Genomic DNA, 72089 nt, shown 5'->3' on the forward strand with positions numbered 1-72089 from the left:
CCACTTTTGCTTTTGAGGCAATGGATTGAGTTTTCAAAAATAATTCAACAACTAGTCCTTATTTCTCCCTTCTAGTCTCTTCTTCTTCTTCTTTTACTTTTTTTTTTTTAGAGAAGAAGAAGGACCTTATAAAATTTTCGACCGAACTCCAAGGGGTAATTTTCAAGAATCTCCACCTATTCTACCTTACTCATTGGCTAAAAGAAAGAACACCTTTTCTCCGAGGCTCAAATCAAGGTTCTAAGGATAATTTCGATAAAAAGGTCGGCTTGAAAGGCTCAAACGGTTCAAAGAAGGCCCAAATCATATCCCAAATCACTCACTACTCAATACTTCGTATCATAAATTTCCTAAGGTGAGTCTTAAAACCGAACATATCATGATCTAGCACAAATTAATTCCAAATTTAAAATACAAAACATTCAACCAAAGCAATGCACAAAATGTGATTCCTAGCAATAATTCACTTCTAAGTCCCGTTGAATCGAAAGCTAAACAAACATCAAATCCTTATCACACAAAACAAGCAATATCATCATCAAACATTGATCATCTCTCATCATCATAAATCATCGATGCATTCGACTCAAGCAAATATTTTTTTTTTTATATATATTCCGGAAAAACGATAAAAACAATAAAAACGAATAAAACCTAATGCATGCAAACTAAAACAAATAAGCACAAAAAAATAACATGTTTTTCACCCCCAAACTTAAAATTTTCGTTGCCCTCAACGAAATTAGCACAAAGTTTAAGGATAGAAAACACATGATTTAGTCGGAGTCGATGTGATCGAGATGCTCCTCCCTAGCTCTCTCATGCTCCTCATCATCGGAAAGCTCTCTCGCTCCATCTTCATTCGGAATCGTCGATCGGCACGGGAGCTTGAGGCTTCGGGGTCGTCTCGGGCTTGAGGAGCAGCTTTGGAAGAGGAATCGTCGTTTTGGTGGCACTTTTTTTGCCTTTTCCTTTGCCTTTAGAAGATGAAGCTTCACTCGTGCGGCTTCTTTTGTTGGACAAGAAAGTTGGGAGAGAGGTTGGAATAGATTCGGTAAGAATTGGTTGACAATCGAACTCAAAATTTGGTTGGAGCAAATTATCGAACACCTTGTGGGCGTGCCTTGAAAGAGTAGACTTTGGAGAATTTGGTTTGATTCTCTAGCTTCCTTTTGTGTGTGAGAGTTTGAGAGAAGGAAAGAGGAGGGTTTAGGAAATAATGGGGGAAAAAATCTAATTTTTTAAAGTTAAAACGCCCTGAAAATAGTCGGACGGCCGTCTCGGTTTTTGTGCTGATTTTCGGACGGCCGTCCGAAAGTTGCTAAGCCTTACTGGTTTTGGGACGGCCATCCCACATTTTAGGCATATTTTGGGACGGCCGTCCCACCTACTGTAGAACCGCGTTCCTCCATCAATGATAATTTCTTTCGACACTCTGAATCGCGCGAAAGTCTATTTTTTGGGTAAATTACACCCACACCCCTGAGGTATGCTTAAATAACTTTAAGGCCCATGTGGTTCCCCTTGAAACGTAGTTATAAACTCTAATGGGATAATGCATTGGATACGTTATTACGATAGAGTTCTTACGGACTATTGGTTTCATGAACTGGTGGAGACAACAAAGAGTTATGGGTGATTTAAGAAATATTGAGGGAGCCATGTCACCTCATAATTCCCCATAACTCTATGTTATCTCCACTACTAGCTAAAAGTAATAGTCCATTAGAACCGTATCGGAATAATGTATCCAATGCATTATCCCATTAGAGTTTCTAACTACGTTTCAGGGGGTGAGTATAATTATCGATACCATAGGGACCTTAAAACTATTAAAGCATACCTCAGGAGTGTGGGTGTAATTTACCCATTTTTTTTGTTGAGAAACTTATAAACAATAGATGCATCATTAGTAGGCATGGTTGCTTCTACCTATTTCGATATGTAGTCAACAACTAGTAAGATGTATATATATAGGTTATTGAAAGAAGAAACAAAGGGTCCGATCAAATCAATACTCCATACGTAGAAAACCTCGATTTCATTCATGATGTTCAAGGGTAGTTCATGCCTTTTGAAATATTGCCTACTTGTTGGCACATATCACATCTACTAACAATTACTCATCATACATAGTAGGCCAATTTTATTCCCTGCCTCCATACTATATGACATTATTATTACTTACGACGTCCTTTTAGTTATTTGTTCGAGGATGAGAATATTTATGAGGGAACAAAAGAAATGAAAAAGCAAGCCTTTAGCAAAGTATAATAATGTAATACACTACAATAGTATACAATGCAACTTGAAATAAGGCAAATGGACCAGGCTTTGTTAGTATCCCAACTTCTTTTTACATGTTAAATGCAATTTGTAAAGTCAAGATTATTAGCCAATAAATCAATCTTACAACAAACGTAATAATGATTGATTATTATGTTGTTTCAAGCAATTGTCTTTTACCTTTTTTGTTGTTCGCTCTCCTCCAAAATGTTCGGCATTAAAGTTTGCAGAATAACAACTTTTTACGTGTTAAAAAAACTCTATTGTGTACAACTTGATTTTATGGTCTTACCAAACGAAGGACTATACCTCGTTTGCGGCAATTAAATTGTCGACTTGTGTATTAGTTATGCATGGGATATGGAAATCCAGGTGTAGTGCTCGGTTTGACGAAGAAACTATAAATCCTTTATCGATTATTCGGAGAATCATGCATCAACTGGATTGGTGGCGATGCAGCTAAACCCGAAAAAGAAGAACTCTGCGCTCCAAGATAACATTCTTGGAAGTTTGAGACTGCCGAGTGCTCCGGTGCGCGAACCGGTTCGCCGGTGGTTCCAATGGGAGAAGCCTCCGTTAGGTTATTATAAGCTGAATGTGAACGGGTCGTATATGGAGGGGTTGTGTGCGGGTGGAGGAATAATCCGAGATGATCATGGGAGATTAGTGGCCGTTTTCTCTTCTTTTTATCGCCATGGTTCGAATAATAAAGGTGAATTATCGGATCTCTTAGATGGATTACATGTCTGTCAAGCCTTGCAGCTGAGTAACATACTTATCGAGAGTGATTCTATGATTGTAGTCAATGCTATTCATGGGAGATCGTCAATTAGTTGGGACCTTACATATTTACTTCGCCAATGTAGTGAAATGTTTAAGTCAGGTTATTCAATTAGTCATATTTTTCGGCAAAAGAATATTGTGGCGGATCGGCTAGCGGCTTGGGCATACAATCACAAGGATTATCAAGATTTTTTTCAAACTCGGGGATCTTCCAAGCTCTGTTTGGGGTATGTATCGTTGCAATCAGTTGGGTTTATGGGAGTTACGATAATGAATATGGTGGGCTGAATTTTTGATATTGCATAGATGCCCCATTATGAGGACTGATGTTCAAGTTCAAAATCTGCTCCATGGAGTCATGTGGAGAGTATATTCAAGTGGGCGGAATTGCAGATTAACCCCTGCCTGGGGTCTTTTTTAGAAATATCAAAACTGCCATAGGAATAGAAGTTTTTTTTTTTCTCATTTTACTCTATTTTGGTGTTTCATTGTTATAGACTCGATAGGGTCGTCTACGATTTTTTATTGCCATTGTAGGGGTACTTTTCTTTTTCCATGTGATCAGATAGGCCTACAGGGTTTTAACGAGGCCCCAAACACTTTATCATAATGGAATAATAAAACCCTTTTTGGCCAAAAAAAGAAAGACACATTTTAAAGTCGAGATTCATTAGCCAAGAAATCAATCATACAACAAACATAATACCGATTGATTACTGTGGGCTTCAAGCATTTGTCTTTACCTTTTTCTGTTGTTAGCTCTCCTCTATAATGTCCGGCATGATAGTTTGCGGCATGAGAACTTTTCACATGTTAAAGGAAATTTGTAAAGTCGAGATCGTTAGCCGATAAATCAATCTTACAACAAACATAATACTGATTGATTACAGTATGGTTTCAAGCTATTGTCTTTACATTTTTTTGTTGTTTCTCCTCCACAATTTCCGACATCATAGTTTGCGGAATGGCAATGGTGCAGAATATCGAATGTATCTTTCTCCGAGTTGTATCTTCTAATTGTTGCATTTCTTAAACAAGAAAGGATATTTCCAAAAGTAGAATTTATGCTAGCGAGTCAATATGGACCTTTGGGCTTGAGCCACAATAATTTATAGCCTCTCTCTCTCACAATAAGTAAAACTAATTTTAACTAATAATAGTTACTTAGCATAGTATTTTCGCTCTTTATGTAAAATTAATAAATTATTAAAATAAAGTAAAATTTAATTTATTTATTGATAATATTTTGGTACGGTACGATGCAATAATACAATTGTAATAATACAGAGACCTGTTGTGTCCTAAAAAATATTCTATTACGGTACAATATGACACGACAATTATTCAGTAGAAACATTTCTGTAGAATTGGTATGATTCGATAGGTCAATCGGTTAGTAGGGCAATATGGTAACCAATCCACCCATATCCTTATCTATTCTACTTCCAAGGCATTATCATACTTGTCCCACAATACCAGAAATCCTTGTCTTTCATAAATCATAAAAAAAATTGTAGTTCCCTATTTGATCTACTAACCTAACGAATCCTTCAAGAATTGGGCTTCGCTATTGTGTCGCACAAAATAGCTTGTATGATCGTGACCCGATATGGCAAATTGACCCAATCAACACGCTTTTCCATTGACGATGCGCAACAAGGTCATCCACGGAGGCATTTTGTACATCGTTCTATGTGTCCAAAGTGCGTCATCAAGTTTCATCGACCAACCGTTACGAGTCGGATCACGACCTTTTCCTAAATTTCTTTGATTTTAGTATTATATACATCGGCTTGATGCTTCGTTTGTAGAAGATAGTTTAACGACACCTTGTGCTTGATTCTGTACTTTAACATCATTGAATCATATTAGAGCAACTCCAATGGAGAGGTATTAAAATGAAGCATCAAACACTCAATTGGAGCAACTCCAATGGAGGAACTAAATGAAGTATCAATCTAAAAAACTACCACTTCGATACTCCAAAATTAAAAAATCCTCCTCCAATGGAGGCATTAAAGTGAAAATTATTTTGATACTCAACCACCCTGAGGTGCAAAAATACTCCCTGGAAAATGAAGTATCAAAAATATAACCACCCCATTAACCTATCACTATTTGACATGAGGCATTTAAAAATATAATTATTCATATATTTAAAATTTGATAATCTATTTGATATTTGTGGTTGGAGTGAATTTTTTTTAGAAGTATCAAAGTATTATATCAAGTATCAAATGAATGTTTAATGCTTCATTTTGATATCTCCCCATTGGAGTTGCTACATGCTCCAACCCATAGGCATTAAATAAATTATTATCCATTTTTCATTGAAATTTATTGAGATTTTTTTTTCCGTTGAATTTGCTAGAGCTATTTTTAAGGAATATTTAGTTCCTCTTTTTTTTGGGTGCATTTTTGCACCTCTAGAAGATTGAATATCAAATTAACTACCACTTTAATGCCTCCACTGGAGTGAAATATTTTCACTTTAGGGAATCAAAATGGTAGTTTTGTAATTTAATACTCCATTTGGTTCTCCCATTGGAGTTGCTCTTATATTGTATAACCGCGTTTTCCATCAAAGATGATTTCTCTCGGCTCTTCGAATCGCGTGAAAAATCCGTTTTTCTTTTTGTGAGAAATTTATAGACAGTAGATGCATCATTAGTAGGAAAAGTGGTTGCATCTACTTATTTCGATACGTAGCCAACAACTACTAAGATGTATATATAGGTTATTTAAAGAAGAGACCAAGGGTCTGATAAAATTAATACCCCATACGTAGAAAACCTCAACTGCATTCACGATGTTCAAGGGTAGTTCATACTTTTTGAAATATTGCCAACTTGTTGGCACATATCACAACTGATGTTGTCCATTGTACGCCGCTCTGCCGTCGTTTTCTCCCGTCTCACATCATAGATCTGTCGTTAATTACCGTTGTAACACCCCCAAGCTCAGTGACTCCGAAATCACAACGACGACATCTTGCCCCCTCAGATTATTAAGGAGCTTGAGAGAAGGAGAAGAAGAGAAAGTGAAAAAGAGAAATTTCATATTGAAGAGAAGAAAAACACGGCGTAGAAAATATAGATGAAAAATTATGGTCAAAGAAGATATAAATCATTAAGGGTACAATTGAAAGTTTATTTCTATTAATCACCCAACGTAGTAACTAAGGGAGTTCTCTCAAATTGTTTATTTGAGGGAGGTCTACCTCACATCATTTTTCCAAATGAGGAGGGTGTTGGTAATTTTTCCTTACAAGAATTCCTCATCAAAGAAATCTCGGAGGCGCCTAAGGGGACCTTTCTAAAGAGAAATTTGGTAGTGCTATATTTTGCGCAACCACGTGCCTAGGGGTGGAAATTGGAACGAAATTTTGATTTCCGCCGATTCCGATTCGAAATTTTCCGATTTGGAACAATATTTTTCAATCCGAATTCCGAAATTCCGACTTTCAATTTTTTTGAAATTATTTGGATCTGAATTGGAATACATATGCGATTCCTATTTTTGATCCGATTAAAGTTCCGAAAATAATTCCGAAAATTTGAATTTTTTTCCCGATTATTACAATTCAAATACAAATATTATTATGCATTTTATATTTAAGGTGAGCAAGAATTGGATAATTCCGAATTTGTCCGATTCCGATACAAAATTTTTCAATTTTGGAACAAGTTTTTTCATTCAAATTTCCGAAATTTCGATTTCCGTTTTTTTTCCATTTTTTGGAACGGAATTGAAACTAGTTTTTCACTTCGGAAAAAAAAATTGGATTTTTTCGAAATCGCTAATTTCTATCCAATCAGTCCGATTTACACCTCTGCACGTGCCAAAAAAAATCTATAAATTTAAATATATTCTAGGATTGCCATTAAGGTTGCTTTTTTGATCATCACTTACAAATTGGTTTTATCCCGCCAGCCAAGCAACCTTAGAGCTCGTTCGGTTATCATTATTAGGTTCAAGTGATTAAATAATACAAACAATCGATTGACAAGATTCGTACTTACTCATTAGGTTCAAGTGATTAAATAGTACAAACAATCGGTTGAGAAGATTCTTACTCACTCAAATTCTCTACAAAAGTTAAAACCTGCAATTAAATTAGTAGCACCCCTCCGTCTCCCTCTAAGATGAATTTTGTAGGGAGCGACTAAACAAAAAGACTATTTTGTCCTTAAAAGTACACGTTCATTTATTTTTAAGATTTTTAATATTCTTTTAAGGTTAGTCATATTAATTACCAATTACTACATATAGATAGTTTTCATGATTTGATTCCTCCCGAAACTTAAAGAGCTTACTTTTGCAATAAGTTTCGATGTAAAGTCAAAGAAAGTCAAAGTAGTGGAAAAGAAAAGCAAAACATGAAATTATTTCACGTATTATCTGCATATATATATATATTGACATATCTTCAACGAACAAAGCACACATGCATTTATATATCTTATTAGCTAGGCTTTGTTGAATTTGATTTAAAGGGTTGCAAAATCCACCACCACCGTCGCGTCGCCGCCATTACTCCACCGCGCGACCATCAAATTATATATTTAAAAAAAAAAAAAAAACAATATCTTTTACATATATATACATTGTTATTCAATAAGGAAAAATAAACTTCTCTATCAGAAATTAATTAAATAATGGTTGACCAATCAGAAACGAGATCACATATAGTAGTGATCTTCACGTTCACAGTGTTGATCGTCCATGCTTCCTGTTGGCGCCCATTTTCTGCCCCTCTCCCTTTCATTTTGCTTCACGGTATTTTACCCTTTTTTTTTCTCAATTCAAATTTTATTTATTTAATTATTTTATGGTAGTCCTAATTAATTAAATCTTTGAATTTATTTTCAATAAATATAGGGATAAATAGTCAGTGTTCGAGTTCCGAAATCGCAGGGTACGTTAATCGCCTGAGCGAATGGTCCAACACCACAGGATACTGCTTGTATGTATTATCTTCAATTATTTCTTCATTCTTACTTTCTTCAATTATTAGTTATTACTTCTTCTTTATTTTATTTTTGAATTTATACATGTAAAAACCATTTGGGGGCCGTGCCCCGAGTCCCGAAATAATTTACCCTTATCTTTAGATGTTTTATTTCCAAAAAAGTTCGCGCCCCTTACAAAGTGGTCTGGATCGGCCCCCGCCCATTGGAACTGGAAGCGATGATGGCGGGGGGAGCGAGCTATATATTTTAATTGTTTATAATTTATAAGTATACCCAAATATGTTTTACCATTTATAAATATGTTTGTTTTTAAACATTTTTTGTTAGCAGTTCTAATAATGTTTCTATTCGCTGAATATGGCCATTTTTTCCAAATTTCAAGAATTTCTTTTGGAATATAATGTAAGTAGACATATTAGATATACATAAGTAGAGACCCGTAGAGTTATATATATGTATATATGTATTTTTTTAATTTATAATTTACAAATATACACTGATCTATGTTTTGCAATTTATAAATATACCCTTATATTTTTTGTATTTTCAAAATATTGTATGGCCTTGTCCGTGTACGCGTATTGTCTTATTGGCGTTCCCTGTTCGTGCTATATAGCTACTAACGAGCAAAAACAATTAGAAGAATTTCGTGCAAAGAAGAGGAAGTATAGGACAAAATACACAATAAAATAAAAGTTGATGAATTTTGTGCGAGCTTTTCTTAGTCCTCTATACAGTGGCGGAACCAGCATAGGGCTACGGGGACCATTGATCCCTTCTCAGTTCTCATATTATTTTATATAGAAATAAATAAATAAAAAATCATATTGTATACTAACATCAACGCCCCTTCCTCCTTCCGCATAACTTTTTTAATTTATCCCGCCCCGCGAACTTCAAATCCTGGCACCATATGTTTTTTACCCATAAATATAGTAAAAACATATATGTTTCTTATTTGCCTTGAATATGATTTTTCATAATTTTGCAGAGAAATAGGAAATGGGATTTGGAGTTCATGGGTTGTTCCCCTTGAGAAACAGGTGTTTTTGTCCCTTCTAACAATTACAATTTATGACTTAGCATTTATTACTATTAATTAATTAGATGGTGAATTTTAATTTTTTTTTTCTTTTTCTTTTAATTTTCCCTCTTCAACAGGTTGAAGAAGCTTGCAAGAAAGTGGGAAAACTCTTGTCTTGTTTCAACTTAATTATTATTTTTTTCTTTTTAACAATTAAAAGAAAAACATTAAAAAAAGAAACAAATTGAAGAAATATTTATTTATTTCAGTTTATGATGATGTTGATTTGAGTACTGTACAGGTGAAGGCAATGAAGGAACTGAAAAAGGGGTACAACATTGTTGGTCTTTCCCAGGTGTATTCCATAATTTACTCTATTTATTATCTCATTTTCCCTAATTAATCCCCACCTTTTTCCTATAGTGTCACGTTTATTTAATTTATAATATAAACTATTTAATCCATGCAAGTTTATTTATTCTTTTATCCTCATTATATAATAAGGAGATGAAATAATAGAAATGATATTAAAGTACTGTATCACGTTAAAATGAATGTTGAGATAATCTTCTATATAGAGAGAGTAATTTTATAAAAAAAATACTACTGTCAACCATAGTACTATTACCGAGCAAAAAGTGTTTAGGAATAAGAAAATTAAGAAAAAAAAGGTAGGGTTAAAGAAATAAAACTGTAGCATATAAAAATGCGATGAAGTATTTTAATTGTTTACACACATCTGGTTTTTATCTGCATTTTTTTATGAAAGATGTTTGGGATATGAATAAGTAGCCGATAGCCAATAAAAACAAATACATTGATTGATTTGTACACATAATATTAATTATTTTAATATACTTTTAGGGGACTCTGATTGGTCGAGGAATTGTGGAGTTTTGTGAAGGAGCACCACCGGTAATATTATAATAATTTGAGGACAATTAATTGTTACATATATATTTCTTTTTGCAAAATGTGAAACTTGTGATTTTGATTACTAATTAATCTTTTATATATATATATATATATATATATATATATATATTTGTCATTCATTTTTTCAAATGTATCAGGTAAACAATTTTATATCTATAGGTGGGCCACAAGCTGGCATTGCTTCAGTACCTACTCACACTTATGTAAGTGTGCTTCTAGGTATTTGTCTAAGTTTATTTAAAATATCTATATATTAAAGTTTATAAGATATCATATCCTAGTTTAAAAACAATTTCTTAAGTGTATGATAAAAGATTATGACAATTACATAGCTCGCGTTGAAAATCGAATCAAACTACTCGATACTCGATTCAAGATCATTTGTTAAAAGTTCGTTTCGAACTCAGTTTGTTAACATAAAAAACCAAACTTGAACATATATTTTCGTTACATAAGTTATGAAGTTCAGCTCGAGCTTGAACTTGGTTAGAAAAAAATACTAAAACATGCCCTCCAGTTTGATTCGTTTTCTTCTCGATTAAAACTCGTTTTGGAATTCAAATACTAAAATAAATTGCAAGTCGAAGGGGTAAGATAATTAAAACTACTTTAAAATAATAAATTAATTATAAAAAGAATTATATTTTTCAGAGCTCTTATCCTTTATGTAAGCTTTGCAGACAAACATTTCAGCCGTACGTGCTATAGCTAATAACATACTAAGAGCTGGAGTGTATTCTGACTATGCCCAAGTATTTATTTTTACATAACTTTTTTCTTTTTTTCTTTTACTAAATTCAAGAAACAAAAATATTTAACAATTTGATTTATTTACTATACATATTGCAGAATCAGTTTGCTCCAAGTGGCTATACCAAGATACCAGAGGTAAATTCAAATGGCTTTAGCCACAACATTCTTTTCTTATTTAACTCTAGGGTAACTTTCGAGGAGGTAATGTCAAATTACGAAAAATTTCTCCTGTTTGGATGATTACAACCAGCTTCTTCAACTATGAGTCTTCTTACACGTCCACCCTTATAATGTCAAATTCAACATAATTTCTAGATTCTACGGAATGTTTTCTAGTTTGTATGCACCACAATCTGATATATACAAGCCAAGAGACACATCTTATAACATCCTGTTTCAAAATGTAGAGCTCGAATAGGATAAAAGGGGTACAAACTGGAGGATATTCCACCTAATTTAGAAGATTCTACTAAATTTGACACCGCAAAAGTGGACGTGTAAGTAGTTTCATAGTTGAGGGGTGGTTGTAACTATCCAAACAGAAGGTTTTTTTTTTTCTCGTAATTTGACATTTCCTTGGAAGTGGCCGTAATTTACCTTAACTTTATAAAATTGTACATATGATTTTGGCAGAATATGAAAGGGTACTTAAAAAGCTGCAAGTTTCTACCAAAGCTCAACAATGAACGTCCTAATGATAGAAACCCTGTTTACAAGAAAAGGTTTACCAGCCTCAAGAATCTTATACTTATAATGGTAAATAAATAAATAAATAAATATAAAATATATATATATATATATATTTCTTGATTTTTTATCAATCATTAAAAGATTCACATTCGGAAGAATTTTAAATATTTCACTGAATCACTCACCGAACCAACAGAGTGAAAATGAGACAGTAATCAAGCCCAAGGAAAGCTCATGGTTTGGATATTACGAAGAAGGAATCACGAAAAAAATATTGCAGCCACGACAAGTACGTACCATATAATTCTTATCGTAATATAACGAATTTTAGTTTAATTAACATCAAATTAAATTATGTTTTGCAGACAAAACTGTACATTGAGGATTGGATTGGTTTGAAAGCATTGGACAAAGCGGGAAGAGTTAAGTTTATAAAAGTGCCAGGCACTCATATAGAAGTGTCGGATGTTGACACGAAGAAGTATGTTGTTCCGTATCTGCAGAAGAAATGGCGTATAGTAAAAAAGAGTGGCGACACTGAGGCGGAGCATGGTGGTGCTGCGGCGGTCACCACCACCACCACTTGAAACTCGAATGCGGCCGGAGAATATTCAAACAAGCTTGAAATCATCAACGAATGAAACATGTAGTAAACAACTTCTCCAAATGGATTCTATAATTTAAACATAAATTAAATGTCGATGACATTAAAAGACTGAAATGAGTTCAATAAAACATGCCAATCTTTGACACAAGTCATATGAAACTCCCCAACAAAAACATCTCCAACAATAAGTTATCGAAAACAAAACCTAATTGAATACAATTTATTCCATACACACATATGTTGATCACCTGTATAGGCCAGTACTTGAAGAATAGATGTAGCACCCCCTCTTATATAGGCGATAAATCGAACCAGTTTATTGGAATTATATTTTATTTATCGAAAGCAACTTATAGGATCTCTTTTAAAACTTAGAAGAATCAAAACTTTGCGATTTTAAAACCATACTTGAACATTTAGAATCCTAGTAATTTTCGAGAACATGCTTTGAAGAGTTTTAGTCAATTTAATTTCTTTCTTCGCGTTTTAAAATAACCTTTTTGAGAAGGAGTTTATTCGAGTGCTACACTATCGTAAAACATAGGTTCAAAATAAAATTCAGAGTTTAAAAATATTTTTGGCGATAAACGATAAAGTCATAACACAAAGAACTATTCATAAATATAAACGGATCAATATATTACAAAGTTCAAAATATGATCCGTTACCGATTAAAGTCCCATCCTTTAAAGAGGAGTACGATAATATAATAAACGAAAACGGAAATTGTCTTAGATTACATCACCAAAATAGTACTTAGCCACACTTATAGTACTCTTGTTCGAACTTCCAAAAACTCCGGGCAAGACTTTGATCCACTACCCAGTCAATTCCGGGGGAGGGTTACCACTAGCTCTACCTGCAATTATAAAATATCTACATCAGCTAATAAGCTCAATAAGAAATCCGAGGAATTGCCGCGAGTCGAAAACAGGTTATATATATATATATATATATATATATATATATATATATATATATATATATATATATATTATATAACACTTCAATCACCTTCATTGAGTCAGACAAACATCAAACAAGAACCAAATAAAACATACAAGTCACAAAAATGCTTATAAATGCAATCTGTGTAAAAATCCACTTTTCATTTATCGGATCCGTGAAAGATTAATTTCTATATTCGGATAATAAACCATTTTGAGTCCGTCGAATGGACCCAATACCACTTATATCACTTGTATCACTCCTCTCAAACCTAGTTGGATACCGGCCAACCGTATCAAATTTGTTTATTACCCAAAGATTCCATTATTCTTTAAATTTTGTGAAAAAAATGTTTGTCATGGAATTACTTCAAAATTTGCAAGTATTTATATCAAAGTGTAAAATCATTCCTCATTTTAAACATCACAAATATCAATCAAGTTTGCATCAACACAATCACATAACTAGGTAAAAAAATGTAACTACTTAATTGCACAATTAAACCAACACGTATATCAATACCACATACAAAGCCCAATGATGCTTATAAAGTAAAGACACTTTTATTCCATCATTTAATGAATTTTTCACCACTTTTACTCATTTATTTCACCTTAATAAATATCAACAGCCCCATAAACATGCCTCTGCTGTAAATCCAGGTTCATAATCATGTCTTATAATTTAAATGTCACAATTCTAAGACACATCAATTAAAGCACAAAATCTTCATAATTAGCACATAAACCCTTAAAATTCGAAATAATAATAAATGGTCTTTAAAAATTCTCAAGTTTAATCCTAAGACTTCTAATTATATAAATTTCGAGATTCCGATTTACATATTTACAATTCTTTTTAATTTTAAATAATAAAAAGAGCTAGAAAACTCATTTCTTTACCAAAAATTGATTTTTCTTCCAAATATTCAATAAATCGTTGAAAACCCCTAAATCAAATATTTTCTTACTAAAGATCTACTAAAAGATAGTTCCAAAACTTATTCAAAGCTGGAAATTTTGAGAATTTGTAGTTTAGTCCTTAAACCTTTTAGATTTGTACATGCAAGCCACAAGAAATGAAAAACTCCATTTTTCTTGTAAAAATATTTTAAATTTTGAAATTTTTTAATCTTTAGTCAAGAAATAGTAGTACTTACCGATTTTAAACATAGTAAATATGAAAGAAAAGGAAATTAAAAATTAACACACTATTTCCATTTTCCCCAAAAAATCCCTATATTTCGAAATATTTAGAAATCCTTTAGGTAATCTTGAAAATTCTTTTAAATAATATGATATCTTCTGATTGCAGCAAGAAACTGAAAATTTCTTACCTAAATCATCAAAAAGCAAATGAAGAACAAACAAAAGAGAGAACCTTCAGCGGTTGATGCCAAATTCGAGCCAAGCCACATTTATAGTGAAAGATATAGTGCATGCTTCTAAGATGGATGTGTTGTTTTTTCCAGTGAATGGACAAGTATTTCTTATGGTGTTCTTTGCATACTCTAGAGCCATGGTTAAATAGGGAATTTTCATGGTGGTTTATATATATATATATATATATATATATATATATATATATATATATATATATATATATATATATATATATATATATGCATGTACACATAGCACGCATAGGATAATGCAAGTTCACTTTATTAATTTAATTAAGCCATTAAATAAGAAAATTTACGTAAATCATATATTTCATGTAATCACAAATTCACATATCTATTAGACACATAAAAACAATAAATCTACCAATTAAATATAGCACATCAACGTACCTAAAATATTCATGTAACTTATCAATTTAACTCACGTAATATAAAATTTTTGAGGCAATAATTTAAATTTGTATTTTGGGATTAGAAAATGTGGGGTATTACAATATATTTTAGTTTAAGTACCAAAAGTAGATCAGCGCTTGCGCATTTTCTTCACAAAGGATGGGCTACAATCATCCAACTCTAGCATCTCTACGGACTCCAGTTGTTCGAGGATGCTTTCCAATTTGTAGCAATGTCTAACAATCACATGGTACATATTTGAGAATTCCGCACCGTCGGATTCCAAGTGCTCTATATCTATGTCTTCCAGCAGCAAAAACTCAAGTTTGGGGAACACAGGGCTGCACAAAAAGCCCACCATTGCAGTTTGTGCATCGAAGTGTCGATAATGATGCAATCATTTCCATATTTTCCACAGCAGTCCACATCCACTTAGACATATCTTCTTTATGTCCATTGGAAAATTCAAAACGCAAGAAACAACCTGAGAACTGAGATTAGGATTTACAACGACGCATTAGAAATGACTCAAATTCCTCATAGATAGAGGTAAAATGACTGAAAAGACTGAAGGTTTCCATTGAGTCGTGTGTTGATTCAATCTGGTCGGCTATTCTGTTTAGGTTGGGGATCTTTAAAAGAACTTTTATCAGACAACTGTAAACAGTCTCACCTGAAATTTTTAAGAGATTCTCAAGGACAAGATGATAACCATTCAAATGGGGATGTGGCAGGTCAAAGCCCATACAACAAAGTTGCTTCAGTTTACGCAGATTCCAAATCTCTATATGCAGATAATCCGTACCATTATTCGACAATTTGATGTTTAGATGTCGACAAAAATTCAAGGCTTTGAGGTTCCGATATGGAGTCGGGGAGCTCTCCGTCACATGTGATGGCAAGGTACCTTAAGTGAATGAATGAAAGTATTTGATGTGGAAACTCGTACAAGCGGATTGCAAGTGAATCTAGTTTCTTAAGCAATCTAAAATGTAAGGGCAGCACTCCCGATATGGTTGTTTTGGACAGTTACAAAAGAATAGATCGTGCATTCTGAACTAATTCCATCCATTCATGCACTTGTTCAAAAGCAAGAACGTAACAATGTTATTGTGGATGCACATAAGCTGTTGGCTTATATTGTTCTCTGGAGGACAAACATTGTACTTTTTTAGGGCACAAAAACAACAATATCTAGATGATTCATTTTCTATCAAAACAACAATTTGGCCAATAAGTACATCTAAGTAGCTTTTGACAGTATTTTCCGCGTACTAAATACTCCAGTATTGATTGAGAAAGCCTTAAGAAACCCATAATTTGATGAGCTTGGATCGTGATATCCCATATTTTTTTTGGGAACACACCCATGTACATAAATAATGCCTTTAGATATTGAGGCAACATCATGTAACTAAAATAGCGTGCCTTTGAGAGTGGTGTCTCGTCATCTCTTGTGACGACGAGTGGATCTTTGTTTTCAAATAGTGTCTTCCATTCTTCAAACAGTTTTCCACGCAGGTTATCTCATACCTGTATGATTGCCGCTGGGAGTCCTTCACAGTTTCTTGCAATCTTCTTCCTAATTTTCTCAAGTTCTTGCACTTTTCTTCACTAGTAAATGTTGTTTGACGAAGTAGTTTCCAACTTTGATCGTCCTTCATCAATGGTAATAAGAAAACATCGGTGTTGAGCACAGAGCGACCTAAGCTTTGGATATGAGATATGATGATGAAGCGACTTCCTTTTCCATTATCTTGTAAATTGATTATACCAATCCATACATCGTCTAACACAGTGAGATAATTTTTAAAAGATAATGCCTCCGACAATTGATGATCCAAGTAATCGCAGTTTTTGTAAAGTAGCTTCTCATAGTGGATGACGTCAAGTTGATTGAGAACAAGCAACTGAATATCCGCGAATCGATTATACATCGGGCTGATGTGCACAAATAAACGTGTTTGGAACTCATTTACAATACGTGGGTCGTTGTAAACTTGTTTAACAAGAGTAGTTTCACCAATGCCGGTCATACGCACAACTAATTTAAGAGAGTGAAACGATTGTACATGTGGAAAATGTGTATTGCCATAGTGTATACACTCAAATTTATGTATATATGAGTTAGGGCGTTATTGTGGTATTCTGCAAATACTAAAAATGTGAGGGAGAGATAATACAAAGACTTAAAACCATAGCTGCCATTGTTAGGATTTTTGAGAGCTTGAGTGTATGTGTTGTGTGCTGTAAGATTTCGCCTCTTTGATCCTTGAATAGATTCAGCTACTTCTGCTTCGTGGATGTAAGATTCTTCTAAGCCAAACAACGTTATATATGTGTTCATTACATGTTTAATTTATGTGTTTTGATTATTGCTTCACAACTCAAAGTTTCACTACAATTATATATTATTTACAATTTATAAATATACCCTTAATTATATTATTTAGTATTTTGAAAATATCCTATGGCCGTATCCGTGTATTGCATTATCAGTATTCTTGTGTCCGTGATACATAGCTACTAATTAAAACAAAGAAGGAGAGAAGAATTTTGTGCAAAGAAAATAAAGTACATAACAATTTTACACAATAAAATAAAAGTTGATGAATTTTGCGCGCGTTTTTCTTAGTCCTCTATATGTTGTTTACGCATAAATAGAGTGAAAACATATGATAAACCATCAGTTACGGTTCAACCAAATCTGACAATCATTTCCCAGTGATTACTCCAACCAATCATACCATATAATCTCCCCGGAAAAACTGCAAATCATTTTCTGTTTAATGTAAACTATTTTGTATTAAATTATTGGGTCTATTAGTGAAACCCCTCTAACATTTTTTAAATAAGAATGGGTCCAGCCATTTTTCACTTATTAGTGAGAGACCCACCCTTCCTTTATTCCCAAAATTTACCATCTCTTTGTTCCTTTTCTATTACCCACCATTTTAGTGCTTTTTTTTTTTTTTCTTATTTTTCCCCCTTTTTTTCATTTATTTATTAAAAAAGGTTATAAAAAATCAGTTATTTTTCGTTTATTTATTTAGAAAGGTTAAAAAATCAGTTTCTCATATTTATTTAAATATTCAGTTTGTTCGATTTTTTTTTTTCTATAATTAACTATTAAATTGCTGAAAATAACTATTTTTTTGTTCGTTTTCCCATAATCAACTATATGAAAACTGTAAAACAACTAAACAAAATATTTTTTTACAAAAAATAGTTATTTACAGTTACAGGCTTATAAAAAAATAATCAACTACAATACAACTATTCAAGCATTTTTTAAATCAACTATTTCTTTTCTTTTGTTTTTATTTTTTCCAATAAAATCAACTACGAAGTACGAAATCAACTATGAAAAAATTAAATCAACAGTAAAAGTGTGAAAATCAACTACATATAAAATTGTTGAAATTAATTATATATCAAATTGTCAAAATCAACTCCAAATTGTATTGAAATCAATTACAAAATTATCAAAAACAACTATAACATATCGAAAACAACTATAACATATCAAAATCAACAATTAAACAGTTCCTAAGTTAGCCTATGATCAACTACGTATTTAAATCGAAAAAACATAAAAAAGAAATATACAATCTGTAATAAAAAAATTCAAAGGATGTTCATCAATTAGCAATATCAAAAGCATCAAAAGAAGAATAAGAATTATTAACACAAAGCAAATTAGAATGACTCTCTCTCATCACCCTTCAAGCAACTCAACAAATCACACTTTTGTAAAATATTAATTCCACCACTATAATTCCAAAATTTAAATCCGTCTATATCAGATTTGAATATGAATGGCGATGATCAACGAATAAAGATGTTGGTGCCGTTGTTGTACGTACCGGTGTTTTAGAATCGCTCGGAACCCTAGGCATGACAACCTGAATATCGGATCAACATCTTTGGTGACTGCAAGGAGCAACATTAGTCGGGCAACAACATGGCGAAGAAGGTAGCGGCGAATGGCTGTGGCAGTGCAGAGATAGAAGAGTGTTGGAGGCGGCGGCGGTGTAGAGATTGAAGAGGGTTGGAGGCGGCGGTACGTATGTAGAGAGAAAAAAGAGAAGGAAATAAGAGAAACAAAGAGAACGTGAAATAAGTTTGATTATTTTGGATATAACATAGAAGGGCAAATTAGATATATTAGTCATATCAAATACAATATTAATTAAAAAAAAAATTATTTAATATAAGGTGGGGGTCTCACTAATAATAAAAAGGAGGTGATATCCACCTTAATATAAGTAAAAAGAGATTTTCACTAATTATCCCTAAATTCTTTGCATTAGTTTTGGCAATATATTTATGTATATAATACAGAACTTTTCTGGTTCGCCCCAACATTCCCCACTTGTCCGACTGTTGCTGAGCAGTTTTTGGATATCAAACGGACCTCCCCAGAAGGTAATTTTAATGTGGCCAATTTCCCCTCTTTTGCAATCAGTTTCGCTACAGCACCCGCTGCTCTAACTAATTGTCCACCCTTTCCAATTGTGATTTCTATGTTATGTATGGCCGTGCCTAAGGGCATATCGGTTGAAGTAGATTCCTCTTTTTGATCAATAAAAACCCCTTCCCAAACTGTACAAGCTTCTTCCAAAGCATACGACATCAATAAAATAAGGGATAATATGCTAAGAGTCCCTTAAATGAAACCTAATTTGAACTAAATGACAACCTTAAATTCAATCTTTTAATTAAATCCCTATTTTGAAATAATATATGACCCACATCCCTAATTTTTATTTTATCCATAGTTTGCCCTTATACCCTAAATATAATATCTCACGTTTATTCAACTAATCAGATTTTTTCTTCTTTTCTCTCTCACCTCTCGCCTCTTTTTCTCGCCTCTCCCCTCTGTTTCTTGCCTCTCACTCTCCCTCATCTTCTCCCTCTCGCTCTCTGTATCCCTCTCTCTCGCTCACTCAATTATGGTGGCTATGGTGGATGGCGGTCGGAGAATTACAGATCTGCAAATGACAGCGGTGATTCATGGCTTATGACGGTTGAGATCGAGAGCGGCAACAATTGTCGTGTATTAGAGCGGATGGTTATGGTGGTAGATGGCTATTGGAGACGGTGGTGTGAGGTTAATTTACGGAGGGAGGTGGTTGCATCAAGCTAGGCCTCTTTTGATGGTGCTAGGGTTTTAGTTGGCGGCTAGGGTTTAGTGGATAGAAGTTGGCGGCGGCTGCGAGTTGTTGGAGGCTAGGGTTTGGCGACGGCTGAGAGTTGTTTTGCGGATAGGGTTTAGAACAGTAGACCGTAGTAAATTATAGTACACCGTAGTATGCTATAGCACAAGTATACTATTGTACCACGTAGTATGCTACAATAGACAGTAGTATACTATAGTCTACTACAGTATTAACAACAGATAAAATCAAAAAACCAATATTTAAAAATATGGAAATTGAATTAAAAAAATATTTTTTTTCTTCGTAATCTTCAATATTATGAAGAGAAAAAAATAATTTTTTAATTGTGTATAAATTGCTACAATGAAGAAATAGAAAATAAAATGGGGGTGTTTTTCAAATTTTCCCTTAATTGGGATAATTAGCAAGAACCCCCTCATCTAGGAAAGTGAGTTAAGGAAGCACCTCCTCCCAAAAATAATTAGAGAAAACCCCCTTATCTAATATCCCACCCCAATGTTATTTTAATAGTTCCCAAATCACCCTTATTAATATTAAATTTCTTTTTTACGTTTCAAAACTCTAACCCATTTCAGTTGTCGTTCTTTCTTCTCCTTTTCTCATCTTCTCATCTTCTCTCTTCTCTCTTCTCTTATCGACTGAAATTTGAAGGAAAAGCAAGACGTCGACCGACGGTGGTGGTGGTGGAAGAGTGTTTGTCGCCGCCTCCCCCCGCCGCGTGAATGATGGTGACGGATCTGTAGTTGGCGGCGGTGGTTTCCACCGACGACGTTGAAGCTGATGACTAGCCCTCGTCGTCGAGGACGCAGTTGGTTGTCACTTGTCAATACCTTGAATCATTTCAATTTTTTTTTTTTTTTGGACATTGAAATGCTAATTTGTGTTTTTTTGTATGAATTATTTATTTTATCCTTGTTAAGGATTGGTTAAAATGGTCTGGTGTGGCGGTGGGTGTGGTGACAATGGGGAGGCAGATTTAGGGTTTTTTTGTGGATCGGGCGGAGGACGGCTCGTGTAGAGAGATTCGCGCAGGTTAGAATCTTAATCGACTATGTACTTGTTCAATAGTCAATTAAGCTAATCGGCTATGCTCTGGTAGTCGATTAAGGTTGATAAACTCAAGTTTTTTTAATTTTTTTTTGGATTTTTTGTTTATTGATTCCAATTCTATAAATCAATTATAATGTTGGTATATTTTTTGTTTTTGTAAAATGTAGTTGATTTTGCATTTTTTTGTAGTTGTGATTTGTTATTTTTATTAGCAGATTCTTAATCGACTGTGCTCTAGTAGTCGATTAAGGTTGATCGACTCCAATTGAATTTTTTTTCTTTTGATTTTTTGTTTATTGATTCCAATTGTATAAATCAATTATAATGTTCTTATATTTTTTTGTTTTTGTAAAATATAGTTGATTTTTGCATTTTTTTTGCATTTTTGATTTGTTATTTTTAGTAGCAGACTCTTAATTGACTATGCTTCATCATAGTCGATTAATATACTTCATATAGAAAAAAAAATTAAAAAACAAAAAAAGTTACAAAAAATGAAAAAAAAATTAAAGAATTTTCTTAATCGACTATGCTTCATAGTTGATTAATAAATTGATATAGAAAAAAAAACGGAAAAAAAACGGAAAAAAAAAAATCGCTGATGACCAGATGCGTGGCGCGGTGATGATGTGGCGGGCGGTTAAACACAGTAAAAATAACTATACTGCACAGTTTAGCACAGTAATATTGCTATATTAATCTCTAGCACAATAATATTAACACAACAAAAGACATTATTATTGTGTAATAGAGTAATATTAATATGTTGACCGTTCTAGTAATATTACCGTCAACCACAGTAATATTATTGTGTTTACACTAATATTACAATATTAGACAATAATTTACGTTACTCCGTCAACAACTCAAACAAAACAAAAAACCAAAAAAATAGTAATATTGATGTGGTTGAGAATAATACTATTGTATTTACAGTTATTTTATTGTCAATGACAGTAATATAATTACGTTGACTTGTCAACAAATAAAAAAAAAAGCCAAAAAAATAATAATATTATCGTTGACTCTAATTGTACTCTCAACGACAGTACAATTACATAAATGTACTGTCAACGAAAGTATATTACGCTAATTTACTGTCAACGACAGTATAATTACGTTAATGTACTGTCAGTGACAGTATAATTACTTTTAATAACAGAATTACGGTCAACTTTTAGCGGCGGACGTAAAAAAATGAATAAAAAAAAAAGTAAACGTCGAAAATCGGCGGCAGAAAAAACATATCAAAAAAAAATTGAAAAAGTCAATGCCGGAAACTGGCGGCGGAAAAACAGACCAGAAAAAAAATCAAAAAGTCAATGCCGGAAACCGGCGGCAAAAAAATAATTTCTGACAAAAAAAAATTTAAAAAAAAAAAAATCAAAATTGGATTTTTGTGGTCAAAATTGGGGTTACAATTAACGATTGGGTGCAAAGAGTTGGGGGTAATTTATTCACATACATTAATTTTTCCTTTATATTTATAATACGTATTAAATGAATGAGTTTATTGACGAAATAAATATAGCCCCTGAATCTAGAATAATAAAAATGGTTGGTGAGGGATTTATGCCCAAAAACTGCATAATGTAATAACTGCTACCTTATATTGTTGTCTTTTCAAAACTCAACAAAAAGTTGTTCATCCATAGTTGGCTTAAGAGTGTTTTATTTTATTGTGTGTGTATGAACCATAATTCGCTAATAGACTTATAAAAACAAATAGATGGATTAACATAACGGATGAAACTTGAACATGTATTTTCGTTCAAGTTCGATTAGGAGAAAATGATAAAATATGTAAAAGAAATCAAACTAATACTCGAGTTCGATTCTTATTCGGCTGGATTAAAGTTCGTTTGAACTCGATTCGGTTCCTTGTCAAATCTGTTGTTCCCGGTATATAAAACAGGTAGTGAATTTAGTAAAATGGTCGAACAAATTAATTAGTGAAAAATACGAAAAGATTAGCCGATGCGAGAATACTCTTTCCTTAAGACAATATTGCCCCGCTACGGTGCTTACGGTTACTTGGCAATTGTCTCCCAAGATACAACGGCTAACTCGGCATATGAGCACTCAAAATCCCGAGTACAACGAACGTTACTTTGTGTCTCAAACTCTCGAATCGAATACGGAAGAAAATATTCTACGAAGAATATTTCCGGGCTAAAGAAGGAAGAATTCCATAGAACAAAATTATAGAATTGAATTGATTTTTTATGTTCTTGTAATCAAACATGTGGAGTTTCTATTTATAAGTTTCTAATGGTTGTGATTAACGAGCACAACCCTTAGGAAATTAAACAAGTGAAGAGGTGTGGCCACACCTCTTCATATTGTCACACCTATTTGATCAAATAGGTGCCTAAAAACCTTTTTTTTTTTATAATTTCCATTCAAAAATTATTTTATTTTATAAAATAAAATTCCCAACAATCCCCCACATGAATGAAATTAACGAAAAACGATGGATTCTATCGATAGTTCAAGTGGATACTATTGCAATGGGGATTGGTAGCTTCTGGCTTTGAACCTTCCTTAGCGGTATACCATCGGATTTACTTGGCTAGTTAGTGAACGCGATGTCTTGAACTGCCAGCCGTTTGTGTAAACCAAGACAATGATATCCACACAATAGTTTTCCCACATTTCATCAGTTCTCATGGTTGCGTCCATTTTTGCCCTGGAACACATCTTGGATTCATAAGTGTTTGTCATTTTGAAGCGGCCCATACTTCTACACTTAGATAGGTGATGTCCTATTAAAGGTATCCTACCAATACCACACATTTTATCAAGGTTTTGGAATCATTAAAAGGTTTCGCTTATCCTTTACCCTCTCTGCAGGCAGCATTAATGTCTATCACGGGAATGAGTTGGAAATATATAATTCCATAGGAATATATACTCCTTAGTGCATCACTGAATTTTCCATAACTTAGTTGTCCCTTTTGAACCAGTTATTGGGATCTCCAGTCATCATGGTTGGGTTTCCACTATAGAAATTCTTAATTTGTGGGTTTTGATCTCACTCCCCTAGACAGGCAATATGTTTGATCTCTTTAGTTGACTTTTAGTCGCGGATCCGCTATTAACCATTGACTTACATAATCAATGTTATGTTATTTATTTTGAGATCAATTGCCTAATGGTCTTATGTGTACGAGTGTGTCGATACTTGCCATTATACATGTCGTTTGTGCCCTTAACGTAACTGATTGGTTATCACAATTTATTTATAATTGTAGACACCGACTTAGTCCAACATGGAACATCCTCCAATAGGTTTATGAAGTTTATCCAACTTATTTTCTAACTTTATCTAAAGCTATATATTCGAATTCAACCATGAATCGAGATATTCATTTTTCTTTGAGGATTTCCAAGATACATAATCTTAGTGGACTCGTATATCCAATGTACTTTGCTAATACAATTGGATATTTTCTTTAATGTAATTCATTTAAAGGCAATACTTAGATTACCTAAGAACCCTTATAATATCATTGAATGATGATTTATTTTGGGATTACATATAAAAAATATACTGTCAAATTATCCAAAAATATTTGTAATTGAACCATTGTTCATCATTATTTTTGGCAAAGTAAAGACTTGGTTTTTAGACAACTAGATCAATTTTCTAGTAGTGTCTCAACATGAGACTTTCAATAAGACTATCTTTGTCTTAGTGAATTTAATCTTTAAGATTACATCGTCTAGACCCTCGTCTTTTACATCAAACATTTAATTTTTATTTTTCTATTTTCTCAAAGTTCAAAATAATATTATGATCATTATCTCATGATTATAATGTAGTCTATTGACATATATTTCCATGTGCTTTTAATATAAACACACTGGTCAAACTCGTTATTACGAGAATTATTTGATAACACAATTTTATCAAATATTACTTTAGAAGGACTTAAGGGATTCCAATATCTTGTTATAAATAATCAAAAAATTCAATAGCTACTAATTTAGCTTTATAGGACCACCCTTAATCATTCCTTTGAATAGTCCATCAAAACCTTAATGGTTTACTACTTGGAAGAAGACAAACTAACTTCCACGTACATTCTTCCAATGTAGACAATATTTCAATAATTGTCCTTTGTTCATTTTATAACTCATAAATTATAAAATCAAATCAAAATCAAACATATTGATTTTCTTTGTCCTCTTGTTGTATCTTGGTTGTTCATCACTTTGATGATTTACCAATCACACATATTTTAACTTGGTTTTTCATCACTTTGATGATTTACCACTTAGACATTTATAAGTTCTCTTATTTAGAACTTATTTATTTTCTTATTTTACAAGAAAAATATAATGTAATTTGCATCAAGAATGACTATCTTATGCACAATCATTATTTGCATATTCAATGAATATGCTTAAGTATTTTATCCACTTAACTATACTAGGCATTATATATTAACTTAGGTACTTTTTTACCTTTGCCTAAACACCCCCACATTTCTAAATATTAATGTGGTTAGGGCCTAAAGATCCCCACATTTCTAAATATTAATGTGGTTAGCTTGGCATATCTAATTTATGTGGTTAGGGCCTAAAGACCCCCACATTTCTAAATATTAATGTGGTTAGCTCGGGATATCTAATTTCCCCCACAAATTCTAGAGTATGTATTCTAGAATTTATCAATATGATATCCATAAACTTTTTCCAAAAGTTTTAGTTCTCATTTCTTAATTCAATTTGTCAAAGTTGGCACTTTCCAACTTTCATTCACACTAGTACTTCACCCGTGCGTTGCACGGATATCAGTTTCAAAATGAGAAAAATAATAACATTTAAACGATTATCTCTTTATAACAACACCAATTTAAGTAAAACAAAATGGAAGGAAATAAAAAAATTATCTCTTAATTCAGAGTTGTAACATTTGAAATTCAATTAAATATTACAAAGAAAAATACGCGAATGGCGCAAAGCACGATATGAAGATTAAGTGAAATAATTTAAAAATATGGTATAAATCTATTTCATAGAATGCAATCTACTACACCATGTGAATCCTCTACAAAATAACTAACTTAACAACAAACACAATAGCATGGAGGTAACACAACAGATATTCAAATAACTTGCAAGTTTATCACTAACAACATTCAATTAGTGATGCACATTAATCAAACAACAACACAACTTATAAATATTGCAAAAGAGATAAAATGTAATACCAATAATAATACTAATACTGATATCAATATTGATACTAATAATGATACTAATAATGATATTAATACTAATACTAATAGTAATAGTAATACTAATACTAATACTAATACTAATACTAATACTAATACTAATACTAATACTAATACTAATACTAATACTAATACTAATACTAATACTAATACTAATACTAATACTAATACTAATACTAATACTAATACTAATACTAATACTAATACTAATACTAATACTAATACTAATACTAATACTAATACTAATACTAATACTAATACTAATACTAATACTAATACTAATACTAATCTTATGTATAAAAGAAAGAAACGCTGGGCAACCCTAAAAAACCCTAATGGTATTTTTTGTAATTAAATATTTTTAATATTTTTTTCTCTACTAATTTCTAACTAATTTTTAACAATTATCAAAATTGAAACTAAATCCCGAAGAATCCTATCTAACAGTACTTTTGTAACTATTTATTTTTAATATTTACTAATTTTTCTAACTATAATTTTCAACAATTATTAATCTCCTATTTTTCACCAATATATCTCAAATCTTAAGAAATAAACATAGAAATTCGATCTACATATTTGGATTATAAATCTTAATATGTCAGATTTAAAAAAAAAAAAAAACTAATGAAACTAATGTTAAATAAAATATGAATAATACTATATTATTAAATTTTACTATATTAGTATACTATATTTTCTTATTATGCATTAAATTGATTATTTTTTTAACTTTTGAAATAATATCCCGTGCATCACACGGGGAAAAAATGCTAGTATTGATAGTAATAATAATAGTAATACTGATATTAATATTGGTACTAATACTAATATTGATACTCGTACTACGGGTACTTATACTGATACTAATTCTAATACTAATACTAATACTGATACTAAAACTAATATTAATATTAATACTGATACTGATACTGATACTGATACTGATACTAAACTAATACTACTACTAATACTACTACTAATACTTACTGATATTGATACAAATACTGATACTGATACTGATACTGATACTAATAGTGATACTAATACTAATACTAATACTAATACTAATACTAATACTAATACTAATACTAATACTAATACTAATACTAATACTAATACTAATACTAATACTAATACTAATACTAAACTAATACTACTACTAATACTACTACTAATACTTACTGATACTGATACTGATACTGATACTGATACTGATACTGATACTGATACTGATACTAATAGTGATAGTGATACTGACACTGACACTGATACTGATACTGATATTGATATTGATACTGATGTTAATAATGATACTGATGTTGATAGTCATATTGATACTCATAGTAATATTAATATTGATACTTATACTAATACTGATATTAATATTGTTACTCATACTACAATGTTGATAAAAATACTAATACTAATACTATTATTATACTAATAATACTGATATTAATATTGTTACTCATACTACAATGTTGATAAAAATACTAATACTAATACTATTATTATACTAATAATACTGATATTAATATTACTATTGATACAAATATTGTTACTATACTGATATTGATATTAATATTGATACTCATACTGTTACTGATACTGAAACTGATACCGATACTGATACTCATACTGATATTGATATTGATACCGATACTGATACTTATACTGATACAGGTACTGATATCGATACTAATATTGATAAAGATACTTATACTGATATTAATACTAATATTAGTACTAATACTAATACTATTACAAATAGTAATATTAATATTACTATTGATACTAATACTATTACTAATACTATGCTAAAACTAATTTTAATGCTAATGATCTAATGCTAATGATACATAATACATATACAAATACTGATACTGATACCGATACCGATATTGATACTAATACTGATAATGATACCGATACCGATACTGATACTGATACTAATACTGATACTGATTCTGATACTGATATTGATAATGATACTGATACTTATATTGATACTGCACTGATACCGATATTGATAGCGAAACTAATAATGATATTGATACTGGTACTGATACATATTGTGGTACTGATACTGATACTTATACTGATTCCGATAATAATATTTATACGAATACTTATACTTGTGTTAATACTAATATTTGTACTAATACTAATACTAATACTAATACTAATACTAATACTAATACTAATACTAATACTAATACTAATACTAATACTAATATTAATACTAATACTAATACTAATACTAATACTAATACTAATACTAATACTAATACTAATACTAATATTAATACTAATACTAATATCAACACTAATACTACTACTAATACTAATATTAATACTAATACTATTACTAATATTAATATGTTAATATTGTTAATGTTAATGCTAATACTAATTTTGATGCTAATGCTAATATAGATATGCTAATTATTATGCTAATGCTAATTAGTTGTAATTCTAATATTATCCAAATCCTTATTATATTACTAATTTTATTCGTAACACTAATCATAGTTCTAATCGTAATCCTAATCATAATCCTATTCCTAACACTAATCATAAGCCTAATAATGTTAATACTAATAATGCTAATGCTAATGCTAATATTAATTATAATTCTAATTTTAATCTTAATTATAATTCTAATCCCAATTCTAATGCTAATCATAATCCTAATACTAATGCATGTCACTAATTATCGTACTAAGCATAATCATAATTTTAATTATAATTCTAATACTAATATTAATCATAATCCTAATATTATATTAATCCTAATTACAATATGAATCATATTTCTAGTATTAATACTAATACTAATTCAAAGAATCTTAATTATAATTATAATTCTAATACTAATATTAATCACAAATTCTGATTTTGCAACAATATTTTTTTTTTTGCAATGATCTATTATTTAGTATAATTCAATCTCGAACATTTAATATTTAATTATATTATCAAATTGACATTAAAATTATTTAAAATATTATAAGGGTATAAGCAAACGTTAAGACGTAAAAGAACAATAATCATTGTTAATAAGATAAATTATGAAAATCCTCATGAACTTAGGCTAAATTACAGAAAACACCCCCACTTATCGGTGATTACCAAAATCTCCCTGATGTTTGTTTCTGTCTTACACGACCCCTTATGGTGTGATTTTTTTACGTAATCTTTTTTATTCTATGTAATGTCTCAAAAAATATGGAGTCTACCCTTACAGACGTGACATTTCTTTTATCGTAATTTATAAACTCAAAAATTACTCTCAGGGGTGGTCATGGTAATAATAAAAATTTGTGAAAGTGTTATTTAAGAAGAATAAAGATTTCGTGTAAAGTTCACATGAGGGTAATTTTTGTTTTTAAAAAGTACCATAAAGAAATGTCGTGTGTGCATGGTATAATAAGCATTATTGGACCACGTAATAAAAAAATTCATTGACAAATCATACCATAAGGGGGTCGATGTAAGACGGAAACAAACATTAGGGGAATTATTAATATAAACTATTTATGGCAAGAGCACTTCGAGTGGGATTATTAAAGGAGCTATCAAAATATTTAACCACCATTTTTATACTCCAAAATAGTAATTTTTAATTCTAATAGAGTTATGAAATGAGGTATTTTGATACTTCATCTTTCAGAATGTAAAAATACATTATGCAATCATGCACAATAAAATATCAAACATGAGTTATGAATTTAATCACATCAGTGTCCATTTAGAAAATAACATGTGGCAATAAAATATATTTAATTAACAACTATTTAATAACTATGGTTGGAGCAAATACATTTAGATAAATATCAAAATAAAATATTAAATAGCACATAAATATTTGCAAACTCATTTTGATACTTTTGGGTTGGAGTTGCTGTAAATATTTACTTAATTATATTTATTAGAGTTATAATGAAATACTTATTAGTGGAATACATTATATAGTATATACGACCATTATACATTTTAAACAAAACAATTGATATTCTTAATGTTAGCCATTAAATAAAGTGGATAAACGAATTTAATACCAAAGATTTAGAATTTATTATATTTTGAAATATATAAAATCAATTCGTTTATTTATCAATTGATTAAACTTAACTTAAGTTATTCAATTTATTAGTATAATCATGATAAGATTTGTATTTTAATTAGTATATAATCTAAAAAGTTAAATCAATCGTAAAATTTATTGTTACTGGACTCAGTGAAGAAAAATAATTATTTAAATAATAACATTAAATTCATGTAGTATAATTTTCAATATGGTAAATAATTGGGAGTACATTACTCTACACATGGCATAACAAATAGTGTTTTCGCAAGATAGTAAATTCAAACATGTATCTTACTTTTTTACAAATAATATTAATATATAATATTAAATTAGTAAAAAATTACATATTCTCTAGTCATGTTCATTTAAAATGTATAATATCAAATAATTTATTCTGCAATATTTTTTGTTAATAAATTCAAGTTTATGAATTAAAATTTAAAAAAATCGTAACACCACCAATTATGCAATTATAATAAGGGAAGATTTTAAATCGAATTTAAATAAATTCAAATTAAATTAATTATAAAATTAAATTAAAAAATAAATTTATTTAGGGTTTCTAAGAAAGTTGATATATTTAGAGCATTTTATAAATGGTAGGATATAAATATATTAATAAAATAATTAAATATATTTAATTACCTTTAATTTTGGAAAATGATGACATGTTTTTTGATGATTTATTTCCACCAATTAATTCGCCACTTGGGATGAAATTAAGGACATGTCATCAATTGAAATTGACAAATGTCAATCAATTAGCTATGCAATTCAACTTTTATATATTATATAGATAGCATTTAAATGCTTTGAAATCCTTATTTTTATTTTATTAATAAGGATACAACGTATAACAAAATACATCTTCTTTAATTAGAAAAATATATTGGATCACCAATATGATTTAATTACAAAAAAATTGTATTTCAAGAAATCACAAAAAGAGAAATCTTCTCAAGATACTTAAATCTTGTCAACAAATGAGATAGTAAGATTTCTTCCTTTTCCTCAAAAGAGAAAATTCGTCAAGATACTTAAATCTTATCAATAAACAAGAGAATATTAATCTCTTCAAATGGTGGTTTATCTCCACTATTCAACATTAAAGTTAGAATATATAAATTCTAATCTTAATCATTCATAATTTAGGATTGTATCTCCTAAATATGCTGTTCAAAATTCAGCCAAATCCAACGATTTAATTCTACAAAACGAGCTCTTAAGTAAACTGCTCGGATTTTATTTCAACAAAACATCCATTGTTGTTTACAACTATTTCGGATCTCAGAAAAATCAAAATCCGATCTCATCCATTCACATTGTAGATCATTATTTTGCAAATGTGATATCAAATCAAATCGAACCAACGATTCGATCTTCTTTTATGTTCTTGAGACAAGAACTACTCATGTGTTCTCATGAATTGAGCTTCTTTTTCTTTCTATTTCATTTCAATCATGCTTTTAATTGCAATGTAGTATGATTCATATATAAAACATATGTACATCAATATTATAATAAACATATTATTTGATATGTGACCACGACTTTCATACTAATTGATCATAGAAAGAAACAATAGATCAAGCATACTATATCAACATATACATAGTGTACACACGATTATATAATACCATCAAGTTTGGACGTAATATTTCATGGCATAAATTAATTCATGTCCAACATAATGAATTGATATAAATTCTCAAGCACGTAATCAATGCTTGTCCATGCAATAACACAATTCTAATGAATTAGTATGGCTTACGCAAATAATAATATGTATACTAATATTCCTCTTACTAAGTAACTCATACTTAATATACGAGACAAGTCTAATCGTTCATAGACAATAATAAAAACGTTAATAAGATCACGTACTCACGAATTTCATATAACATATTCGGAAATCAATCAACTGGACGGTTCCACATCAAATGAAAATTAGGAGAAAGCTAATCTCGTATCAAAACTATATGCAATTTATGTAAATAAATATTGCATTTTCATGAGAAATGTCATGTAGTATAGCACTTTTCATGCGGTTTATGATAAACGTATTCAAATAATTAGCACATACGCTATCACTTTATTGTATTTAGGATAAAATTAGTTATATCATTAATGTAGATACACAAACATAATGAATATTCATTAAAGCATGTATATTGTACATGGTTTACCATGCTTTCCAATATGAAAATTAAGCTATCATGCAATAATTCACCATTATATCATATAGCATTATCAATTTATTGCACAAATAGATATCTTATCATCAAAAAGCGTACCCGATAAATTATATGTTCATCAATTCAAATTTTGTGGGTAGCACCAAATCGTGTCAATATTATGGCAGTGCTGAATGATTTAATCATATCTCTTCCGTCTGAAGTCCGATTTTGTTGATTCAATATGATCCGAATAGACAACAAAATTTTATACAACTTTTATCTTTTACATTTTCTGAGATTCGGACTGGATCATGATCAAAATAAGCCTCGAAGTTGGAATAGGTGTGCTGTAAATTTGCACCTACAATGGAACCACAAAAAAATATTAAATAATATTTATGAATCGAAAATAATATAAAACCTCATAATTATTCTTCGATTCAGTCTTCTTTCACCAAAATTTCGTGCATTGGACATTGGTGAGGCATTAATATGCGACAAGTTGCATTGGTCACGAATGGTTGTATTTTTCATGAAAAGGTGCATTGGCAGTTCTGGCACCCTTTCGTATATTTTTTGAGTGAAAAATCGGAAGCTTTTTCCATTTTTCTGCAATTCAAAGCTCTTGTTGAAAATCAAAGTGGATTAAAAATCAAGTCTTTACGAACGGATCATGGTGGTGAGTTTCTCTACACACCATTCATGGAGTATTGCAAGAAAAACGGGATTCAAAGACAACTCACCGTTCGTAGAAGTCCACAAACGGTGTAGCCGAAAGGAAGAATAAACCATTGTCGAGATGGCGAGGAGTATGCTTCAAGGAAAAAGCTTGCAAAAACAATTTTGGGCTGAAGCTGTTCACACGGCTATCTACATACTCAACCGGTCCCCGACAAAGGCGGTTCTAGATAAAACACCGTACGAAGCTTGGCATGAAAAGAAGCCAACGGTGGATCACTTGAGAGTTTTTGGCTGCATTGCCTACTCTCATATCTCAACTCCAAACCGAGACAAATACGATGAAAAAGGTGAAAAATTAATTCTTGTTGGCTACAGCGATGAGTCAAAGGGTTATCGTCTTTATAACCCCGAAACTAAAAAACTCATCGTGTCAAGAGATGTGATTTTTGACGAAATGGCCAAATGGAATAAAGAGGACAATTCTTCACCAAACTTGGTGTCAAATGATTCCTTGGAGTCATCTTTTGTACCGTAAGGGCAGCAGCAAAATGGAAATGAAACTCCATTAACAAGTCCTCAAGGAACACCTCAAAGAACACCTGAAAGAAGTTCCTCAAGTTCTTCGAGTTCGGATTCCGAATATCCTCCAAGAAAGGTACGATCATTAAAAGATATTTATGAGCAATGTGATATTGCTTTCTTTGGTTGTGAACCTCAGAATTTTGAAGAAGCATCAAAAGAAGAAGTTTGGAGAAAAGCCATGGAAGCCGAAATTGAAACAATTAAAAAAAATAAAACTTGGGAGCTTGTGGATTTGCCACAAGGCAAAAATGTGAACGGCTTAAAGTGGGTGTTCAAAACCAAACTCAATGAAGACGGTTCTATCCAAAAACACAAGGCGAGATTAGTTGCAAAAGGGTATTCGCAGCAGCCCGGGATAGACTTCAATGAGACTTTTGCACCGGTAGCACGAATGGAGACAATTCGGTGTGTTCTTGCAATCGGAGCTCAATTGGGGCTGAATGTCTATCAATTGGATGTCAAATCCGCATTCCTTAATGGAGAGCTTAAAGAAGAAGTCTATGTTCATCAACCTCAAGGCTTTGAAGTTGCCGAGAAGGAGGAAAAAGTCTATCGTTTGAAGAAAGCTCTCTACGGATTAAAACAAGCACCACGAGCTTGGAATAGCAAAATCGATGGCTATTTTTGCAAGAATGGATTTCAAAAAAGTCCAAGTGAGCCCTCACTCTATGTAAAAAAGGAAGGTACTCAAGATTTTTTGATCATTTGTCTTTACGTTGATGATCTTATTTATCTTGGTACTAACATGAAAATGGTGAAGGAATTCAAGAAAAATATGATGCAAGAATTTGAGATGTCCGATTTGGGACTCATGAAATATTTTCTTGGAATTCAAGTAAAACAATCCGAGGGAGAGATTTTTATCTCTCAAGAAAAATACGTTGGTGATTTGTTAAAAAAGTTCAAGATGGAAAATTGCAAACCCGTGGCAACACCTTTGGCGGTGAATGAGAAGTTGCGACAAGACGATGGCGCTGAAAAAATTGATTCAAAAATATATCGAAGTCTTGTTGGTTCGCTTATCTATCTCACAAACACAAGACCCGACATAGTGCACTCTGTTAGCTATGTTTCGCGGTACATGAGTGAGCCAAGCAAGCTTCATTTTGCAGCGGCAAAGAGGATCCTTCGATACCTTCAAGGAACAAAGAAGCAAGGGTTGAAGTACGAAAAGGAAGAAAATAATGCCTTGATCGGTTTCACGGATAGTGATTGGGCAGGTTGTTTGGATGATCGAAAAAGCACTTCGGGCTATGTTTTCTCTCTTGGTTCGAAGGTGATTGCATGGAGTTCAAAGAAGCAAAAGACGGTTGCTTTATCTTCAAGCGAAGCCGAGTATATTGCCGCGGCGGATGCCGCTTGTGAAGCCGTGTGGCTTAGGAGAATTCTTTCGGATTTGCAAGAAAAGCAAGTGCATGCTACGACTATCTTTTGTGATAACATGTCTACAATTGCAATGACTAAAAATCCAGTCTTTCATGCAAGGTCCAAGCATATCGAGCTTCGACATCACTTCATACGTGATCTTGTTGAAGAAGAAGAAATCTCAATGAGATTTGTTAACACCAATGATCAAGCTGCTGATTTTCTTACCAAAGCCGTGACAATCGAGAAGTTTGAAAAGTTCAAGAAGAAGCTGAAAATTATGAATTAAGAGGGGGTGTTGAAAATAGTAATTCATATTTTCAATAATGAAGTTGGAACATCATTCAAAGATGAAGACTTGACTTGTAGAAGTCAAGAAGGTTTCTTGTAATTTGTTAAGTCTTTTACATTTCCTAAGAACTTGGGACTTGGAATGGAGTGTCTCTTTGTATCCATTCCTACCCTATAAATTGTACCCAAGATGAGATTTGTAAGTAAGCAAGAAAGCAATAATAACAACTAAAAACTAAAAATTTCCAGCACTAAAAACCTCTCTTGTTCTTAAGTAATACCATTGTTCTTCACATCATAAAAATCTCTACACCAATTCTTGGTGTTCTTTCTTAACACCACACTTCCGCATATTAAAAACCCCAACAAATTCATTCAAAAATCACAAATAGGAAACAATACTCACAAAAATAAGTTTCACAAAAGCAGAAAATTTGTGCCAAACACATGATACGAAGAAATGACCGATGAACATCTTCTCGGTGTACATGCATTTAAATAGAAATTTACGACCATTGATTACCTTTATAGATCAGTACTTGAAGAATGGATTTTAGCTTCATCACCATCAACGGATCGCCACTCGCGCATCTTCTTCACAAAGGATGGGCTGCAATCATCCACCTCGACTAGAGTGACGGACTCCAATTGATCCGGGTTGTTTTCCAATTTGTAGCAATGTCTAATAATCACATGGCTCAAACATGGGAATTGTTCACCGACGGATTCCCAGTGCACTATATCCAAGTCTTCCAGTAGCACATAGTCAAGCCCGGGGAACTGTGGGTCATTCGTTTTCCACACAGAGCCGCAAAAGGCATACCATCGCAGTTTGAGAACTCTAAGGGTCGGTAATAGTGCAATCACTTCCATTTTCTTCCATGGAAATCCACATCCACTCAGACATATCTTTTTAATGTAAACCAGAAATAATGGAAAGCAATGAACAACCTGAGACCTCAGATTAGGATTTACAATGACGCATTTGACCGACTCAAGTTCCTCATAGATAGAGGAAAAATGACCGGAAAAACTGAATGTTTCCATTGAGTCGTGTGCTGACTCAATCCGAACACCTATTCTCTGTAGGTTGGGGATTCTTGAAAGCACTTCCATGGTACAACTGTGTGCACTCACAGCTGATAGTGTTAAAAAATTCTCAAGATGAGAATCATCCGGAGGAGGAGGAGGTGGTACGTCAAAGCCCATGCAATAAAGTTGCTTCAGTTTATGCATGTGCCAAATCTCTACAGAACAAAAATACCAGACCATTCGACAATTTTATGTTATGATGCTGGCAAAAATTCAAGACCTCAAGGTTCGAAAGTCTTGATATAGATTTGGGAAGTTCTCCATCACAGGTGATGGCAAGGTACGTCAAGTGAACTAATGCAAGTAGTTGATGTGGAACCTCGTAGAAGCGAATTGCAAGTGCATCTAATATCTTGAGCAAACTAAAATGCAAAGGAAATACTATTGGATATGATTGTTTTGGACCAAAACAAAGTAGAGATTGTGCATCCGGAACTGATTCCATCCATTCATGCACTTGTGTGAAAGCAAGAACCACGTTATTGTGCACGCAGAGACGCTCCTGACTTGTCAAGTTCTCTGGAGTACAATCGGCGTACTTTTTGAGGATATGGAAAAACTTTTTATTTTTAGCTTCGTTAACACAGAGACTTTGAAAGGTGAAATGTAGTCTACACTTCTTAGTTTTCTCAATATCTATAGACGTTTGTTTTTCGCTCAAAACAACACTTCGGCTAGCAAGTAGATCCAAATATTCTCCAGCAGTTTCTTCTGCATTTGAACTTCTAACATGTCGATCGAGAAAGCCCTCAGCAACCCATATTTTGATGAGCTTGGATCGAAAAATCGCGTAATGTTTTGGGAACACGGCCATATAAAGAAAGCATAGCTTAAGATACTGAGGCAACATTATGTTACTGAAATATAGTGCCTTTGAGAGGGGTGTATTGCCATCTCTTGTGATGACGAGTGGATCTTCATTTTCCGATAATGTCTTCCATTCTTGAAAAGATTTTCTGCGCAGGTTCTCTCCAACCTGTAAAATTGCCGCAGGGAGTTCTTCGCAGTTTCTGGCAATCTTCTTCCCAATTTTTTCAAGTTCCCGGCTGCACTTGTCCTCACTAGTAAATGCCGTCTGACGAAGCAGTTTCCAACTTTGGTCGTCCGTCAGCAACGGTAATAGGAAAACGTTGGGTTTGGGCAAGGTAATAGGTAATAGTAATGTTGTATTACTATTTAATACAATATTTAATTTATGCACTGGAGTTGCTCTAATACTAATACCAATACTAATATTACTAATCCTTATATTAATATGCGAATGTTAATACTAATACTAATACTAATACTAATATTAATTCTAGCCCGTATGGGTGCAGCTCAACTGGTTCCGGAGGTGGTAAGTTGGTACAAGGTCCTAGGATCGAATTCTGGCAGCCGCAGTGTGGGAATTTCAACTCCAATGAGGTTGGTTCCTTGTGGGCATGAGGTCCATGTCCGCTACCTTAACGGACCGTTGAGTCACCATGATTTATATTCCTCCATCAAATACTTGTCGGGCCAAGGGATAATACTAATAATTATACTAATATTGATATTGACACTGATACTACTAACATTTCGGTCAACTCAAAATCTCGTAATAGGGTTTCCGTTATAACCCCGGCACGTGGTGTAAAATTAAAGCTTAATACACGAGTGGTAGATGCTTACTCTACTTATTTTTTGTGTACATATAGCATAATGAAATGAAATGTATGTTGTGATGAATTGCGTTAGACCACATTTTTATTGTTAAGTAATATACCCTCAATAAGTAAATATTTTATAAATTATGAACATACAACAAATCATTTAAGTATTAGTATTAAGTATGAGACAATCAACCAATATATATGTGTAGGGGTGGAAATTGGAACGAAAATTCCGATTTCCGCCGAATCCGATCCGAAATATTCCGATTTTGGAACGACTTTTTCAAATCCGAATTCCGAAATTCCGCTTTCCAAAAAATTCCGAAAAGAATCGGATCGGAATCGGAAATACATAACAGAATTTCGGAATTTCCGATTTCCGATCCAAAATTATTCCGATTATATCCGATTTATTCCGATTTTTCCAATTATTATTAATATTTATTACTATATATAATATATACTATATGTCTATCTATCCGTAGTCTGTACTAATTACTAGTAATATATATTAGTATATTACTAATATTTTTTTTGAGGGAGTACTTCTCTTCGTATGGTGACATTATGGAGCACCAGATTATGCTGGATCACAAAACTATAATATATATTATAGTTTTCCCCTTTTTTTTTTTTTTTTTTTTGGGAAAATTCCGAAAAAATTCCGAAAAATTCCGATTTTCTGAAAATTCCGAAAAAATCGGAATCGGAATCAATTTTTGAATTCCGAAAAAATCGGAATCGGAATTGGAAGGCATTTTGGACTTCCGAAAAAAATCGGAAATTTTCCGAAACACCCAAATCCGATCCGATCCGTCCGATTTCCACCCCTATATATGTTGAATGATTTAGGGTAATGTATTTAAAAGAAAAATATTTGACTTTGGTCATCGGAGATATTAAATGTAACTGCAAATCAGGGGAAGAAGAATATATTAAACTCGGGAAAATTAGAGCGATTCCCGAACTCGAAAAAATCATGTAAGGTAGAACCCTCTTAAAAAAATAATGTGAGGAAACCCCTTCAAAAATATAATTTGAGAAAACTCCTCCATATGTTTTTTCGCAAGTTTTAATTTACCTTGTGTTTTTTCGTGAAATTTGGATTAAACTGGACGCTAATCGACTATGTTGTTTGCATAGTCAATTTCTTAATCGACTATGCTAACAAAATAATTGAGTAGCGTCTAGTTTAATCCAAATTTCGCGAGAAAAAAAACAAAATCGCCGCCGTGCTTGACGTCCGCGGCCGCAACTCCACCGCCCTCGTTTGCAGCAAGTGATACGTCCTAGAGCGCACCACCCGCTCCGCCGTTACCCTCTGCGGCTACCTCTGTGACCTCTTCATGGCCGCCGCCTATTTCCGATCAACCTTCCATCTCGACCTTTCACTCCTCTCTCCTTGAAAGGAGTATGGGCCTATCTCAAAGAGTGAATTATGGTTAGGGCATTTTCCTATTAATGAAATGTTCGAGGGAGTTACATCAAAAAGCTCCTTTAAATTCGACGATTATTATGATATATTCCAAGTTTAACTATAAATAACATGTTAAAATACATATAAGTCTATTATATATTAGGGATTTTTATGCAAAAGTCCCCAACCAAGCATGTTTATTATTCTAGGTTTAGGGGATATATCTCTTTCACCAATAAGCCCATCCCTTTAATATTTATTATAACTAAAGGAAACATTCATGTATATCCCAATATCACCCTCAACCATTTATACCCAATTCTTAATTGTAACCCCAATTTATCAATTTTGTCCACAAAAATCCAATTTTGACCACAAAAATTCAATTTTGACTTTTTTTTAGAGCATAATTTAATATGCTCCAATTTCATCCTTAACTTAATTTAATCTCAATTTGACCCCAAATTTCACAAATTTCTCAATTTTGACCCAAAACTTTTTTTTTCAAAAAAAAAAAAATTCAAAAAATTTTTTTTTGCCGCCGGTCTCCGGCGTTGACTTTTCAATTTTTTTTCTTTTTTTTCTTTGTTCTGCATTTTTTCGCCGGTTTCCAGCGTTGACTTTTTTTTTTTCTTTTTTTGCTTTTTTCTTTTTTTTCTTTTCTTTTGTTCCGGATTTTTTTCGCCGGTGTCCGGCGGTCTTCGGCGTTGACTTTTTTTAGTGTTTTTTTAAGTTTTTTTTTTGTTTGGTTTGTTTTGTTTTTCCACGTCCGCCGCTAAACGTTGACCGTAATTGTGTTGTCACTGATAGTAAATTAACGTAATTATACTGTCAATGATAGTTAATTAACGTAATTGTACTGCCGTTGACATTACATTTATGTAATTGTGCTGCCGTTGACAGTAAATTAATGCAATATTATTATTTTTTATTTATTATTATTATTTTTTTATTTTGTTTGATTTATTGACAAGTCAACGTAATTATATTGCTGTCGTTGACAGTAAAATAACTGTAAACGCAATAATATTACTGGTAACAACATCAATATTATTATTTTTTTGGGGTTTTTGTTTTGTTTGAGTTATTCACGGAGTAACGTATTAATATTACTGTAAACACAATAATATTACTGTGGTTGACGGTAATATTACTGTTGTTATAGTAATATTCATGTCAACCACATCAATATTATTATTTTGTTTGGATTTTTTGTTTGTTTGAGTTATTCACGGAGTAACGTAATAATATTACTGTCTACTCACTACAAGAAATTTTGGTTTTAGTGACGATTTTGTATGGTCGCTAAAAGTTAGAAAATGGTAGCTAAAACTTATAGCGACCAAATTAAGGTTGGTCACCGATGGTCACAACAGGGTAGTTACTAAAAGTACTCAGTGACAAGAAAATTAATTGGTCGCTAAAAGATGAGATTTAGTGGCGAACTAATAGTGGTCACTAAAAATATAATTATTAACGACCAGTTTTTGACTCGCTAATGTAAATTTTATGGTGGCAATAATATTAACATGGTTGCTATAGCAACATATATAGTGGCCATATAATTTTGGTCGCTAAATGATATATACGTATAGTGACCATATTTTATTGTTGCTATAGGATATATATTTGGCCACCACATTTTTTGGTTGCTACATAATATACATATAGTGACGGTATATATTGGTTGATAAATAATATATCTGTTGGTTGCTAAAATATATACATAGAGTGACCATATTATTGATTGCAATAGTTTTTACACGATTGCGGCAATTATTAAATTTACCGACCAATTCAGACCAATAATTAATTGGTTGCATTAATCATTAATGTTTATTTGCAACAGTGGCTGTAAAAAAAATTAAAATAAAACTAAAGCTTGCAAATTTACACATTATCAATCAAATATGAATATTACATTTCAATCTATCATACTACATACAATAATAAATCAATCATTTCAAATAATAAGAAAGATTACTATAATTATTTCATAATAAATTCCACTTCATAAATTGTTAAGCGACAACAAATATGACTTCCACGATAACGTTCTTTCACTTCATCAAACAGTCCAACCCAACCTGAAAAGGGGAAAAAAATCAATTAGAAAATAAGAAATCATATGATAGAATCAATTCCAATCATTTGTCACTTAGTAGCACTCAAAAGTCAATAATTTATCTGCGCTCAAAATTTAAAAAATAATAGTGAAGAAATAGAGATTCTCACCTGAAGTCCAATGCAAGTGCTATAAAAACACCTTACTTTGGAGTCATACTCAAGTCTTTAATGAGAGCATAAATATACTCAACACCTATCAAATATTAGTATTAAACAAGTTATGGAATGTTAACATAATCGTTTACTATTCGGTTCTATTTCATATAAACATCCTAATTTAAATCTTATGCCATAACTGACAATCGAACATAATACACAATTTCTATGGCGTTCCATTTACCAAATACAACACACTCCAGGCATCAATTCACATGGTACGGAGTTCACTCGTGTTTGTTTGACGAATTCTCGAAACAAAGGTTTAAAACATTTGTTTCCACAATTTCTTTGAAAAATCATAACAATTGGTACGATTATCCAAATTGGGAACGTAATATGCCAAATGAAAGCTAACAACTGCATCTACATGTTCACTGAAGACTCTGATCACAAATTATGATCCCAGCATATTCAAAACAGGCCCAAAAGATGATTACAGAAAACTGCCAGAATTTCGGATAAATTCTCTTTTCTGGTACAGATTATTGTAAAATTCATAAGTATTTGCAAAGTTATCCAAATTGGCCAAACAATATACCAAATCAAAGCTGACAACTTCATCTAAAAGTTTACTTAAGAAATATATCCCAAATTATTATCCTAAGACGGTAATAAAACCCAACGAAGATGATTCATCAAAACTGCCCTGTTTTTGGCAGACTCACTGCCGTCAAATTCTCATCTCTAAAAGGCTATAAAACTTGCTCAAATTAGAAGCAATTTAACACTTACATATAATTATCACGGTCCTCGACGACTTTTGTGAAGAGACTGATTCGAAAATCTCACTCCAAACCCTTCGATTTCGGCTCCGAAAACAGGTGCGGCAGAAGGTTTACTATTTCTCAGAATTTCGCCAACATAGCTGTCGGGTTAAATTTGGTTATATAAATTGAAGAAATAACTAACAAAGTCTTTCTCAAATAACAAAGTCTTCTCACCTCGAGTTAGCACCAAAAGCAACATCATAGACCAAAATTTTCTTAGGTACACAACCACGAATGACACACCTGAAATAAGAATCCATTAGTTTCTTAAGCTTCACCTTCGATCACATTACTTTAAACTTCTTGCTTAATATGCATAAAACAAATTTCAAATAACTAATGACTCAAATAACTAATGACACAGATAGATGCTAACTATGGACATTAAACTAGAAACCAACGTTATTTGTTGTCACATTTTCTTCCAAAAATCGTAGCAGGCCGTACACTTATCCAAATTGGGAAAACAATATACCAAATAAAAGTTCACAACTTTATCTACAATTGTGATGAAGATACCAACTCCCAATTACTAAGATAACACATCAATAACAGCACGAAAAGTTGAATACAGAAAACTGCCAGAAATTTTTTGGACAAACTTGTAACTGTCACAGTTTATTTGAAAAATCATAACAATTTGTAGAGTTATCCAAATCGACCAAATAATATACCAAATCAAACCTCACAAGTCAATATACAAAACATCAGAAGACACATAGCCTAAATTATAACTCCAACATAACAAAAATAGCTCCGTATGATGATTAGGCAAAACTGCCCTGTTTTTTGACAGATTCGCTGTCGTCTTATTCCGACCCCTAAAAGGCTATAACACGTGCTCGAATTGGAAACAATTAAACACTGACTCACAGTTTTCGAGGTCCTCTACGAGTTTCGAGAAGGAATGATTCCCAAATTCACACTCCAAACCCTTCGATTTTGGCTCCGAAAACAGATGCGGTAGCAATTTTTATTTCCCTTTCCGGCGAGCAGGCTGAATTTCACACCAAATTTCGGCGTGCAAATTTTTGTTCATTTTTTAAGATAATAAGCCATGATAAGTAGTGTTTTGCCCAATAGAACTTTTGACAAACACCTGGCGTGCACAATTACATCATAAGAAGAAAAGAAAAAAGGAAAAGGGAAAAGGGAGGTGGGAATTGGGTTGGAGTTCGGAGAAGAGGGTTTGTTGTTAGTCATACCGTAACCTCCGCGATCGTTGAGCTTAGCCTGAATGATCATGGTTGAGATGAAGCGGGTGGCCTCATTCGCCTCCTCGAGATGGCGGCTGAGATTGGCAGGGGAGGTCATGTGACGGTTCTCCTCGAATTTCTTCTGGGCTTCGGTGGCGGACTCCCGGAGCATAATGGTGTCGCCGGCAAAAGTCTGTATGCCCTGATTGCTTCGATCCCCATTCTCCCTCAGCACCACGTTGTTAGCAATTTTCTTGTAATCAAATCCCTATTTCTTTTCAAATCCCTAATTCTTTTCCTGTAATCAAATCGTCAAATTGGGTGAAATAGGCGAATACTTTTGGGGAAAACAAAAGAGGTAAGATAAGAGGGATTTTGGTGCACACATAATGAAGAAATTAAGAGATAATTTTTTCTTGATTTTCTGTAATATTATGAGAGAATTGGTAGAGAGAGAAAGAGAGCGGAGAGAGTGAACAGAATGTTTTGTGATGAAGAAACGAAAGAAAGATATGGCTGTATTTTTTCATTATTTGCATTTTCGCCCCCCATTTTTCTTTTATTTTTTTTTCTTTTCTTGATTTCTTTAAAAACTAAACTAGTGACCAAATCGATTTGATTTCCGTAAGTAGTTTCATAGTAACAAAATTCAGGTGGTTGCTAGCAACCCAATTAAATGGTTGTTAATAATTAAATTAAAGACTCGTAGCAACCGTAAAAAAAATTGAAGTTAAATTGGTCACTATTGAAACTAAGTTATAGTGACCATAAAAATTGTCGCTACAAACTTTAACTTTAGTTGCTACAAGATGTCTAACTATTAGTGACCACTTATAGCTACCAAATGTTCGCTGGTCGCAACAAGATTTAACCCTTCCCACTTTTGCTACAAAATTATTTTTGGTCACTAAATGTAAACATTCAGTGACCATTTAGTGATGGTCGCTGAGAATTTGGTCACTGAAACTAGTTTTTCTTGTAGTGACTATTGTAATATTACTGTTGCTATAGTAATATTACTGTTGCTATAGTAATATTACTGTCACTCACAGTAATATTAATTCTTTTGGTTTTTTTTATTATGTTTACATTTGTTGAACGGACAACATAGTAATATTACTTTATTACACAATAATAATGAGTTTTGTTGTGTAAATATTAATGTGCTAGAGATTAATATAGCAATATCACTGTGTTAAACTATAGTTTAGTTAATTTTACTGTGTTTAACAATAATATAGTTAATATTACTGTCATTCACAGCAATATTGCTGTTTAAACGGAAAAAAAAAGTTACAGAAAAAATAAAAATAAAAATAAAAAATAAAAAATAAAAAATAAAAAGTCAACGCCGGAGACCGGCGTTGACCGCCGATCAACGGCGGAATCCGGAAAAAAAATCCGGAAGAAAGAAAAAAAAAATTAAAAAAGTCAACGCCGGAATCCGGCGGGAAAAAAAAAGTTTTTGAAAAAAAAAATTTGTGAAAAAAAATGGTTTTGGGTCAAAATTGAATAATTTGTGAAATTCGGGGTCAAATTGAAGTTAAATTAAGTTAAGGATGAAATTGGAGCATATTAAAGTAAGAGGGGTTATTTTAGTCCTTTACAAAAATCAGGACCATGTGTGGACTTATTGGTAAAAGAGATTATTGTCTAGATCTCTTTATAAATAAGTACTCACTGATAGACTTATTTGTAATATGCCCTATATATTACTTGCATCTAAACAACAATTATATAAAATCGGAAGTGATTACATTCAAATATGGCAACACTTAGCAAATAATCATCGAATATATATTTCAATCATTACAAAATCATTACACTCGATGTATATTAGTAGCGCTTAATTCCACTTCTGCACCCCTTAAAAATAGTACTTTTGGCATTTTCACCCTCGAAAAAATTTAATAGCACTTTGCACCATTGAAATATAATAAATCATTTAGAATGCACCCCAAATATTTTTTAAAGTTAATAAGGCAAATTTGGCTTAATTCCACTTTACACCCTTGAAATATACAATTTTATTACTTTCCACTCACAAAACAAATTAATAGCACGTTGCACCCTCGAAACACAATATATCAGGCATAATGCACCCCACATGAGTTTTGAAAGCTAATAAAGGTAATCAATATTTTTAGTGGTATTTAAAATTAGATTTTTTATCACAAAAATATATTTTACGAAAAAAAAATCCTTCAGCTATTTCTTTATCAAGTTATCTGAAAAACAAATTTTCTTCCAAATATTTATCTAATATTTTCACCAATTACAATAAAAGATCTATCAATCAAATAATTTAATGATAAAAAGTTTATTTGATTTTATTTTCTAAGAAAATATATATTTTTTTCAATTATCCCGGGTGATTTTTATTTTTTCGCACTTTGTGCGCTCGAAATTAGGTTGGATGTTGAAGGAGATAACAACTTAATTTGTTGTTTTGCAACCAGGAAAAAGAAAACCAATAAAAAATGAATTATCTTTTATTATTCAATTAATGGTGCATTGTGAATGATTTATTGTATTTTGAGGGTGCAAGGTGCCAAAAAAACGCCATTTCAAGGGTGCAAAATGGGATTACGCCGGCAAATTTCATATTTTTAGTTGTAATTCTATCAAGATGCAAATTATCATATTAAACTTTTTATTTCTCTCGACCTAATCAACCCAATTTCGAAGCTATAAAGTACAAAAATAGAAAACTATCTCATTGAGACTTGTAGCAAAAAAAAAAAAGGATATTCGTCTTACAAAACTTATAGCACCATATTATTCATCTTTTACTGAAACTGGTAAAAGTAAATTGGTAGTGTTCTTTATATATGAGAAACTATAATTTGTAACTTATCTTATGATCATAAAATGGTTGAATGGTTGATGCATGTTAAATAAATGCTTAATTTATACATTACACCATGAAAAAAGAATAACTCTAAGATAATTAAAAATACTCTCATTCACTTAAAGAGAAAAAAGAAAACCAATATCACGTGTAGTCTATTACGGTATTTTTCAAGGTTCAAATATTTTTATCTCTGTGGTGCAAAGTATCACCTTAAAAGTTAAAAGTTTTAATGTTATCCTCGGCCATAATTTCTCACCAAATTACTTAATAACTATGCTTGTTTATATTAACGAATCAACCAAATATTTTCAACCATTACTATAAAACACTCTACCAATTGAATAATTTAGTGATAATAGTTTATGAGAACTCATTTTTTTTGGGTTAGAAAATACAAGTTTTCAAGTAATTTAAGGAGACATTTTTTTTTCTTTTTACCTTTTCTCTCTCGAAATTAGATTGAAGGATATTCATCATTCCTGATTCATTTAGTCCTGATTCATGATAGTATTTTTATTAGGCTGAGTCTTCATCATCAAGGTCGGCTTCGCGGTTGGACTGAGCCTTGATTATATAATGTTCAAAAGCGAAAAATCCGTATATAGGCCGGAGTTAGGACTCCATCGGCCAAGTCAGTGATCTTTTCTAAAGTATTGGAATTTAATACATTAAATTATTCTTGATTGTAAAGTCTTTTTTTGTGAATAATGTTCTATTGCTTTTCGAGAGCCTACCTTCTCCAGCGGGCACCGCCCATATTTATAGGTAAAAATGGACGCCAACATTTCCTTCATTCCAGTTTAACATTCTAATCACCGTAAATATTACGAATTTTAAATTACCTCCAATAGAGTTTAATCTGTCATTTCAATAGCCAGTGAGAACGACTGCACAGGTAAAAAGTAGAGAATATTCCCTGTACCTTGTGAGATGATTGTACGTGCATTAAATGCTGCCATGTGCCTTCAGCAAGTGGTGTGGCGAGAAGGAAACTAATGATGAAACGGGATAGGCAGCGATAAGAGGTAGCGGGTAGGCGTCACCTAAGAAAGCCGGCACTCGAAGAAAAAACAGTAGTTCAGTTCGGCACTCAAGTTCCAGTGCTTCTATAAAGAGATAGGTTCTTCAGTTTAGCCCCATTTTTAAAGGTTTAGAGAAGAAAGCCCCTATGATTTCCAGAAAAGACAGATGTTGGTTTCTTGTGAAGTCGCAAAACAGTTCCAGGGCGCTTAGATCCACTCAGAGTTGTACACGGAATCCCTAATTCAAATTGAAATGTACAACGATCCATAAAAACTTTCTTTTCTTAAAATTAAAACAGAAAAAAAAATACATCCCCTCCTAGTAGACACGGCCATGGGCCAGTTTTCTGCCCGGAACCGGCCCGTTGACGATCGACCCGGACCGGCCCGTTGACAGGTGAACCTGTCCCGAAACTGTGAACCGGCCCATGTACCTTGGGACAAGCCCGGTTCTAGAAATAGGTGAACCGTGAACCGCCGGGCCGGCCCAGCGGTTCACCCGAATTTAAAAGAAAATTAAAAATTACAAAAAAGTTGAAAAAAGCTGAAACGGCCCAACTAACCGGCCATTATTTTCTCTTTTTTGAATTCTCCCCTTCCCCTCCCCCCCACATTTTTTCCTATAAAATTAAGTTAAGTCCTTTTCTTTATTTCATTTTGTTTTTTTCCTATTTAAAAGTAATTCTCTATCAAGTATTTTCAATATATATATATATATATCGGGCCGGTCCGGATAGGCCCGAAATCGGAGTGAACCGGCGGGCAGGCCCGGCCCGCCGAACCGTGTGTAGTACGGGCCGGTTCCAGTTCCGGAAAAAATGAACCGCGAACCGGAATGAACCGGTCCGGAATCGGCCCGAACCGGCCCATGGCCATGTCTACGTCCTAGCGAGTAGTTCCAAAAAAGGCTCATTTTTTTTTATCATGTGTTCTGTATTTCCTATATACATAATAAGTCATTTTCTTTTCTTATTATATGTTAAATGAGACCAAAAATACGAAATGGACAGAAAAAGGGTGTCTCTCAATGGAGGAAATAGGGATGTGGAAAACAAGACAGGAATTCTCTACAATGACACTGTAGAACAATTGAAGGGATGTGGCGCAACTTGTTAGCACGTTTGTTTTGGGTACAAAATATCACAGGTTCAAATCCTGCCATCCCTACTTATTACTGCTCATAGGATCAGTAACGAGGAATCAATTATATATATATATATATATATATATATATATATATATATATATATATATATATATATATATATATATATATATATATATATATAAATAATAATGGATTAGTGTTAGAAAAAGAACCTTCCTTCTTTACAGTTTTTTCTTTTCAGTTTTTTTCAATTTTGCTAAGAAATAGAAATAAGAAAGCGCTCTTAGTTCAGTTCAGTAGAACGTGGGTCTCCAAAACCTGATGTCGTAGGTTCAAATCCTACATAGCGTGATTTTTTCTTCGTTGATCGAATTAGACTGAAATAGAGAGTCAGTCACTTGCACAACAATTAAAATGGGCCCTCCCGTGAATTAAAAAAAGGAGGAAGTCAATAAAAAAAATGTTAATTAATCAAAGGTCCAACTAATCACCACGTTTGTATTGTAAATATGCAGTTACGAATAATCCAGCCAAAGTAATAGGAATTAGAGTTACGAATAATCCAGCCAAAGTAATAGGAATTAGACCTAACACGATTCCAAATAGAAAAACTTCAATCATTTCAATTTTTTATGAGGAGAAAAAAAGAGGTACCCTCGCACAAAAGTTGGTCGCCTCTCCTCTCGCCCGGTGATTCGTCAGCTCCGATCCCGGGCTTTACCTCTTCGTGGGCCTTCAGGGCCCATGGTCCTAGTTGGGCCGCTTGAGTTAATTCATTTATGCTAATCAAATTAAGTAGATCAAGCTCATTAAACTCTTCTGGATTGATTCATTTGATAATAAATTTCAAATATTTAAAACACATCCCACGTAACGTATTCATGAATCAAAAGTGATGATATATAGCTACTCAGTGATATATATATTTTCCATTATTACACAAATAATGTCTGAAATGCCCTGGAGATAATTTAGATTATTGCATGAAATATGCAACAGCTATACCACTACCCATAATTTGGGAAACAGCATGTAAAAAAAAAAACAAGAAAGAAAAGTATAGTTATAAGTTATAACATTCAATGCTAAGACAGCAGCAGAATCAAGAAACTGAAATATAAAATTAAAAAAAAAAAAAAAAAAAAAAAAAAAACAACATAAAACTTCAAATTCCAACCAATATATATTTATCACCTAAAAGTCTTTCCGGCACGTTGTTCGGTCGATCTTCTAATCGACTCGATTCTCTGTAGCCTGATCTGCTCCCGAAACTTTGCTATGAATTCATCGGCTTTCTTGTCCACATCCGGCCCTACATCGTTTTTCAAACTATTATTTTTATTGCCTAAACTTCCTTGATCAAAGTAATCATCCTCGCTCTCAACCTCCGAATCCTCGTCACTTGTTTCCATCACAACTTTTTCGTTCGTCTCCTTCTTGAGGAACTTGACATAAGTTTGTGTCGATTCATTAGGCACTTTTCCGTTCACCATTTCCTCGACATAATTCGGCTCATAACCAATGGAGTTTTTTTCCAATTCACTATTACATCTTAACGTTCGAACCGATTTCGCCAAACCATCACTCGATAACTCCTCCGCGGAAGGAACACTCCTCACACTTCGCCTCAATACCTTATCCGAAGAGACTTCATTCTTTGCAAAAACAGAGTTCGACTTCATCAGCACCGACTTTCGAAGGGAGGCTGGTGGTGGCGGTGGCGGCGGCGGCGGCGGTGGTGGTGATCCACTATTTTTGGCCGGAAAATATTCCGACGAAAAAGATTTTGACGGAGATAAATTCTTGGAAGATGAATTATTAGGCCTAAAAGATTCGAATTTTTTGAAATCTTGTTCATCTAAATTAGGGCTATCCCCATTTTCCCTAAATTCCATCCTACCCGATCTCGATCGCCACGGAATCGGCGAACGAAGAACGAGGTTTTCTTCTACATTCTCCTCCATCTTTCGAACATCCAACCCCCCTCCAATCCTCGATTTTCTCGAATTGCTAGTGAATCGTTTCGAACCCGACCTACTAACCGAACCATCGACTAAATGGACCTCATTCGTCTCCGGGACACGTTGTTTGAGGCTCCGAACGGGTAAAAGAAGAGGCTTTCGGCTAATTTCAGAAGTAATTACATTACTGCCATTATCATCTTCCCCAACAAGAGGGGTTTTTTCAGCAACTAAAACAAGGGGTTCCCCTCTGTAATACTTGGAATTCGATGTCTGAATCGTGTTCTCTTCTATTACAGTACTACTACTAGGGTTTTCGGGTTCATCGTCGAAAACCGACGAAACCTGGAGAATTCTAGAAACATATGATTGTGCATTATGAATATCATTTTCTCTCTCATCATTTTTCTTGCTGAACAAGCCATAAGAAACAGCTATTCCAACAAAGATTAGCTGTATAAGCTCCCAGCTTCTAGCGTGGAGGGTTTGGTTAATGAAATCAGGCGCTAAAGAAGGGAAGAATGGGAGCAGAACTAGAAAAACTGTAACAATGGCGGATTTGTAGAGAAATTGGCTGAAGGACTTACTTTGATTTTTCGACGATGATGAGAATTCTTCGTGGGCTGGCTTTTGGGGTTTGGTAGTGAGAGAAACTTCGTCCGCCATTGAAGAAGAATTACAGAGGGAAATGGGAAAGATGAGGAAAATGGGAAAGATGAAGAGAGAGAGAGAGGAAGAAGAAGCCTTCGGCACTAAGTATTTGAAAAAGTAGAGAGAGAAAGAAGAGAGAGAGAGAGAGAGAGAGAGAGTGATGAGGAAAAAAGGTTTGGGAAGTTGTGAGCTTGTTTCAAGCTATGCTTTTCTTCTATCTTTTTCCAGCCCCGTTTGAGTTGTTTGACATTTATGCCCCTACTTCTTTTTGTTTCGTTCCATTTTAGTATGAGGGTATTTTGGGTATGAGAGAGGTGAAATAGGTTGCGTGGTTGTGGCCATGATTCTTCTTTTGTACGCTAGCTTTTCTTGATCCATTTTCAATTTTTTTTTTTGTTTATGTAATTTTTGGAGGCTATCCTTTTCTTCTTATACTCTATCCTCCCCACATTCTTCAATTCCTCATTTTGAATTGTCATTAAGATGCCCCCAAAGGATGTGGATTATATATATATATATATATATATATATATATATATATATATATATATATATATATATATATATATATATATATATGTGTGTGTGTGTGTGTGTGTGGATATGACTAGGAAGCAAAATAAAAGAGAGTATCAAAGTGATCCATCAAGAATTCTTGTCTTGGAGACAACCATAGTGGATATTGAAAAGAAAAGGACATGTATAAATTTAGGATAAATTACGGCCACTTCTCTGAGGTATGGTCAAATTACAAAAAAATCCATCTTGTTTGGATTATTACAATCACTTTTCTCTATTATGTAATTGTCTTGTGAATCTTCTTCTTTCATTAGGTAAATTTAACAATGTAAGTGTGGACGTGTAAGGCATTAATGATTGATGGGTGACTGTAATTATTCAAACAAAATAAGTTTTTTTTCGTAATTTGATCACACTGCTTAATTTTCTCTTGAATTTAATATATATTTATATACATGTATGACTTGGTGTATACTAATTCAAGAAATAATGAACAATTACTTTAACATAATTAAGTATTTCTTTTGACTTATAATTTGGATGACTATTTTATGTTCTTAATAATGGAGATGAAGTAGGGTATTGTAGGGCATATTTTTCAAGAAGTATGTGCCCATGGGAATCACCTTTTGTGGATCTCACTAATCAAAAGATGTGTTTTCCACCTATATTTATTTTTCATTTCTCTCTTTTAGACTTAGAGGGTGTTTGGCTAAGCTTATTTTAAAAAGCTGATAAGCTCTTACGTCTGATAAGATGTTTTAAGAGCTGATAAGTTGTTACATCTTATTTTTAGGATTAATGTTTAGAGTGTTTGGATAATGAGCTTATTTCCTATTTTTACTCATTATAAAATCTTAAATAAAAAGGTGGGGTAGAGGTACTTATTTAAAAAGATCTTATTTGCTTTCCAACAGCTTATTTTCTTAAAAAATAAGATCTTTTAAAAAAAAATACCAAACACTTTGGAAGAGCTTATAAGCTCTAAAACATTTTATAAGCTTCTTTTAACATCTTATAAGTTAAGCCAAACACCCTCTTAGTTACGTTTATTTACCCTTTTTATTGCATGCTATATATCTTCATTAAGCAAATATATGGAATAATATTTTGATAATGTATCGGTAGAGTTCATGATGAAATTGCCAGCATGCTCGATCCATGTCCAAAACTTAGAGAGAATATTTTTATTATATTATCCATTCAATCGATTGCCCTATTAAACCATACTAATTATTTACCAATTGTATCTTTATTGAATGATCATTGTTCTGTACTTTATTATATTAAAATATCTTGATACGGTAACAGTAACGTCGCAGGCCCGTTCCTGAGAATTTGGGGGCCCTAGGCGAGGTTTAACGAACAACTAAAAACAGGGGTCCCTATTTGATAAACCCTTTTTTTTATTAATGGGTGTTCGAAATTGAATGTACTAAAAAATATAAATAATATTTTTTTTTAAATTATGAAATAAAAGATTGTGGAGGTTCGGGGGCAGTGCACCCAAAATATTTTTTGAAATGTATGAGTATAAAGTAACTAAAAATATAAAAAAAAAAAAAAAAAAAAAAAAAAAAAAAAAATCAAAATTAACAATATGATTTGCTGGTTCACTTCCTCCCGTGACAATAATCTTTATAGCAAATAGACTTAATAAATATTTACAAACTTGAATACACTAATAAATATATGATTCTTATTTTACAATAAACATAAGTAATTAAGACATTATAAATTTAATATTTAGGGGCCCTAAAGTTAAGAAAATTGAAAAAATATCTCTTGATCATTTAGCTTAAATTTATTTTAGAACCAATGTTCCAAAATATTTTATATAATAAAATTTTAAAAATAAGTAATAATATATAAAGTGTATATAAAATAATTTGGGGGCCTCAAATTTTCGTAAAAATTCGGGGGCCCTAGGCGACCGCCTACTTCGCATCTCCTCAGAACCGGCCTCTCCTCAGAACCGGCCCTGAGTAACGGTACTTAGGGCTGTGCATGGATCGGTTTTAACCACCAACCAACCCATTTTCGACCCACAATTTGTGATGGTTAATCAACCATCAACCGACCCATTTAAGTTGGGTCGATAATGTCAACCAACCCATGTATAGTTGGGTCGATAATGCTAATATGCTAAAAAGTTGGTTAGTCGGTTAATATCGGCCAACCAACTTTATTCATTAATTTATTATTTATTAATTTTAATTAAAATATTTAATATTTTTAATTTCAAATTTCTATTTAATATCACATTTATTAAATTGTTTAATATTAGCCAAAATCCTAAAAGAATTAAATCTAACCTAATTATCTAATTTGAACTATTTTAATTTTAAGACATATAGTCTAAATATTTGGACTATTATTATTTGTTGAACTATTTATGTTTAATTTCAATATATATGCCCATAATGTTTTGAAGTTTTTATTTGAACATTATTGAACTAGTCGCATTTAATTTATAAAAGATATAGCATTGTAACAAATAACTAGTATCTCACCCGTGCGATGCACGGGAGTCAAATTCAAGATATAAAATTGATTCAACAAAATACGATAAAAAAAGGATAATATAAACTTAGTATAATATAAGATATTGGAACAAATATCATCGCACCAACTTTGCCTTAGCAATCGCCAAAATAAATAATTAATATAATACGTCAGATACGTATTCCAATAGGAATGGCAATGGGGTGAGTATCGGGCGGATTTTGCAATCCACATCCCCATCCCGCGAGAAATTTCCCCTTCCCCATCAAAATCCCCGAATTATTAAGTTGACATCGCCATACCCACCTCGTAAAATACATGTAAATAGTGTTTTTTTTTCTTTTTTATAATTATCCTTGAAAAATTGCCAATAAATTTCTTACGACAATACAAAAATTTCAAATATCATTAATTATCATACTACAAATTAAAGTATTTTAAAATCAATAACTAATATATATATATATATATATATATATATATATATATATATATATATATATATATATATATATATATATATATATATATATATATACGGGGCGAGTATGATGCGGGTACACTCATACCTTTTTTGCTTTGTATCCGGGTTTAAAATTTTGCATAAATACAAATATTCACCCTATATTTTTTTAAGCAAGAAATACCTGTTAATTTCGGTGAATACCGGTAAGAAAAAAATATAAACTTGCATGCATTTGATTCCAACTTTTGTTGATGGTCATTGCAAACGATTAACAAAAAACAATTATCGTCTCTGGAACTTTGTAGCAAGGTGAAGTTCAATGGGATCAACATTAACTTGAAGAATGTGATTGTCCGTTCGATTAACTTGAAGCCTAGTTTCATTCCACATTCATGTTGGATGATCGATATTCGTATGAACGAACTTGAATTTCAACATATGCGAAGGGAGTTCGAAGCACGACATGGCGATGAGGAATTCAATTGAAAAATTATAACTTGAAACAAATAAGTTATCTTTTACCATTATTAATATTCTTCTACCCATTTTTAAATATTATATCTAGTCTTGTTAACAAAAAAACCTAGTATCGAATTTAGAGGTCTTAAGGTATAAGTCCCTGGTGACAAACCTGATTAGAACTAAATGACAACCCTAATTAAAATTTGCTTCACATCCTTTATCAAAATTCATTAAAATGCCCCTCCATTCACAAATTCAAAAATTAAGTCAGATTATAAATATTCTATGATGTACTATGGTATTATTTAACATTTTTAATTTGCATCTAGCATTTTTGTTATCTTTTTTTTTACGTAGAATACGTCTATTTTTTTTTTCTCATTAAGAATCTATTTTTTTCTACATAATATTGAAATTTATGATTCTTTTTAAAAAAATTTCCGGCCGTAGTCATTGCAGACACCCATAGAAACCGTAGTAATCCGTAGTCATCCACAGACATCTTGAAACCCTAAATCCTCATTTGAAACCCTAAATCCTCCTTTGAATCCTAGCCGGCAGCCGTCAGACACTCATAGAAACTCACAGACATATATAGATATCAAAATCGAAAAAACTTAGATTCGCCCCACCAAACCCTAAATCCGCCCCCACTAACCCTAGATCCACCCCAACACCGACGCCGCACAGCCCCTGCAAACCTCCGTCGCACAGTTCCTACAACCCCCGCCTCCACCACGACCCCGGCCCACCCAACGCCGCACAGCCCCTGCAGCCCCCGCCTCCACCACGACCCCGGTCCACCCACCGCCGCACAGCCCTTGCCATCGCGCCTCCACCACCATTGCTAGTTCCTCTCCTGCCACCGCCAGCGACGGCCTTCGATTCGTGCTTCTACTGGAGAAAAAGAGAGATCTAAAGAGAAAAAAACGATAGAGAGGGAGAACGTGAGAGAGAAGATGGAGAGGGAGAGAGAACGTGAGAGAGGAGATGGAGAGGCAGAGAGAACGTGAGAGATAAAAAATAAAAAGAAGAAAAATAAATCTGAATTAAAGAAACGTGAATATATAAGTTATATAATTTAGGGCATAAGGGCAAGATGGGAATAATAAAAAAAAATAAGGATGTGGCTCATATATTATTACAAACTAAGGATTTAATTAAAAGATTTGATTTGAACTTGTCATTTAATTCAAATTAAGTTTCGTTTGAGGGGCTCCTCGCATATTACCCCTAGAATTTATTACCTAGATTTAAATGAGTTTAATTAGTAAAAGTAATTAAAATAGTTCAACGCATGTAATTTACCAAACAATAAGTTTACAAATAAAAATAATATATGATTTTTTAATGTGTCTATCCCAATTTAAGTGGGTTTATTTTTTTTGGAAAATAAAATAATAAAATACACATAATTCACAAACAAATAACTTAAAAAAATAAAATTATCATTTCGACCATAATAAAAAAATCATTCACCCATTCTTCAAATATTGTATCTTCTAATGGTAACAAAATAAATATTTTAAAAATTATTTACCGAAATTTAAATAAGTTTAGAATAGTCAAAGTAATTGAAATAGTTCAATACAAATAATTCACCTAACAATAACTTACAAAATTTGTTATTTTAGCATGAAATAAATTTGTCCACACATTTGTTTAAAAGCTTTCATCTTACACAATATGTATTATAAAAATTATTTATTTAAATTTAGATGGGTTTAGTTAGTTAAAGACACTAAAATAGTTCAACCCATATAATTCCCCAAATAATAAATTGTAAAAATTATGATTTGGCAATTACTATATTTTGTCTACCCATTTTTTCAGTCTCATATCTAGTTGTGGTAATGAAATATAAATTTTGAAACTTAACTATCTCAGATTAGTCTATTAGATAAAAATAGTTCAATGTAAATAATTCACCAAACCAATAATTTAAAAAATAAAAATTGTTATTTCCCCTTTATGAAATATCGTTTACCTTTTTCTTGAAATCTTGTATCTAGTGATTGCAACATTATAAAAATTTGAAATATTATTTATCTCAATTTAAATGAGTTTTAATATTGTCAAAATAATTAAAATAGTACAACTCACATAATTCACCATACAATAACATAAAAAATGATAATTACTATTTCATCATCTATATAATATATAAAAGTTGAATTGCATGCCTAATTGATTGACATTTGTCAATTTCAAATGATGACATGTCTTTAATTTCATCCCATGTGTCCATTTGATTGGTTAAGAAAATTAAGAAAAAACATGTCATCATTTGTATAATTGTATATGTCATTAATTTGCATATATAGAAATTACCAATCAAATCATAATTTTACATTTATCATATAAAAAAGTAAATCGTATGAGATATATATATATATTTATAGATATCAATACATAAAATAGAATCATGCGTGTGTATAATGGGCCATGATATATATACCTCGCTTATTTCAATATTAAATTAGAAAAATCTGTATTACCCACATATTATATATATCAAATTAGGTTTTCTTGCGTATTACCCACATATTATATATATATATATATATATATATATATATATATATATATATATATATATATATATATATATATATATATATATATATATATATATATATATATATATATATATATATATATATATATATATATATATATATATATATATATATAATATAGAATCTTGCGTATCACATATTAATTATTCATTATTGTTTTTTATATTATTACCAAATGTAATGGATTGTTTCTTTTTTCATTGATCATATATAGATATATAAACCCCCTACCGATTCACTTTGTTGCACCATCATTTTTCATTCGATAAAAAACGTATGGTTAATGTGCATTTTGTTTTGATAAAATCGGCTCCTTTTTGGTATTAGGTTTTCTTGATTTTTTGCAAATGTTGTTATTTAGTTCTTTCGTTATTTTGTATTGATGATTTTTCTTTCATTTTTAATTTTATAATATTGTATTATCTTTAAAATTTCGTAATTATAATTTCAATATATTATATGCTCAAATTTTGTGTTTATACTTTTAATTATTTTATGAAAGAATCATATAGGTTCGTATAAATACATGAATGAATTATCTTTATCTCATGATTTTACCAATATGTTTTATTTTGTTTTTCTTACTAATTAATATTTAAATTTTATTATATTTTTCAGATGAATATCCTCTCGAAAGCTACGTTCGATGGGTTTAGGAAAGACATGTACCTCGCTTATACTTTTAATATGATTGAATCGTCCCGATTGACAGACGATGGTTTGCATAACAAAGAATTGGTATTTGCGAATTGTAAGGGATTGTCATACACGGTTTTGAACGGAGAGGCGAATGTTTTGCCGTTACAAGGTCGTATGATACTGCCTAATTCGTTTACTGGACGGCCGACAAAATTCTCTCAGTATTAAAAATATTGCACACATTCCATTTGGTTCTATCACATTCGAATCGTTTCGTTTATTACGACATTTTTTTGTTTTTTCTATTTCATTTTAAGGTGCTACATTGGTCTCGATATTTTCGATCTGTTTAAGGTGCTACATTGGTCTCGATAGTTTGAGCAGACCCGAGCATGTGTGGAATAGTTGTTGGTCCGAGTTGGCGGAGGGCATTGAATATCAACAAGGAAAGCGTCGCAACAATTCAGGTAGTACTTATGTATTTATCTATATTGTACCAACTAACGTTTCATATAAATGTTAAATAAATTCAAATAATTTCGTTATTCTAATAATATGTTACTAAATGGGGTTCTTGATTCTTGCAGAGTTAAAGTTATCGGATGATACTTTGAAGAATTATACCCTTATTGAGATAGAGAGATACATGCAGAGCAATGGAAAAACTTTGCGTGATTATGCGCCTATGCCATTTCCGGATATATCGTCGATAGAAGAGTTGGGAAATAGGTTGGTGCTCGACGAGTTGGATTATGACCCAGTCGCCATGCGTGCGGAACTTCAGAAAAATCTCTCTTCCATCACTCTCGAGCAGAAACAAGTTTTCGACACAATTATGAGCGTTGTATCAAACGACAAGGGTGGAATGTACTTTTTGTACGGTCATGGTGGCACAGGAAAGACTTTCATATGGAGTATCTTATCTGCTGCTGTACGTTCAAGGGGTGAGATTGTTATCAACGTTGCTTCGAGTGGAATTGCATCTCATTTGCTTCCAGGGGGTAGAACCGCACATTCTAGGTTTGGACTCCCCATCATTGTACATGAGAACTCAACTTGCAGGATTACACAACAGAGTCCCCAAGCTGAGTTGCTGATTAGAGCAAAACTTATCATATGGGACGAGGCGCCTATGATGCACAGATACTGCTTTGAAGCATTGAGTAAGACATTGCAATCTATCATGCATTGCGAAGAACCTTTCGGTGGAAAGGTTGTTGTCCTTGGAGGGGACTTCAGTCAAATATTACCCGTTGTCCTTAAAGCATCCAGGCAGGACATCGTTCATGCCACAATCAATTCTTCACCATTGTGGAGTCACTGTAAGGTTCTAAGATTGCACAGGAACATGAGGCTTCAGGCATCTGATTCACCCGCTGGAGTGCAAGAGATGAGAGAATTCGGCGATTGGATCTTGAGCATTGGTAACGGAGAAGCTGGAGAGACAAACGACGGTGAGGCCACAATCAAAATTCCCGATGAAATGCTCATCCGTGATTCTGACAGTGCCTTTGAGGAGTTTATCCAGTTTGTTTACCCAGACATGTTGGATCACATCTACGATCCAAACTTCTTTCAGGGTAGGGCAATCCTTGCACCGACTAATGAATGTGTTGGATTTGTTAACGACTATTTGTTGTCGCTCCTGCCAGGAGAAGAGAAGGTGTATTTGAGCTCAGATAGTGTATGCAAAGATGAAGCAACTTCTGAAGCAGACGTCGAAATTTATTCCACTGAATTCCTCAACAACATATCGTGCTCTGGACTTCCTGCCCACGAGTTGAAATTCAAGAGGGGCGTTCCCGTTATGCTCATCAGGAATATTGACCAAGCTAGAGGATTGTGCAACGGGACGAGGCTTCAAGTCCAACAAATGGGGGCTCACGTTATTAATTGCAAGATTCTGACTGGTAAGAATGCTGGAGGTATGGTCTTCATTCCTCGAATGACTTTAATCCCGTCGAATTCTTCTCTGCCTATTAAGTTCCAGAGGCGACAGTTTCCCGTGATTGATCGTTTGCCATGACGATCAACAAAAGTCAAGGTCAAACACTCTCACATGTTGGTTTGTACCTACCTAGACCCGTATTTAGTCATGGTCAGTTATACGTGGCTCTCTCAAGGGTAAAAAGTAAGAGTGGCATCAAGATATTGATCAAGTCTGAATCTGGTGAACTGTGCAACATTACTAACAATGTTGTTTACAAAGAGGTCTTCCAACGTATTTGAAGGTACCTACTAACTATTTTCAATATTAGTAAATCAATTTACATGTACTTTGTTGTTTATTTACAAATCTTTCATCTAATGCACGTCCAAATCTATCAGATGTGGTATGATTCCTATTGTGTTCAAAATATCGTTATGCGGAGGTAGTGGTATGTAACTCTTATTAACATATCATTTTTTTTAAGTTGTACTTATTTTAGAATTAATAGTACAATGCTGATTGGCCTTGGTGAATGAAATTTTGCAGGTTATTTAAAACATATTGCTCCAGTTCAGAATTGTCGTTCGCATTGTCAAGTTATTGATTTTGATGCAGAGTCACATGGTGCAGTAGATTGCTTCCGTAAATTAGTTTATTAAACTTTTTTTTTTATTATGTCATTCGTTGTTGAGTAAACTTAAGTTTTAAGCTTAGCGTTTTGATTTACTACGACTCAGTTTTATTTCGAATGTTATTAGGTTAAATTTGAGATGAATCCTTTTTTTTCCTTTTTACTTTCCGTTTCTCAATGCTTCAATTATTTTTATTGTTGTTATGTAGATAACATATAGATATTTTATTCACTTTTATGGCTGACAACCGTGCAACGCACGGGTGAAGAACTAGTAATATATAAAATTTTATTTACCCAGATTTGAACCTTTTGTCTAGTTGTAGTAACGGAATTAATTTTTTAAAATCTATTTATCCCAATTTAAACGGATTTAGGTTTATCAAAATAATTAATTCAACACACATAATTCCCCAAACTGTAGCTTAAAAAAATAATATTTTAGATTTCAAAATTTTTTGTTACCATTTTCTTAAATATTTAACTCTAGTTCTTGTAACGAAATATATATTCTAAAAATTATTTAGATGTGTGTCGGAATATTAAAATAGTAACCAAACAATAAATTACAATAAAAAATTATTAATTTACCATTATAAAAATATCCTTTACCAATTTTTAAATCTCTTATCTCATGGTGGTAAAGAAATAAGTATTTTAAAAATTATTTACCGAATTTCCTCAAAAAGAAATAAAACTATTTATCCAAATTTAAATGAGTTTGTGATTAGTTAAAATAATTAAAATAGGCCAATACATAATTCACCAAATAATAACTAACACAAAAAATAATTTACCATTATAAAATTTTATTTATCCATTATTAAATATTTTATTTGGTGGTGGTAACAAAATGGGTATCTTATAAATTATATATCAGAATTTATATGCATTAAGTTTTTTTAAATAAATGTTGACAAAACAATTTCTTTTAAATAAACTCAAATAGTTCAAAGTTCAAACCATATAATTCACCAAACAATAAATAAAAAGATGACAGTTACTATTTTTCATTACTAAATATTGTATATAGTAGTGTTAATGAAATATAAATTTAAAAAATTATTTTTCGTAATTTAAATGAGCTTAAGTTCGTCGTGTAAGATATTAAAATAATTCAAAGCACATAAGTCACCAAAACATAACTTTGAAAAAAATGAAACTTATTAATTTTACCATTATCAAATGCCGTTCACCCAATTTTTTAAATCTTGTATCCCGTGGTGCTAACGGTATATATATTTTAAAAATTATTTATCCATATTTAAATATTTTTTATGTTTTTCGAAACAATTTAAGTATTTCAACAGACATAATTCACCAAAATATAACTTAAAAAATGAAAAAAATTATTTTACTGGTATAAAAAAAATTATCTATTATATTTTGTCTAAATTTAGTAGGAAAACATATATTGTATAAATAATTTATCCCAATAAGTGGGTTTGGGTTTGTCAAAATAATAAAAATAATTAAATAAACAATCATTTAAAAAATATAAATTATCATTTTACCATAATTATAAAATCTCGTTTATGAAATTTTGGAATCGAATAATTATAGTATAGTCACATATATAACATAATTGCACTTTTTTTCTTATAAAGCTTACGTATACAAATTTTCATATAATTTTCCTTAATTATTCCATAACCATGAATATAAATTTCCATATAATATGTATTAATTGTGCATGATTAGAGGATATTATCAATTTATTTCATAATTATGCACAATTTAACTATATTAAGGCAAGATTGCAGTAGGGTCAACATATTAAGTGTAGTATGGTACGCAAAAAAAACAGAAAAAATGGAAAAGATATACATAGTTATCAACAATGGACAATGAACATCAAGAACGACTTTATAAAAAATAACAAACAAAAACCATGGAAAAAAAATATCAAGAATAACATGAAAATAAAATATAAGAACAAATAACAGTGTATTACAATAATGGAAATGAAGTATCATAATATTTACAAACCACAAAACATTGAAACAAATATAAGGACGTCATAATGAAAAAGCAAACGAATAAGTGTAACAATGGAGGGAGTGTTTATAGGATTTATGATGTGGTTAAGGTAACAATATCTTTTAGGTTTAAATAAATTAGAAGATTATATTATTATTGGTATTAATATAAATATGTAATTAATGTGGACCAATGAACGGATTGATCGATTGATTGCAGATTAATGTGTAAATTGTCAATATTTTCAAGATTTATCTATTACGCAATGATATGAGTGAAAATAATAATTAAAAAGTCGAATTTTGTGGATAGTAAATGGAAATCTTCAAATGCAGTACAAAATAACCAATCAAACTATGAATAAAAGAAGAATTTTGTGGACGATGTGGTAAATAATTAATAAATCAATTAATGTACAAATTATAAATATTTTATTTTTAGAAGTCACAAATACAATTAAAGAATTTATTTAATCATTGTACACAAACTCTGTCAAAGGAGCAACGACTTCAACATGAATACCGAAGAAAAGGGATACACAACTAAAACAAATAAATATATAAACTATGATAAACTTGTTGAAGCTCTAATGAAATTTCCTAAGCGAACACACTATTTAAAATAAACTGTCTTATGTTTTGTAACATCGATACTTAGTCGGCGATTCACCACAAAAGAAGAAGTCAATACGATTAATTTTTCCAAATCATAACTATTAATTTCTCCATTCAATACCACATCTGACATTCATCTATAAGTTTCAGCATATAAATCTTTCCGCAAACGATATGATTGGATCATATTGAAACCAATAATCAATGAATGGTCTCTTACCAAAATCTCCGGTTCATAGGTTGACATCATATTCATCTGGAAAAGAAATATATATATATATATATATATATATATATTAATAGATTATAAATATAAAATATTATATACCAATTAAAAACGAAAAGAAATAAAGACGACAACAGAAAAAAATCGGAAAATACAACAAATAGACGATAAAAAAACAAAAAAATGCGCAATGTCATACATTTAATTTGAAGGAAATGCAGTGGTGGAATGGATTGAAGTTGTAGGGGTTTATATACTTGTGTTTGTATGATGAAAATAGAGAATATCAATTGAATATGATAATAATATCAATAATATTAAAAGCAATATCAATGGACAAATTATTCCAATTTGATATTATTTAAAAATGAATGAGAATCCGGAAAAAAATAAGTATAATGGAATAAATATGGAAATATAAAGAGTGTAAAAGTAATCCGAAAAAAAAATTTATTGAATGAGAATCCAAAAACAATCAATAAAAAGATATATAGATAAATAAGTATGAAAAATGATAATTAAGATTAAAATTTATTTAAAAAATGAATTTAGTTTAATTATCATTTTTTGATTTTTTATTGATGAGAACCCGGAAAAATAAAAGTAAAATATATATAGACGTGTGTAAAAGAATGATATAAAAAAAATGAATGAAGTAATAAAAAAAATGCTAAATCAAGTTTTATTTACAAAGTAATGAAAATAAACAAATAAATATGAAAATAATAATTAAAAATCGGATTTTTTGGATGATTATAAAAATTGAATCTGTAAATTGTCAACTACATTAATTAAAAATGGAATAATTGTAAGTTAAAAAAATATAATTGTAAATATCATGGAATGTGTAATTTAACTTACAATTATTCCATGGAATGTGTTCAAAAAAGCGGGGTCAAAATTGGAGATGTGTATTTTGTCTTTATAAATTATATAAATAAATAGATAGATGGTTGTTATATATAATTAAAAAAATAGTATGTAGAATATATATATATCCGGATGATATATACTGATATGTATAGATTGATATGACAAACCTTCTTTCAATATAAATTGATATGTTTACTATATATGGACATAATTAAAATAAATGATATTTAACCCTATAAGATAACAAATAATAAAATATAATAAATACATGGATCTAAATTTATAAAATATATTAATGCATTAAATTTATTTTAAAATATTCTGAATATTATTATAATAAAAATATCGATTTTTTTTTTTTTTTTGCGTAGAATTCAAACTTCACATCATTAATGAAATATTATATATATGTGGTAATTATTAAATGAGTGTGCATGTGTGAAATAGGAAATAACTTAAATATATCCCAAATTAATTAACAACTCACCAATTGAAGAATCCACCTCATCAATTGAACTCCAACTAAGCAATTTTGATAAATGACATCAACATTTGCCACATGTCAATCATTGAGGGCATAGATCCTCTTTTTATATTATATATAGATAAAATATTAAAAAAATTAAAAAATATTTAGATGGATGACCCATCAACCAAACCACCAACCAACCCATTAACTTGGTTTCCAACTATCACCCAACCCATGTAAATTGGGTCGATAACGGTTTCCAATATTTACCAAAGTTGGTTGGATGGGTTGGGTTGGTTTTATAGCTGGTTTTTAACCAAACCAACCAACGCACAGCCCTAACGGTACTCAATATGTTTACAATGAATTTTCTCTACTACCAGAAATATTGTCAATATACAAAATAATATAGAGTGAAGATAGTATGGAAAGTCTCAAGTAGCTATTGATAATTAAAACAATTTATACTTTTTAGGTATATCAAAAGAATTTGAATACTTTTGTTAATGATAATATAATTTATTTCAAGAGCTTTTACGTTATAATTTTATTATAAAAATATTTTATCTCTAGATAAGATAATAACATATATTAAGAATATTTATGTCTTGAATTACTTTGAAAAATAATATTTAATTTTGACTCAGATTGTACTCCACCTATATTGGTACGTAATTACCATTAGTATTCATAATGTACCAAATTTTCGGTATAACAAAAATTTTGGTGAACAATGGTAATGAATTTCATGATTACAAATATGTAGTAAGGCCATTTTCAATGGAGTCTCTAAACTCTATTGGGCTGCATAATATAGAAATATTGCAACAAAATCCAATACCAATAAGAAATTTAAGGGGCTCTAAATTTTCAGATTTTTGCAAAATATGCAAACTTGGTTCTAAATTTATGTATTGATTTGGAGACTTTGATTTAATGGGACCCAACTTCAAACAAAACAAAATTTCTTGAATTTAAATTTTGAATTCAATTTTCTTAAATAAAAATTAAAATTTGAATGATTTGCAAATATGACCGTTGGTTTTCATCGGTAAGAAAAAAATAATGAAAAAAACATAAATACCTCTAATTGTTCTTCATCTTCTTCATCACTTCTAAATTTTCAGAACGTGGGTTTTTTTTTCTTTCTGTTTTTCTCTTCAATACTTGTAGAAATTGAAAACTTGATTGGGTTTATGGATTAGAGAATGAATAAATTAGAAGTAGGGGGTTAGGTTTTACTTCAATTCTTGAAGAAATTAGGAGCACAAATTTTTTTATTCTCTCTCTGTTACGCTGCGTAAGAACAGAGTGAAAAAATTGGGGGAAGAAGAGGCGAGGCGTTAGGTTTAGAAGAGAGAAAAGAAAAAAAAAAACAAAAAAAAAGGAAAATAAACGTGTGGAGGTTAAAGGCGGTGCACAATTAGTGGAGATTTACAAATCTTATAATTATTAAGTATTTAATTAGTTACTCAAAAAATATTTAATTTTTCTTTTGAGTAATTAGTTTATTTTGTTTTTAGGTTTAATAAATTTAATTCTTTTATATTAAGTTTAATAACTTACTATTTAATTATTTTTTAGCAGTAATGGAAGAACTTGAAGGAAGTTCAAGGGACCGTGGTTCAATATTTCATATCTTTTCAGAAATTTTCATTTTTTCGATCAAAATGTGTATTAAAAATAATTAAGATTGTTCAAATAAAATTTAACCGTCTACAATCTCGTATATGAATAAAATTTGAGTCATAAACAAATTACTCCATAAAATAATCCGTAACATGATTTAGAGACTCAAAATTATAGAGCTTCCCATTGTGGATTGTTTTTTTTTTTTAGAGACCGTAAAATTTTACCGGGTCTCCATTTGGGTCTCCAAAATAGAATTTGGAGACCCAATTTGGAGACTCTATTGGAGATGCCCTAACTGTAATGGTACAAGGAGTTTGTAGGGTTGCCCTACCAAACCAACTCCTATCCAAAACTACTCGTCAAATAGTGGAGTATACAAGCAATCTAGACACGGCCACCAGTCGGGTTGGGTCCGGGTCCAACTTTTAGGGGACCCGATACTGACCCGTGGTGAGGTGGGTCCGGGTCCGGTCCACTCGTTTACTCCAGGTCCGGGTCCAGGTCCAAACCGAATTTTTATTTTTATTTTTATTTTTTGTTAATAATAAATTACAACAATTTAAAAAAAAAAGACAAAAAAAAGTAAATTGAAACTTGAATGCGCTTACTTGAGCTTAACTTTAAATTAAAAATTAAAAAAATATATTAAATTTTATTATTTTTTACGATTTGATTCAACATTATCTACGATTCGTACAATTTTTATAATTTTTTTTATAAATAAATTCAATTAAAAAGATATTACTTAACTTATTAATAGTTAATTTGATTAATACGGCATTGCCAATAGTTGAGCTTAATCAATTTAAACACTTGAATAAAGGTTACGGATTGAAACAACTTGAGCTTGACCGACCGATTCAAATCTTACGATTAAATATTATTCTTACGATTTGTACGAATTATATTTTACTATTTTTATGATAAAATTCAATTAAAAAGATACTATACTTTAATTATAAATAGTCAATTCGATTAACATGTTCTTATCAATACTATCTCCATTTAAATTATTATTAAACCAATTATCAAAAAAAAAAAAATCACATCATAATACTTTGATTCTACTCATCATATATAGGTTTATGTTAAAAAAATAGAAAAAATAATTGAAATGAGTTATAATCTTTTTTTTTTAATAAATATTATCTATATTTTTGTTATAAATATGTTATTGTCAATAATTGTTCTATGATAAAATAATCAATAATTTTAATAAGTTCTTGCCAATAATTGTCCAATGATAAAATAATCAATAATTTTAGTAAGTTCTTGTAATTCAAATGAGTTATAATTATTTTTTTAAATAAACATCTTATTTTATTTTTCATTTCAATTTTTAACAGTATCTTGTTTAATAACATAAGTGAGTTGTATTAAGTCATGCATTTGTTCATTATTGAAATTCAATATATTATATTTTTCAATAGTGGAGATTATATTGAGTATAGTAATTAATAATAGATGTTTGGAACTTGAAAGTATTGAACCGCGATTGTTTATATTTTTCAAAACTTATTATATTACATTTGTTAACAATTTAATTAAAATTATTTAATAACAATGCATATGAAAATTAATTATTTATTAACATTATTTATACATCAATTATCATTTAATTATATTTATATACATTTATTGCCAGATAATAATCAAACATCTTCTTTAGCTCAGTAGTTAGTACTATCAAAAATCATGCTCAAAATTTAGTGAGGTTTACGTATGAGAATAGAGTTGTGAGTGTGCTCATTGAGAATGTTGATCCATTATCAACTATGGAAAGTCAAGCTACTTCTACCTATTTTTTATTTGGTGACCAAGCTAGTGAACAAGATGTGGAATTGGCTGAAGAGTTTACAACAAATGTTGAAGAAAGTGACAGGGGTGCTCGTGAATCAAATGCGAATGATATGGTGGACTTTGATAATAACACAATAACATCAAGTAGTGAAGAAGAATGTGATGATGTTGACAATGATTATGAGTGTGACGATGAATTTGAAGAGACTGATTTTGGATTTGATGACCAACTATTCGATGATAATGTAGACAAAGAAATTGAGCGGGCTAATATTGTAGATGTTAAAATACCTGAGGTAGACAACAATTTAGCTAAGTAATAGTGGAATCGTTGACATGAAACAATCGACAACCACAATGCATGGATGCAAAAATAAAAAGGGAATATCCAAATTGCCTGATTTTTAAGTTTATCAAAATGATGCAGATAACTCTTATTTTGAATTTGAAATAGGCATGAATTTGAAAGATGTTGCGGAATTCAGATATGCTGTAAGAAAGCATTCAAATAAGTATTCAAATAAGTAAGGTAGACCATTAACATTTTATAAGAACTGCAGCAACAAGATTCAAGGTTACATGCAAGTGTGAATGGGTCATATATGCATCATTTATGTGAAATATAGACAATACATTTCAGGTTAAGGCTATTAAAGGGCACCTTACTTGTACTAGAGAACCTAGTTCAAAGCATTGCACATCAAAATTTTTGGCTTTGAAATATCAGAATCACATAAGGAGTAACTCGGAATGAGCTGTGAATTCAATGCAAGAGCTCATGCAAATTGAAAACCGAACACTACTAACAATATCTAAGATGTACAGAGCCAAAAAACATGTTGGCAAACTTATAAATGGCACCGAATGTCAGCAATATACAAGACTTCAGAATTACTGTGACAAAATCAAGAGAACAAATTTGAACACCACAATGAAAATTAAGTGCAAGCATAGAATTCTGGAGAATGTACATTTAAGAGGATCTATATTTATTGGGGAGCTCTAAAGAAAGGTTTTAAAGAAGGGTGTAGACCTATCATCGGGTTGGATGGGACTCATCTCAATACATAAAGGGGTGGGGTGTTACTTACAACAGTTGGTATAGACGGGAACAGCAACATGTACCCCCATTGCTTATGATATAGTTTTGAGTGAAACTATGAAAACATGGAATTGGTTCATTACACTATTGATTGATGACTTGGACATTAAGAACAGTTATGTGTGGACTATAATTTCTGATAGGCAAAAGGGATTGATTAGGGCCTTGGAGGATTTGTTACCCCACGTTGAACACCGATTTTGTATGAGACATATGTACAACAACTTTAAAACGAAACATAAGGGGATGCAATTAAAGTATTTTATATGGATAGTTGCTACACCAACTAGAGTGGTTGATTTTGAAGGGATAATGGAGCAAATAAAAGCCACTCATCATGATGCATATAAGTGGGTGATGGAGAGACCTCCCAAGCAATGGACAAGGTCACACTTCAATACTTGGCCAAAATGTGACATTTTACTAAATATTTTTTGCGAAAGCTTCAACAAATCAATTATAAAGGCTAGGAATAAGCCTGTGATCATGATGCTGGAGATTATAAGAATGATAATATACAAAAGATTGCCAACTCAAAGAGATAAAATCATAAGGTAAATGGAGAAATATGTCCTACAGTGCAAAAAATATTAGAAAATAAGAAGAAAAAGGCACATGAATTTATTGCACAATGTAATGGTGAAGATAAGTTTGAGGTTAAAAGATGGTTTGGTGACTCTTGGACAGTGGAACTACCGAAGAGAATTTGTAGTTGCAGAAAGTAGGATTTGACTGGATTACCATGCGTGCATGCTATAGCATGTGTGTTTTACAAAAGGAAAAATATGGAAACTTATGTGTGCTATTGGTACCAAAAGAACACATACATGAAGGCATATAACTACATGTTGCAGCCAATAAAAGAAAAAGATGAGTGGCCAAAATCTGAACTTTTAAAATTAGTTTCATGGCCTAAAAAGCCAAAGAAAGCTGGAAGACCAAAATAACATTTAAGAAGAAAAGATCCAGATTGTAACACCCCGCATTTTCGGTAAAAAAAATTTTTTTACCACCTTTATGTGCATATTTGTGAAATTAGAATTTATAATAATTTTTGCATGGTTAGTATTTACGTGAATTAGGTGATTATGTGAATTATGTGATTATGTGAAATATATGATTATGTGAAATATGTGATTATGTGAAATATCTGACTATGTAAATTATGTGCTTAGGAAATATTTCGAGATATTATGTCGAAATAAATTATTTTTCATAAACTAGGATTTTATTCTTGCATATTGATCGTTCCAGAAACAACGTGGCCGATGTGTTGCCTTCCCTACCGTAATGGAGGATCTGCAGAGAAAGGAAAACCGGACTGATGCCGGAGTTAGCACTCCGACGATCAAGTCAGTACCACGGCTCTGTGCGTAATATAGTATGAATATGTAAATACTACGTTAGAGCTTAAGATGGATAAAAAGAACTCCCTTTCTGTTTGGGTTTCTGGGGCTTTTATAATGTTTGGCGGGAAGGCTCTCTGCCCTCTCAGGCTCTGGTGCAGAGGCCTACTTTTGGCGGGCTTTTCACCTTTCAGCCAGTCGGTCCGGGCCATCATAACATCCTATTTTCTAGGGATTATGATGCCCGCAGGTCTGTCTCATGTACTTCCCGGCCGCACATAGTCATTCGCACATTTAATGCTCTGACAGGAGCATTTAATGGGTGCCTGGCCAGGCCTGTCAATGCATTTAATTCCCTATTTTTCTGCTTTTTCCCGACCTCCCTCTTCCTGGCCGGGAACTGTGGATAACTTTCACCCGCCGAGTCCTCGTGCTGGCCCAGTCTCTCCCTTTCTATTGGGTTTTACTTTCCTCCTTGGGCTTCTCCTTTCTATATGGGCCGGCTAGGCGATTCCTGGACTATTTTAGTGGGCCAGTGTATTTGGGCATCAATCCTGGCCCCGATCCGGATCACATATGAATTTAAATGAGCATTTCATCATATTTATGCATGCACAAAATTTTAGAAAATAAATTTTTATCATGCATTTTAGGATTTTTATTAATGTAGAAAATTAGAAAATCCTCCCCTCATTTTCTTCAAATTTTCGAACATCACACACACACACACACACACACACACACACACACACACACACACACACACACACATGATTTAAAGAAAATTGCATATTAATTAAGAAAAGACATGCATTAGTGTGGTTGTACTTTGAGCATAAAAAGAAATACCTAAAGCAAG

The 72089-nt window shown here is 31.8% G+C and overlaps 5 protein-coding genes and 1 long non-coding RNA gene across 7 annotated transcripts; 3 read left to right on the forward strand and 3 right to left on the reverse strand.

Annotated features, from left to right (window-relative positions):
- Positions 1 to 2739: 2739 nt before the first annotated feature.
- On the forward strand, positions 2740 to 3357 carry LOC148772752 (uncharacterized). Its single transcript, XM_088815144.1, has one exon. It carries the CDS (start codon positions 2740 to 2742, stop codon positions 3355 to 3357), a length of 618 nt encoding a protein of 205 aa, XP_088671270.1.
- Positions 3358 to 7508: 4151 nt separating this feature from the next.
- LOC105948615 (uncharacterized) lies at positions 7509 to 12204 on the forward strand. The gene is made up of 12 exons (XM_088821085.1): positions 7509 to 7848; positions 7951 to 8035; positions 9034 to 9085; positions 9204 to 9224; positions 9368 to 9421; positions 9931 to 9981; positions 10140 to 10205; positions 10683 to 10754; positions 10852 to 10890; positions 11389 to 11511; positions 11642 to 11734; positions 11811 to 12204. The coding sequence occupies exons 1-12, from the start codon at positions 7728 to 7730 to the stop codon at positions 12030 to 12032; spliced, it is 999 nt and encodes a 332-aa protein (XP_088677211.1). The 5' UTR covers positions 7509 to 7727; the 3' UTR covers positions 12033 to 12204.
- Positions 12205 to 35994: 23790 nt separating this feature from the next.
- LOC105948613 (disease resistance RPP8-like protein 3) lies at positions 35995 to 38029 on the reverse strand. Its single transcript, XM_088815226.1, has 3 exons — positions 38006 to 38029; positions 36721 to 37636; positions 35995 to 36608 (listed from the first exon to the last, which is right to left on the reverse strand). Exons 1-3 carry the CDS (start codon positions 38027 to 38029, stop codon positions 35995 to 35997), a joined length of 1554 nt encoding a protein of 517 aa, XP_088671352.1.
- Positions 38030 to 41494: 3465 nt separating this feature from the next.
- On the reverse strand, positions 41495 to 44359 carry LOC105972357 (uncharacterized). Of its 2 annotated transcripts, none has more exons than XR_016031680.1 (6): positions 43871 to 44359; positions 43535 to 43764; positions 42840 to 42908; positions 42631 to 42763; positions 41848 to 41932; positions 41495 to 41699 (listed from the first exon to the last, which is right to left on the reverse strand). It is a non-coding gene; the product is annotated as an uncharacterized LOC105972357 (long non-coding RNA). The 2 variants fall into 2 exon arrangements; XR_016031679.1 differs by having other exon boundaries at positions 43539 to 43764; positions 43871 to 44357.
- A 5535-nt stretch (positions 44360 to 49894) lies between these two features.
- LOC148772753 (uncharacterized) lies at positions 49895 to 51931 on the reverse strand. Its single transcript, XM_088819385.1, has one exon. The coding sequence runs from the start codon at positions 51470 to 51472 to the stop codon at positions 50036 to 50038; it is 1437 nt and encodes a 478-aa protein (XP_088675511.1). The 5' UTR covers positions 51473 to 51931; the 3' UTR covers positions 49895 to 50035.
- A 6675-nt stretch (positions 51932 to 58606) lies between these two features.
- LOC148772754 (uncharacterized) lies at positions 58607 to 60653 on the forward strand. Its single transcript, XM_088815266.1, has 3 exons — positions 58607 to 58796; positions 58945 to 59094; positions 59215 to 60653. The coding sequence occupies exons 1-3, from the start codon at positions 58607 to 58609 to the stop codon at positions 60651 to 60653; spliced, it is 1779 nt and encodes a 592-aa protein (XP_088671392.1).
- Positions 60654 to 72089: the final 11436 nt, after the last annotated feature.

Source organism: Erythranthe guttata, chromosome 1 (assembly GCF_056151865.1).
Source record: "Erythranthe guttata isolate IM_541 chromosome 1, IM_541, whole genome shotgun sequence".
In the NCBI taxonomy this organism is placed as follows: domain Eukaryota; kingdom Viridiplantae; phylum Streptophyta; class Magnoliopsida; order Lamiales; family Phrymaceae; genus Erythranthe; species Erythranthe guttata.

Bases quoted from the DNA above. Each gene is read 5' to 3' on its own strand.
- LOC148772754 (XM_088815266.1), top strand. From the start codon at position 58,607: ATGAATATCCTCTCGAAAGCTACGTTCGATGGGTTTAGGAAAGACATG. The intron at 58,797-58,944 runs GTCGTATGATAC...TTTCATTTTAAG, and splicing joins GAATGTTTTGCCGTTACAAG to GTGCTACATTGGTCTCGATA. The intron at 59,095-59,214 runs GTAGTACTTATG...TGATTCTTGCAG, and splicing joins AAAGCGTCGCAACAATTCAG to AGTTAAAGTTATCGGATGAT.
- LOC148772753 (XM_088819385.1), bottom strand. From the start codon at position 51,472: ATGGCGGACGAAGTTTCTCTCACTACCAAACCCCAAAAGCCAGCCCAC.
- LOC105948615 (XM_088821085.1), top strand. From the start codon at position 7,728: ATGGTTGACCAATCAGAAACGAGATCACATATAGTAGTGATCTTCACG. The intron at 9,086-9,203 runs GTGTTTTTGTCC...CCTCTTCAACAG, and splicing joins TTGTTCCCCTTGAGAAACAG to GTTGAAGAAGCTTGCAAGAA. The intron at 10,755-10,851 runs GTATTTATTTTT...TACATATTGCAG, and splicing joins TGTATTCTGACTATGCCCAA to AATCAGTTTGCTCCAAGTGG.
- LOC148772752 (XM_088815144.1), top strand. From the start codon at position 2,740: ATGCAGCTAAACCCGAAAAAGAAGAACTCTGCGCTCCAAGATAACATT.
- LOC105948613 (XM_088815226.1), bottom strand. From the start codon at position 38,029: ATGGTGACTCAACGGTCCGTTAAG. The intron at 37,637-38,005 runs GTAGCGGACATG...CTGCTTCGTCAG, and splicing joins TGACTCAACGGTCCGTTAAG to ACGGCATTTACTAGTGAGGA. The intron at 36,609-36,720 runs GTAGAGATTTGG...TAACACTATCAG, and splicing joins TGGTCTGGTATTTTTGTTCT to CTGTGAGTGCACACAGTTGT.